This window comes from Xyrauchen texanus, chromosome 24 (genome assembly GCF_025860055.1).
Source record: "Xyrauchen texanus isolate HMW12.3.18 chromosome 24, RBS_HiC_50CHRs, whole genome shotgun sequence".
In the NCBI taxonomy this organism is placed as follows: Eukaryota; Metazoa; Chordata; class Actinopteri; order Cypriniformes; family Catostomidae; genus Xyrauchen; species Xyrauchen texanus.
This window is the reverse complement of record NC_068299.1, coordinates 10,465,857-10,529,270: the sequence shown is the minus strand read 5'-3', so window position 1 is coordinate 10,529,270 and position 63,414 is coordinate 10,465,857. Positions and strand designations below refer to the sequence as shown.

At 38.2% G+C, this 63,414-nt stretch overlaps 5 protein-coding genes across 5 annotated transcripts; 2 read left to right on the top strand and 3 right to left on the bottom strand.

Moving 5' to 3' along the window:
- Positions 1-8,513: 8,513 nt before the first annotated feature.
- On the bottom strand, positions 8,514-14,090 carry LOC127618131 (synaptojanin-2-binding protein-like). The gene is made up of 4 exons (XM_052090417.1): positions 13,930-14,090; positions 13,320-13,456; positions 10,164-10,259; positions 8,514-10,025 (listed from the first exon to the last, which is right to left on the bottom strand). Exons 1-4 carry the CDS (start codon positions 13,991-13,993, stop codon positions 9,864-9,866), a joined length of 459 nt encoding a protein of 152 aa, XP_051946377.1. The 5' UTR covers positions 13,994-14,090; the 3' UTR covers positions 8,514-9,863.
- A 971-nt stretch (positions 14,091-15,061) lies between these two features.
- lgals3a (lectin, galactoside binding soluble 3a) lies at positions 15,062-22,144 on the bottom strand. The gene is made up of 6 exons (XM_052090408.1): positions 21,998-22,144; positions 21,711-21,728; positions 20,874-21,545; positions 18,911-18,999; positions 18,676-18,832; positions 15,062-16,161 (listed from the first exon to the last, which is right to left on the bottom strand). The coding sequence occupies exons 2-6, from the start codon at positions 21,723-21,725 to the stop codon at positions 16,006-16,008; spliced, it is 1,089 nt and encodes a 362-aa protein (XP_051946368.1). The 5' UTR covers positions 21,726-21,728; positions 21,998-22,144; the 3' UTR covers positions 15,062-16,005.
- A 1,229-nt stretch (positions 22,145-23,373) lies between these two features.
- On the top strand, positions 23,374-33,163 carry LOC127618133 (glia maturation factor beta). Its single transcript, XM_052090419.1, has 7 exons — positions 23,374-23,489; positions 26,437-26,533; positions 26,634-26,683; positions 26,848-26,899; positions 27,053-27,133; positions 27,295-27,368; positions 31,527-33,163. Exons 1-7 carry the CDS (start codon positions 23,487-23,489, stop codon positions 31,596-31,598), a joined length of 429 nt encoding a protein of 142 aa, XP_051946379.1. The 5' UTR covers positions 23,374-23,486; the 3' UTR covers positions 31,599-33,163.
- Positions 33,164-33,995: 832 nt separating this feature from the next.
- Positions 33,996-43,550, top strand: LOC127618132 (protein cornichon homolog 1-like). Its single transcript, XM_052090418.1, has 5 exons — positions 33,996-34,172; positions 34,979-35,047; positions 37,851-37,963; positions 41,623-41,766; positions 41,851-43,550. The coding sequence occupies exons 1-5, from the start codon at positions 34,092-34,094 to the stop codon at positions 41,876-41,878; spliced, it is 435 nt and encodes a 144-aa protein (XP_051946378.1). The 5' UTR covers positions 33,996-34,091; the 3' UTR covers positions 41,879-43,550.
- Positions 43,551-47,942: 4,392 nt separating this feature from the next.
- Positions 47,943-54,515, bottom strand: LOC127618129 (cyclin-dependent kinase inhibitor 3-like). Its single transcript, XM_052090415.1, has 8 exons — positions 54,504-54,515; positions 53,900-53,985; positions 53,761-53,816; positions 53,638-53,682; positions 51,620-51,842; positions 48,667-48,698; positions 48,471-48,574; positions 47,943-48,383 (listed from the first exon to the last, which is right to left on the bottom strand). Exons 2-8 carry the CDS (start codon positions 53,974-53,976, stop codon positions 48,294-48,296), a joined length of 627 nt encoding a protein of 208 aa, XP_051946375.1. The 5' UTR covers positions 53,977-53,985; positions 54,504-54,515; the 3' UTR covers positions 47,943-48,293.
- Positions 54,516-63,414: the final 8,899 nt, after the last annotated feature.

Here is a 63,414-nt window from a genome sequence, read left to right as displayed (position 1 = left end):
TAAGGCTGCATTTTACAACTCATTTCAGACTGTAAGACACATAGGTTTATTGCCATTGGCCTGTTTAGCATGAATGCATATTCAAATAATACCACACAAACATTGCACAACAATATCATAACATACAGTCAATTTAGATTTAAAGAAAATTCAACAAAATCAATGTAAACAAAATCTGAATGTTTAAAATAAAATCTGAAAGAAAAAGAATATGTCATTGAAGTGTTCGACATCATATAATAAAAGGAAAGCAACTTTGTATTATTAAAGTCGTCGACAAAAAGTAGTTACAGTCAGGAATGTAAGTTCCTTTGCGATGACATCTTTCAAATGAGAACCAGGAGGAGAACCAGCCAGCAACAAGAAGCAGTAAAAAAATTCCCATTTCATCTCAAAATAGAAAAAAATTTAATACATAGCAAACTCTTCTAAATCTGGAGATTATCCAGACATTTGATTAAAAGCCTAAGGGACATGCGGAAATGGCTCTACTGATAAACATGATTTTGACCCCTGTAAGAGAGGTGTTTATTCAGTCTATAGCAGGAGGCGCTATAACAGCAGAATCAGAGGTTGGAGTGCAGTTGTCGTCATATTAGTGTAACAATGTATGTGTAATATGTTTGTAAAATCACACGTGTATGTGTGTCTGCAGCTAAGTGATGTTCCAGGCTGTCCCAGCTGCACCTGTGGCAGACGAGGGCTCATCATCGCTGGACCTGTGTGTGTGAGAGTGTGTTTTCTCCTTCTGAAGCTCATGTTGATGTGACTCTGCAGTGCAGCAGGAGTGAGCCACTCTTTAGGCAGACAACTCTGGAGGAATGGAACACAGGAACTGAAATATGCCAACCAATTCACCCTGCGTGGGACAGCAACTACAGGCAGAAGGAATAATAGACAAATGGAGTGGAATGGAATTTATGACTAGATTTGCATTTCCTGAAATAAATACCAGTCTTGCAAAGCAGCAAAAGAATAGTTTTAAAGTTAAAGATAAGCTTAGTTTTAGGTTTTAGTTCTGTGTCCAGGAAATGCTGCATAAGAGCCACTTTAGTCATTGTCATGAATCACATCAACACATAGTAACTATGTGCGAAGTGTAAAGGTGGCTTATGGTTAAGTATATGCAAGAAAGACAAGTATGGAATGAATATATGCAAGGAATCACAATTCAGCAGGCAAATAGATGTTGAGTAGAACAATCACAATTCATTATCCAAATATAATGATGATGTCATTATTGTCAGGTACAGTTTAACAATATTGGTCAAAGGGTTTTTTTTTTTTTACTTTAATCTTACATTTTTATAAATTATAAACTTTATCAAGGCAAATATAGATATAATACTTAAGTCTGAAATTCTAGTAAACAATGTTTGAATGGAGTCTGTACATTAAGCAGTTCGGGCTGAATTACCCACTAATATTACTGTTTCAATAAAAGTTCAGCTCAATCGACAGCATTTGAGGCATAATGTTGATTACCGCAAAAATAAATTTATACTTGTCCCTCATTTTAAAAACAAAAAGGAAATATGTATGTTACAGTGTGGCACTTACAGTGGAAGTGAATGGGCCAAATTTTGGGAAGGTGTAAAGGCAGAAATGTGGAGCTTGTAATTTTATAAACATTCATTCATTGTTTTTTAAAACATGTATTATTTGAGCTGTAAAGTTGTTTTAATCATTGCTTTTGCAAGATTAATGGGTTCCCTTTCGATTCAGTTCACTTCGACATTGCTTTGAGAAAGTACTTTCCTCAACGACCTAAGTGAAACCCTTGTAAAATAACACCAATCTTCTGATTGGCAATGATGTTCGAGCCCCGCCCCTTTAGGCACATAGCTGGTGTTCAAGCATCTTTACTTCAGATTTTCTTCCTTCACGACTACAAGCATTCGACTTGCTCAAGGAAACCCTCTACTGCTTCGCCACGAGGAGGTTACCCCATGTTACTGTAACCTCCCTAGCAACCAGGCCAATTTGGTTGCTTAGGAGACCTGGCTGGAGTCACTCAGCACACCCTGGATTCAAATTGTGACTATTGTGAGTGTTAGCATCAATGCTCGCTGAGCTACCCAGGCCCCTGACATTTCACATTCTTAAAATAAAGTAGTGATCCTAACTGACCTAAGACAGGGATGTTTTCTATGATTAAATGTCAGGAATTGTGAAAAACTAAGTTTAAATGTATTTGGCTAAGGTGTATGTAAACTGTATGACAAAACTGTACATCAAAAACCCTCATTCAAACACACTCATTAAGCAACTTTAAAAAATTGCACACACTCTCTCAAGAATGGATTTGGAGTTCCTGCTCCCTCTCTGTAACCCTGTTCTGAAGCAATGTATCATGGGACATTTTAACAGGTAGAGAAACAGCTGTTCTCTTGTCCTTCTGGGAGTGAAAACAGGAACGAAGTCCTTTTTAATTGTTCCAGAGTGAAAACATTATTTATCAGTTGGAAAGGAAGCGGCAGAATGCCAGAACCATAACAAAACAATAGTTTCTGCTCAGAAATGGGGGAAAAGCATGCTATTTTCTAAATATAGGGTGACCATATTCTGGTTAACACAGACATGGTTGTCTGGGTGATGCATGTGTGTCATCAGGGTAAGGGGTGAGGGAAACTGAGACAGAAACAGAGTTGTTTACAAAATGGGAATAATCAATATTATTAATAATTAACGTATTAATATGGACAACTATGGTCATGCAATTTAACAATGTTGTTAACAGAATGTTGGAACGATAATGACGCAATCTATATAACCTTGTGGAAATACTGTGATTAACAGCAATTAAAAAAAATACAAATAAAAAATAAACGTATAAGGCTGAGCGAGGACGTCTTTTGAGTGAAGACTCGGATCTGAATAGTTTTTGAAACGGTGTAATTAAACTAAGTCCAGCGATTTGCTCAAATAAATCGGCCTTCCCGTCAAGTAGTGACACTGACAGCGCCTCCTACAGCATGGGAGAAACAACACATTTGGGCCCTAGACTAACGCCCGTTTCACACATACTCCGTATGCAGTGCGTGTGCGGTACGTATACGGTACAGGAGCTGTTGCGTTTGCAGTGCACTACTGATCCGCAGTTTCTGTCTGCCACAAAATCAAAAATGTGTAAGGAATTTTGATTTTAAACCCAAACGTTAAATTTGAGATTGTTTAAGGCATTGAAACAATATGAAAATTCATTTTAATCATTGTGATTCTTTGTTTTACATGTAGTTCGAGTTGAAGAAAAGCTATCGCGCTATATCTGTTGCTAAGAAGGAGAAGAATGAATCGCATTTGCGTTCACTCTGTCTTTTTTTAGGGTAAAAAATCATATAGGGTGGCATTTTGCAACTTTTGGGACTATAATCATTCTTTTTTGTTTTTCTTGACCCTGTAATTTAGTAACTGTAGAACACATTAACTGAAATTATGCGTATATGATGAAATGATTACAGTTTCTTGTCAATCTATGTCTATTTTAATGTGAACAATGCGCTGCCACTTTAATTCAGTGCGGTGCAGCACAGCAAAAATAGACTCGGTGCGGAAACGATCACTGCACTGCTGTATACGCACCGCAACTGGAACGGATCGACGGACTGCATCCGCGTGCAGTGTAAAAGCTCTAACCTGTTAATATGGGTATGGGAAAAAATACGCACCGCATAGCCTACGCACTGCAAACGGAGTATGTGTGAAACGGGCGTAACGCTGCTTGCAAGGTTAGGTGTGCTTCAAATTTAGGTTTGTTTGTGTTAGCAGCCCAGACCATTCACTAAACTACGACCACCCAGATAAATAAGTGTATCCCAAAGTCTTTGTCTTAACATATGACTTTTGTTACATGCTAAATTAGACCAGCGAGTAAAGACGCTGACTACCACCCCTGGAGTCGCAAATTCAAATCCAGTGTGTGCTGAGTGACTCCAGCCAGGTCTCCTAAGTAACCAGATTGGAACGGTTGCTAGGCAGGGGAGAATCACATGGGGTAACCTCCTCATGGTCGCTATAATATGGTTGTCGCTCTCGATGGGGCACGTTGTGAGATGAATGCCGCGGAGAATAGCGTTCAATAACTAAAAGATTCTTTGGGCTTACCCAGGCCCGGATTAAGAATTCAGAGGCCCCTGGGCACAATGTCTTGTAGGGCCCCCCACCCCACCCACACAATCAAGCTTTTGAATTTTTGGATACTATTTGCTGGTAACACCTATAGCGAGCAACTAGCTGGCATATGCAAGCACATAGTGCCTCACCTTTACCAATCCAGTTATATGAATCAAATTCTTCCATAATTAACACACAAACACGTACACACACCCATTAATGTAGCTTTCCTGTCTGTCTCTCTCTTCCTCTCCTGTCCTCTACTCCTCGGCTCTACAGGGGCTGCCGCTCTTTGTCTCTCTCCCCTCTCCTCTTCCTGTGATGAAAAGGATGCAAACAGTATATGTCATCTTAACTCAACTTTTTACTCTTCTTTATACTCTCTTCTTTATACTAAAAAATTCTGCACTTATGTATTTAGCACTTTATTATTCATGGTCCCTAATGGCACTTTGTTTGATGATTGAATGATAGTGAAATGGTAGTAGACACATTACAAGATGCTGTAAGTATTATGGTATAATATTGGTTGCTTACATTACAAATTACAATTGCTGGTGTATGACCTGTCCAACTATTGACAAATGTACTACATGTAAGTCGCTTTGGATAAAAGCATCTGCCAAATGCCCTAAATGTAAATGTAAATCAAATGTAAAATAAAGCAGCTTGTTTTTGTTTTTTTTTGATAATATTTCATGTAAGTTGTTCTCTCTCTCTCTCTCTCTCTCTCTCTCTCTCTCTCTCACACACACACACAATACCTCCTCCTCTCCTCAGGGTCTGTCTGTCTGTCTCATGCTCTCCTCCTCTCCTCAGGGGCTGTCTGTCTATCTGTCTGTCTATCTTAATAATACTAATTTAATAGATCAGATGCACGCACAATTATCCGTGAACTTGATAAATGTTGCAGATATGTTCTTCTAGGATAGCCTGTGCCTACTATCCACAAACAAATTGCTTTCAACTTATGTGTGCAAAATTCAGAATTCAACGAATGTGCAGCAATTTCTACAAATAGAGACATTTTTGTGAATAAAATGTTGTATTTTGTGTTAGTGATCATAATTTGCGCATGCAACAAAGAGGATGTAGCAGGTGACGCGTGCATTTATTGACGTCTTTTCTGAGTCGATCTCATTTGAGTGTATTCGGCAATGCTTATAACGTGTAATTAAACACGTTGAGTTTATATTCTGGGCTCATCAGATTTTTTTTACATTGTATTATTAGTATGATTTTTACTGTCTGTTAATAACACTGTCCGTCTCTTTATATTAAGGTTTGTATTAATTTCGATATGCCAGAGGGCAGAATAAGACAGGGAATTAAAGAATGCATTGTAGTTATGTTGACCTACTGTTTTCATAACACTGGATATTCTGCTAATTCATACTTTTCTAAAACGTTGCATAATGACAATTAACTTATTTAGCAATTACACTAGTGCTAGTTTTGTTGCCAGTGTTGCTCAAATGCACGCGTACGTGTCACCACCAGCAGTAAGTACCTGCATGTGTTGGGAAAAGGGAGAAGAGCGAGTTCGGCAAAAGGCGGATTCGAACTCTGGCCGAACGCGTCAAAAGCTACTATCATGCACCTCACGCCTTAACGCTACAGTAGTTATTTTGTGTCGAGCGTCTTTTTGCTAAAAAGACAGGCACCGGGCCGGCACGTAGTGCAATACGCTCCGTTTTCGGAAATGAAAAAAAAAAAAAAAAAATCTTCCCCTCGCTTGGGCCCCAAGTGCGCATGGGCCCCTGGGCCCGTGCCCATAATGCCCATTGGGTAATCCGGGCCTGGGCTTACCATGTCATGAACATTAAGAATAACGGGTTAATTTGCATTTCTGAAATCCTGAGAAATAAGTCCGCGCGCAATCCTTTTATTGCTCTCGTGACAGTTGCCCCCTCGCGCACCCAAGAATCAGATGCGCTCAATGGGAATTTCGGGTCCAAAAAAACAACAACAACGAAAAATACTGTAAACTAGAGCTGAGCGCTAGATCAACAGCCGAAAGACCAAACACAATTAAAACATATCTTTGTTTCGCGCGCGCGCTTTCACTCACAGTTAGCGTCCGTTCACACCAAACGCGTTTTTGCCTGCGTCTGATCTGTTTTGCCATTGTTTTCCTGTGTAAACACGCTAGATGAACGTCTATACATACTGCACCGCGTCTCGCTGTTTCTTTAGTGTCTCACGGAGGACTGGCACTTTTTAGACACTGTGTCAAGTTAATAAGAGCTTCAGGTTTCAAAAATGCATGTCGAGAACCCTGTGTTCTGTATCAGTCGTTGAAATGTGTCTAGATTGTTGTTTTTTTAGCGCTGGTGTCACAAATATTTAACGTTCTGATCAAGTTCAGGTTGCAAAGAGGGGACTGTTACAATTATTCCAGATTGTTCTGGAACAAGCGAATTTCAGCGCTTGATAAACAGCAATGTGTTTTCTTCCCCTTCTGCCCTAGTGTGCTGAGGGGCCTTGTTGCCTAGGTTTATTGTCTGTTACGAATATTGCATACGATGCTTACGTAAAATACAACCTCAGCATCAGAATATAAACTCCAGGTGAAAGTAAAGTAAATAAGACAGGAATATATTACTATAGTATACAGCAAATCCTCAAAGATAAAATACTGTATCATATTATAATGACAAACTGGACCACAATAAATAATTGTTGGGTTATAATATTAATAAATAACCCCTGATTTCCAAAATGTTACTGGGGGAAGTAGTAGGCCTTGCACACCCTGTTCTAAAAAACTTTTTGTATACATTTATGTAGGTAAATATTGCTTTTTTTTATTACTGTATTGTGGAAAAACATGCATTAATTATCTTTAACAAGATTTTTATTTAATTAAACATGAATGTAACTTGACTACAACGGTTGATGGGATGAATTTAATATTATAATTTAAAATAAATTTTATGTAATTTATTAAGAAAACATTTTCAAAATGAGTCCCCAGCTTAGTCGGTTGCTTGGGGCCTCAGAAATCGTAAACCCACCCCTGGGTCATATAACACAATAGCAGGGCATGTTGTCACCCAATATGGGGTAAGTTGTCACAATGGGATCTGCCATTAACCCGTGTGCTTTGTTTATATTGGGCTACCACTTTTCTCACCCAAACCTGTTATATCACTTCTGAAAATATGAATTACTTTTATGATGCCTTTGTGTGCTTTTTGGAACACCTTAAGTGCATTCAACCACTGCTGTCTTTAAATTTATTGATTTTTTTTATGAAGAATAACACACACACACACACACACACACACACACACACACACACACACACACACACACAGAGTGAGAGAGAGCACGCAAGGCATTTCCATATCTCTTTCCATATCCCAAGGTAGGCTGCATAAAAAAATACAATAAAAAAAAGGCCATGTGTGGCGTGGTTGGATATTAGCATGAAATATTTTAACAAGCGTATTGAGCAAACATATTAATTGCACTCACATAGTGTCAGAATTACAGTAATATCGAGATGACAACATGTAAATGCATTGTTATTGAATGATAATATTTAATCACTATATATTAATTCAACTCTGTATACTCAAAAAATATTTAAGAACAAAAAACACACCAAGTAACAATGGCTATAGTAAAATGTAATAAAATATGATAATAGAATATCATTCTGATATTATGTACCACAATATAATAAAAAAGCTTTCTTAAAATTAAAAATTTCTATAATGCAACTGAGTTAGAAGACTTTTTTTTTTATATGTAAAACTTGTACATATGGTTCATAGTAGCATTGTATGGACTGAAAAAAAGATGAGTTTATGGGGCTGAAAAGGACTAATATCAGCCCTACATTGGCAGTCCCAATCACACATGCATATCTTGGAGTAATTAAAAATGAATAAGAGTCAATGGAAACATATAACAAGTAAATATTCAATTGTAGAGCTCTGTAATTGGGATTTTGACTAGTACAAATGCAACTGTAGTGCTCTCTATTTGAAATTCTTACTAGTAAAATGGTAAATGGTCTGCACTTATATAGCGCTTATATTTTAACCTTAGCGGTTACCAAAGCGCTTTGCACTGTGTCCCAATCGCCCATTCACACGCACACCAATGGTGGCAGAGCTGCCATGCAAGGCGCTAGCCTGCCATTGGGAGCAACTTGGGGTTCAGTGTCTTGCCCAAGGACACTTCGGCATGTGGAGTCATGTGGGCCGGGAATCGAACCCTGCGATTGGCAGCCAGCCCGCTCTACCACCTGAGCCACAAAATGAAATGAATAGAGCTATATACAGTAATTGGAATTCTAACTAGTAACATTTTTATTATGGAGCTCTGTAATTGGAATTTTTAATATTAAAAATGAAATTATGATGCTTAACAGTGGGAACATAAAAGACCCCGCTCTTCCTTCCTTCCCCAAAATGTTGGAATGACGACTTTTTATTTAGAACGTCAAAACCAAAGCCAATTTTGCAAAACAAAAGAATCACCTTATATCCATAAAGCTTTCAGCATATACATATATATACACACATTACTGTTAGTCACTCTTAACACTTTTGCAGAACATAGATCTTAAACACACTGGAAATTACAACTACATCAGTAATTTGATTTGATAAAGGAAAAGGCCCATGTACTCGATTTTGCTTCAAAGTCAAGATAAACTCAAATGTGTTTTTTTTCCCCTCAAATTATTTATTCAATGCATGATGTGAATCTAACATTATTTTAATTGTGAAGTGCGAATGACAAGCATTTCATGAATAAAGGCTTTACTATCGGATTCGTCCACAAAGACCTGCAGAATGCCCATCAGGACAACATAAACACACACTTGTCAGTTACAGAACACATAATTATAGTAAGAAAAAGTGCCGAGCTCAAGACCCGAACATTGCACAAGTACCTGCAAACAGGGGCAGCACTGAAACCAGCAGCTCAACCTGGCATGGCACTACATTTTTCATAGGTGCAGATTAAAGCTCCAAAACTTTAGTGTAAGTCATAAGCCATATACAACATCAACAATAAATCACATATCCATTTTGATTGTGAACAAGTGCCATCTTTAGTTTTTCCCTGAGGGAGGTACATTAAAGACAGAGCATATACAGGCCAAGCACTAATGCCAAATAAACAAATCGAAAATCTCCACCTCCCACAGCATGTGTGTCTGAACATGGATAAGAAATAAACTAGCAGGAGGAGAAAAAGAAAAAAAAGACAACCCATATCATGCACACCTTGAAACATACTCTTGCACAAGCAGGAACCTGAGAAGAGCTCAGATAATTTAATAGTTCACCTAAGGCTCATTCCAGTCCTCCAGAGAGGAACAAGATGAGAAAAATCACTCTGTGGGCCTGTTTCCTGCCCAGAGAAACAGCTCCACCACGGTCCTGCCTGTGGTCCTTCTGTTCAATTCAGATTATGGCGATTTCTTCTGCCACTGTTATCCCATCACCGTGCTCATCCCTGTTCCCTCAAAACAATGATCTCACTCCTCCATGCAATGTCATCAGGCTGATACAGCATGCTGGGAATTCTGGTTAATTGCCAAAATCACAGAATTAAATACAAATGTACAGCTATGTCATTCTAACAATTGTATTAACAATTAAAGAAAATCTGTTTTCTTTCTGCTTCCATTAACTGGGTTTCCATTTTCCCTCTCGGTTAATGTTTGGGCCCTTAGCAGAATCAGTTCAAACCAAGCTTTAGTCTGTAAAATGTGATTATGTGAGTTAACAAGGTCCCCGAGGACGCAACTGAATGCGTTTGTAAATGATGAAACCTGCTGCTGCTACTGCCAGAGTGAATACTGTAAACAAGGTCCATGTGCCAAGAGCAGGTGAAGATTCTCCATCACCGCGAGAGCTTGCGGGGCCATTTTGCGGGAGCGAAGACTGCAAACATAAACATGTCAGTGGATGTAATAAATTAATTGGGTTAATCTAAATAATTAGAATTACATTGGTTTAGCTGTCACAGTACAAGGCATTCTTTACATTGTGATGGTGATCAAATATGTCTACACCACTTACTCGCTGCTGCACACTGAGCTGCACGTCCTCTCCTGCAGACCGAAACAGTTCCACTGCTGCACTGTGAGACAGATTCTCCAACTTTTGACCATTTATCTAAAAAACAATAACCACATTTATATCAAATAGTTAATGAAAAATAACACTTTCCCTGACATTTTGAAATTAGAGTTTGAAGTACTATGAAAACACAATGTATCTTTTGGATTTTCAAAAATGGATCTGCCTCCACAATCCAAAAAGGCCATATATTGAAAATAAACTGCAAACACTCTCATTATGAATCCTTCTGTGATTTCACAACAGTTAATACATGAACAAAATGACTCCAATCACAGTGAAGAAATAAAGGCGTGGTCACATTTACCTTGGCACAGCGAAATTCCATGGACTCAATGGGAATTAGCGCAATCGTGAATTTCATGCAATGGATTCTGGTGGCGAATAATTTCCCCAGTTCAATTTGCTGCACTTTGACAGGAAACAAATTGGCGAGTTTCTTTTAAACCTCACTCTCATGGAGTATAAACTGCAGCATTAAAGAGAGGCTGGTTGACCATTCATTTTTGCTGGTTTCACACACGCTCAACATTCACCCACACCCTCATCGCCGGTGGAATTTCGCAGTGCAAAGGTAAACGGGACTGCGCCTTAAGTAATTCCAATACAGTGCATTCAGAAAATATTCAGACCCCTTCATTTTTTTCACATTTTATGTTGCAGCCTTATGCTAAAATGCTTTAAATTAGTTTTTTCACACAAATCTGCACTCCATACCCCATAATGACCAAGCAAAAAACAGATTTTTTTATAACTTTGCAAATGTATTAAAAAGAAAATACTGAAATACCACATTGACATAAGTATTCAGACCCTTTGCTATGACACTTGGAATTCAGCTCAGGTGCATCCCAAATCTCTGGATCATCTTTGAGATGTTTCTACACTTTGATTGGGGCGGCTGTGGCTCAGGTGGTAGACCAGGTCCACCAATCGCTGGGTTGGCGGTTCGATTCCCGGCCCACAGGACTCCACATGCCGAAGTGTCCTTGGGCAAGACACTGAAGCCTTGCATGGCAGCTCTGCCGTCATTGTTGTGTGAATGGGTGAATGAGATGCAGTGTAAAGCGTTTTGAATACCGCTATGGTTAAAAAGAATTTACATTTAATTGGAGTCCACCTGTAGCAAATTTAATTGATTGGACTCACCTGTCTATATAAGATCTCACAGCTGAATATGCATATCAGCAAAAACCAAGCCATGAGGTCAAAGGAATTGCCTTCAGAGCTCAAAGACATGATTGTGTCGAGGCACAGAAAATGGCTTCATTGAAGGTTCCTAAGAGCACAGTGGCCTCCATAATTCTTAAATGGAAGAAATTTGGAACAACCAGGACAGGTCTGATGAAACAAAGATTGAACTGTTTGGCCTCAATTCCAAGCGTCATGTCTGGAGGAAACCAGACACCGCTCATCACCAACGGTGAAGAATGGTGGTGAAAGCATCGTGTTTTTCAGCGGCAGGGACTTGGGACTGGTCAGGGTTAAAAGAAACCTGAATGCAGCAAAATACAGAGATTTCCTTAATGAAAATATGGTCCAGAGCGCTCAGGACCTCAGACTGGGTCGAAGGTTCACCTTCAAACAGGACAATGACACAAAGCACACAGCCTAAACAATGCAAGAGTGGCTTAGGGACAACTCTGTAAATGTCCTTGAGTGGCCCAGCCAAAGCCCAAACTTGAACCTAATCAAACATCTCTGGAGAGGCCTGAAAATGGCTGTCCATCGACGGTCCCCATCCAACCTGACTGAGCTTGAAGCGGAGGATCTGCAGAGAAGAATGGCAGAAAATCCCCAAATCCAGGTGTGGAAAGCATGTTACATCATAACCAAAAAAGACTTGAGGCTGTAATCGCTGCCAAAGGTGCTTCAACTAAGTTAAAGGTTTGAATACTTCTGTTTTTCTTTTTAATAAATTTGTCATTATGGGGTATGGAGTGTAGAGTGATGTGATTTTTTTTAAAGCATTTTAGCTTCAATATAACAAAATGTGAAAAAAATAAGGGGTCTGAAAACATGATGAATGCACTGTAGGTTCTATTCCTAAACACCAGAAGAAGACTATTATTCCAGTTGGCTTAACAATAAAAGAAAGATTTGGGGAAGGTTGCCAAATGTTGTGCTTATCCTAGCTGTGTGTCACACCTGCCACTCTGCATAGCCTTCTAAAAGATCCCAACATTAATATAGGGCTGCACGATTATGACAAAATTTTTTTGATTAGTTCCCTTGATGTTGTATTTGTGAAATAGAATTTACATTAAAATTAATATTTTTTTTCTGTGGAATCTGCATGTCATATTGTTTATGTAGACAACACATCCAAAACAAGATGTCTGAATTACTTTATGGCTATTTTATATATTATTTATTATTCGTAAATCAAGATAAAAACGGTTACTCACATTTTTACAAAAGTATTCACAGAAATCGAGCAATGGGCATGTCTGTGATTGGTTTGACACTTTTCACAATTAGTAAAGTGTGGCTGATCTTGATAATTTATTCACAAATTTCAATAATTAGGTATGTGTGGTTGAAATCCATTTTTTAAAAAGGTTCCTGGTCTTTTCAATGTGATCTTAACCGTTTGTGTGGCACATATCGGTACAGATTTTTGTGAACACTCATTTCAGATATGAAGGGGCATTTACAAAGAACCAAATGGGTGTTTTGGTTCTGTACCTTAAGATTTTAAGGAAAATGGTAATGTGTAACAAAACTATGTTTTAGCTCAGGAAACTTGCTTAATTATTTAAAAAAAAAGATGAAAAAGAAAAAAAAAAAATGTATGAAGTCTTCAAAACCCCTTCTGAATAAACCAACAAAAAGTTTCTCTTCTGTTCAGGTACCTCAACCACATACTGTAAAAATCAATTTACCAAAGAACTGAAAAGCTGAATGGGGTCATCTACCGGAGTAGTCAGCACTGATTTACAGTAAACTATGCTCATCATCATTCATTTACAGTTGTGGTGTTGTACAGTGAAGTGGAAGTATTGATTCACAATTAACCACAAAGATCAAACTAAAGTAAATAAGCATTAGTAAAGTGGAACTTTAACTATGTACAGTATAGTACTGTGGTTTTACCGCAAGAATTTTGTCTCCCTCCTGCAGACGTCCGTCCTGTGCAGCTGCTCCTTTTTCTTTGATTTTTGCCACATAGATTCCGCCGTCATTCATTATATACTGTTGGTCCACTCCACCCACTATATTAAACCCCAGACCTGGCATAGACAGAGAGGATATTACACACACTGCTAACACTAATTACATGATTAAACTGATCTCTGATTTCCCACATGGGAACGAAGCTGTTTCAGAGCATCCCAGGTCTCTCTCTCTCTCACTCACTCACACACTATATAACAGCTTGACTGTCATCTCTCAGAATCTGAACAAAATGGACCGGGTATGTAGAGTATTTAGAGTTATGTCTCAACTTTAAATGCGAGTATTGATTTGTTTACGTGTCGGTTCATAATGCTGGTTGTGATACGGGAGGAACTTTCACTTTTACAACACACACGTTTCAAAATGTACCTGATCTGTTCCTGCAAAACCCAATCAGGACCAAAGCTTCCATTATTTTAGCTTTGATTACGGAAATGGGCCGAACCAGCAGCAGCAAACCGCATGGATGAACTCTGTTTTAACAACTCCCTAGAGTGCAGAACTCAAGAAAAAGACACAAACTTACCAGCAGGGCCTCTTTTGAGCTTAATATCAAGATCCGTCGGCGCACTATGCGCGGATCCGTTCATGATGGTCGTATTTCAAAGTTTCACTTTTAATCCAAATGAGCGCAATCGTCCTGAAGAGTGTGGCTCTTCGACTGCTTCCTCTAATGTTTCCAGGACACGCGCGCAGCCGGCACCGCCCCCTAGCGCACAGCACCGGAACACGCACAGCAACTTGCGTATAGATTAATTGAAAAGTTTTAAAGGGATAGTTCACCCAAAGATAAAAATCTCACATCATTAACTCAACCTCATGACATCTTAGATGAGTATGACTTTTTTCTTCTGCAAAACACAAATGAAGATCTTTAGAAGAATATTTCAGCTCTGTAGGTCCATACAAAGCAAGTAAATGGTGACCAAAACTTTTAAGTTCCAAAAAGCACAAAGGAAATTGCACAAAGGACTCCAGTGGTTTAATCCACATCTTCAGAAGAGATCTTGCCATTGCAGTCTTAAGGTAAAATCTTGATTTCAAGCTTGATTACACTTCCTATTTCCTTACGGATGCACAGAGCATTAGATGGCTCTAGGGAGTGTTATCGAGCTTGAAATCATGATCGCCACCATTCGGTCACCATTCACTTGCATTGTAAGTATGCATCTTTGTATTTCTATGTGTCCAGCAGAAGATAGAAAGCATACACATCTGGGATGGCCTGAGGGCGAGACAATTATGAGATAATTGTCATCATTTGGGGAGCTATTCCTTTAAAAAAAAAAAAATTTGTATGTCTTCCTTTTGCTTGAATGACAACAGGAACTGGAGCTGCCAAGCTGTTGATACATGTTATTCCAGCGTGGTTTGAGAATGTTCCAAAGAGCATCTTGTGTGCTTGAATGGAAGCTGGCCTGAACATGGTCAATGTCACATTTTTGCTTATTTGATTAGTAACCTAAAATAGTGCAGAATTTGAAATATTTCAAATTTATTTTAATGTCATATCATTTTTATTTTTTTTCTTTCAAAATCCTAAACCTTTCTTTCCAAACATTTGCAAAGTATGCATATTGACATGCAGTCCAAGTATTTAAATTGGAATTGTACAAAACTGACCAGCACATTTCCACAAGGGTAATACAGCATTTATTCTGATACCATTATTGGCTTCTGTTTTCTCCATTATCACCATGATTGTATTTATAAACTGCATTCAAACATTTATTCCTAATAAATAAATATTTCTGCCATTTAGACCTGATCTGATTCAGCACAGTGTCATAGATCTGTTCTTTCCTGAACGTGTTTATGACACCATTTTATAATCTTGTTAGTGTACCAGTGTAAAGGTAAACTCAAATATGAAAATTGTGTTGACATTTACTCACCCTCATGTTGCTCCAAACCTGTATGATGTTCTTTCTTCTGTGGAACACAAAAAGAAGGGATGTTAGCCTCAGTCACCATTCACTTTCATTGCATCCCTTTTCCATACAATGAAAATAAATGGTGACTAAGGCTAACATTCTGCTAAACTATTCTGCTATTTTGTGTTCCACAGAAGAAATAAAGTCATACGGATTTAAAACAACATTATGGTGTGTAAATGATGACAGAAATTTCTACTATTTAGATCTTGTACGCAAAGCAGGAGTTGTTGGAACAAAATAAGTAAAATTAGTCATGTTAGTCATGCAAAACGGTAACTACTGCTTAATGCATTTTAATGGGAAAAAAAAAAGTCATGCCAAAGCTGAAATGTTTAAGACATAACAGCGATATTAGGTTCCGGATGACCTCTCAAAGGGGTCAAACTCTTTCAGACTTCCGCAGTTACACGGGATGCAATTTGTTTTGCTCAAGTGACAATCATATCTTTTACTGAAAGCAACTATCTTTTCATCTGCACTAAAGAGACAGGTGGGAAAGACATCTGCAGTGTGTGTGTGTAGGTTGTGTGTGAAAGGGAGTGGTAAAGCAGTCATATTAACTTTCAGAAAGGTCTATGTTTGTCCTTCCCCCTTTCTGGGAGATGCCTACATGCCTTAATGTGTCTCCCCCATATTGTCAAATCGCTCCTATGCCCCTGTGTGTGTTAGATCATGCTAGGGGCCGCGCTGAACAGACTGACATCTCCCTCTATGTGCAGACAAGTGACATCCTCCATTCCGCCTGTTCTGTGCTCATACTCCAGCAGATGTATGCCGTCCACGGCCACCTTAAACCCGTCAGTCTCCACCAGTATCTTCAGCTGAACACACAAATGCACACATTACAAATAGTAATTTCTAGTTGTATAGTGCTTTAACAATACACATCGTTTCAAAGCATCTTTACAGAAAATCCTACTGTAATGCATTTTGTGTATTACAGGATTTTTTTTTTCGAATAGTCCATCCTTTTCTTTAAAAAAAGCAAAAAACAAAGTTCCAGTGAGGCACTTACAATAAAAGTGAATGGGACCAATTGTTTGGAGGGTTTGAAGGCAGTAATGTGAAGCTTGTAATTTTATAAAAGCACTTACATTAATTCTTCTGTGAAAACTTGTGTATTATTTAAGTTGTTTAAATCATAATTTACAGTCAATGTAGAGTTTTAGGGTTTGTTGACATATCGTCATGGCAACAAAGTTGTAAAATTGGCTAAAACTTTACACAGAAAAGGTTAGAAAGCAATTTTATCAGACTAAAATCATGTTAATGTGCATATTGTTTATGTCTCTTGGCTATACTATTGAAAAATAAAAAAAAAGTAATTTCTTTAATTATTTTAAAAGTCAAAATATTTTCAAATAGACAAAAACGTTCCAGCTTAATTTGCAGAGACAAATATATGCCATTCGTAGGTAGTTTCCCCAACTGGTGTAAACCATAGGTGTCATTTACGTGTGGGACGGGTGGGTCATGTCCCAACATTTTTTGCCTTAGCCAATTTTGTCCCCATCACTTTTTGAAAAAAGCTTTCATCAGTTAAGTGTCTAATGCAGAAGAAACATCTTCAGTTCTTCAGCAGGAGTTTCTATTTCGTTCCTTTGTGTTATAAGTTGTGATCCAGCACTGGAGTTTGTCATTTGAATGTTATGGTGAGTGCTGGTTGCGACTGTTATCAGAGGGTTTGAGTGACAGCGGGCAGCACTGTTCTCTCATGCACAGCAGCTCACGCTCCTTTCCAGTTAAATTGTAAAGCAAAATGCAAACAAATGTGTTCTCCGCTTATAATATACATCCAATGACATGCAAATGCAATCTTCGCTACTAAATTAATTAATGGTGGGGGCATGGGTAGCTCAGCGAGTATTGACGCTGACTACCACCCCTGGAATCACAAGTTCGAATCCAGGGCGTGCTGAGTGATTCCAGCCAGGACTCCTAATCAACCAAATTGGACCAGTTGCTAGGGAGGGTAGAGTAACATGGGGTAACCTCCTCGTGGTCGCTATAATGTGGTTCTTGCTCTCAGTGGGGCGTGTGGTGTGTTGTGAGTGGATGCTGCTGAGAATAGAGTGGGGCCTCCACACACGCCATGTCTCCGTGGAAACGTGCTAAACAATCCACGTGATAAGATGCGTGGATTGACGGTCTCAGACCCAGAGGCAACTGAGATTCGTCCTCTGCCACCTGGATTGAGGTGAGTCACTACGCCGCCACAAGAACTTAGAGCGCATTGGGAATTGGGCATTCCAAATTGGGGAGAAAATTAATTAAAAAAAAGTTACAATGAATGGATGAGAACCCAGAACTCCTTGTAAAAGAGGCAAAAACTTTACCATGAGAACAATCAGTCATTCTAACTAAAGTTTTACTGATCCATGTATTTATCCACTGACCAACAATATCCCAGTACTGGATCAAGTTATCAAATAATTATGTGAAACATTTATTGGAGCGCTTGATTTGGTTATCAAGGATGACTATTTATCAAAACAGTAAAAGATTTGTTAAGAATATCTGCACATAACCTAGTTGATTGTCAAGAGTTTCGCCACTTTGAACCCATTTGCACATGGTATTAAGATGCATTTTTGTTGATCCGATCACATGTGGTCAGCAATAAATACAGGACTAAACAGGGTATAAAAGGTTTTGTGATCAGATCACATACGAATGTTGTCAAAAATGCATGTGACCACATCACATTTGAAGTGTAAATGCGAATCTGTCCTGAATGCATCCCGGCAACAGCGAAGCGTCTCCCCTCACCTGTCAATCAACCGCTGTGCTAAAACAAGAATTAAAAATGTGCAAGTTCGAGTGGCTTTAAAAGGAAATAACCGTCCGATCGGTACATTTTAAAAAGCAGATACATACACAAACATGAGAACTTCACAGATCTTCTTCAGTGTGTCTGATATCAACATGCAGGGACACTGCAGCTCATGTTAATACAAGTAAACCACTAAAATAACGGACAATTCTGCTTGAAATGTTGCTTTTGTGCAATTTATTTGAGAAGCATGTGGGAGAAATAGTGCACCCTTTTTTTCCACTCTTTCTTTGTCTTTTCTGAATTTGTGCTTTTATTATCATACATTAACACACTGACATAGTGATTGATGTATGTCTTCATGAAACAGAGACCCTCCCTCCAAATCCGATCACAAGTGGTCACAGGAGATGCATTTAAGTGACCAGATATAAACAATGATAAGTCTCACCTGACCACATGTGATCGGATCACCCGAGACACATCTTAATACCAGGTGTAAATGGTGTCATTGTGACGTCACCTTTAATCTGACATGATTGAAGCAAATAAAATGTCGTACCTCAAATTGTCTGCCCTGCACAAAGGGAAAGCCCCCCCCTCTCTCCTCAGGACCCCAGCAGCCCCCAAGATCTGAGTTCCGTACAATGGAGTGCTCATGAAAACGAGGGTTGAAATGAAAAACCACGTCAGGCCCCCTCAGAAAATCTACCTGGAACCTGGAAAAAGTGAGACAAAGAAAGTAAGGGTTTGCTTTGTAGAAGCAATACAGTGTTGTTTGTCTGTGTGTGTGTTACCCGTTTCCTCCTGGTACTGGTTCACCCACAATCGTAATCAGAAGGCAAGGCATTATCCCTGCATGAAGCGGAAGATCATACGGCACTGGCTAGAACACAAAGACACAAATTAAAATTGCACAAACTATTTATTTAAATTCTTTACAAGGCATTGAGTTCTCTCTCTAGTCAAAAAAAAATACGACGCAGGAATCTATCGTATTGTTATAGTAAAATGACAAATATAACTGTACAATGCAAAGAAGAGACAAAAACATCTTTTGCAAACCCTCGGTGGATGCTTAACCAGTTTTTCAGTTACAGCTTATATAAATGTGAGAATACTGGGTTTGCAGAACTTAACTTAGATAGTTAAAGACACAAGTTGATTATTAATATCTGTTTGAATGTTATCTTGATTTAGGATCAGCCCTGTTACACTGAGATGTGACAGGTTTCATGTGCTATTAATAGATTTTCCAATGATGTCTCTGGGTTTCTTAAATTTCCCATCATAAAATTCCAGCTATGGCTTTTCCGATAGTGTGAAAATATCATGGAACCCTTCCTGGCATAAAACAGTCCCAAATGAGACAGCAGCATCAGACTAACAGAGACTGAAAGGACATTGCATAATGAACAAAATCTAATAATTAAAATGAGTATTTTTCGACTTGAACTAAACAAAAAATGAAAAAGTACTTTTAGAAGAACTGTGTAGTTAACTGAATTCATCTTGAAAGCCTGTGGAATTAACCTATTTTGCCAACATGTGTCATCACATTTAGGGACTCTGCCTTACCCTCTTTTTTTCTCACTCCAGTTAATGCCACGTCAGAGATCATGTGACAAACTGACTGAAAGAAATATAACTCATGACTTCCCTCAGTTTATAAACAACCTCGCTATGGCAACAGTGACAAATCACAAAAACTTGCACACTCATTATTTCCTTCAGTGAATAAATAGTTTTAAACAACACACAAATGTTATACTGTTCATGCACAAAATTGGGATAAAACCCCTCAGAATATTCAAATTCAAGAGCATTGATGAGAAGCCTATAAATGATGAATATATTCATGTAATTATTAAATCACTTATTTTTATTCATCAACATGCAATGCAAAATAAAATAATTTATTTTATATAATATATATATATATATATATATTCTCAAAGTAGGGTTGAGTTCTGTACATATGAGAATTCCCCTTATTGGCCCCTGACCCTCAATTAATACCATAAGTCACTTTTCTTTATGAGATTACAAATTGCTGCTCAGCATTAGCATAGAGTTGATATTAAAGGCAGCTTCTGTTAGACAGAAGATGACATACAATAAATGAAGCCCATTTAAAAACCTTTTAATTACAATAATATGGTTTTGATCTGTTTGTTTGTACAAACACAAAGTGCATTATTTAATCTCTTATTCAAGCAATGACATAATTAAAACATTTTGTTGTCAATAATATAAAAAGATAATCATTTTGTGTACTGTGCAGCAAATAAGTAGCTTAGCTACATTAAATATGTGCATTAGTTTGCACAGGTGATTTGTAAATCAGCATAAGCTATGTGCTTGAACTGAGCTCTGACTGGATGTTAACTGGGTTCTTTGTGATGGCTGCAGTGCTGTCCTCCTCCTGTGATTGGTTGAGCTGTTCATTGTGCTCAAAAATATGGAGGTCTATGTGGTGGCTGAAAAACAAAAAGAGGAACTTTGAGATCTGCATATGATGTGCATGAGTTTAAGATCTACAGTGGTGTAATCTGATCCAGTGGAATGAGCCCACAGAAGGAAACCCAGACCTGAAGAGCAAATCTGAAAACCCCAAAAGCTACCCCCATCTCATGAATACTCTGATAACACAAACTCCAGCAGATTAGAGGAGAGCCATCACACCACAGCAAGCCTATCACACACATGTACACATGCAAATCCCTTTATACACCCATTCAAACAGTTATCACTGCTCACCAGCATTCCACCTGGAGCAGCAGGCCCACCGTATGGTCCCATGGGCCCAGGACCGAAGCCTCCTGGCGGGCCGGGCTGAGGAGGAAAGCCCCCTCCAGGGGGACCCCAGGACCCTGGAGGTATTGGGGGAAACACACCTCCTCCATATCCTGGACCTCCATCTGGGGGAAAGGCAACAGGGCCACCTGGACCGTACATGCCAGGCCCAGCTGGTCCAGGTGGGTAAGGCACATTTGGGTACGGTCCCTGTGGAGCTCCAGGTGGGGAGGGGAACTGTCCAGGAACTGGGTATGGCATGGGCGCCCCACCTGGTGGGAACTGACCTGGCATGGGGGGGAACTGTCCTGGAGCTCCAGGGTTGGAGGGGAACTGTCCTGGTACACCCGGGCCTGGAGGGTATCCACCCGGGGCAGCTGGGGCTCCAGGAAACTGTCCCGGGGCTCCTAGGCCAGAAGGAAAGGGTCCAGGAGCAGACGGCCCAGTCTGAGGAAAGCCAGAAGGGGCTGATGGTTGGGCAGGGCCTCCTGAGGGTGGGAAACTTGGGCCACCAGGGGCCACACCAGGCCAGCCAGGATTAGTGGGGGGTGGGGCCCCGTTTCCAGGAGCTGATGGATTGGTGTGACTAGTTTTCGATGCTGCACCAGAAACATCATCCTGGATAGCGTCAGCAAGCTACAGAAAGAGGATGCAGTTGTACTAATTACAGTAAAAATAAAACACACACACACACCGAGTGTTTTATTAAGAGATCTGATTGTCAGAAAGACTTTCGGTCACATTTTATCTTTAAAAACTTATCTAGGGCAGTGAATTACTCCTAAAATAGTCACAACTTACCGAAAAGTCTGCCATGGCCTGTAGAAGAAAACACAGTAGCACTTAATAACACAGGCAATGCACACAAGTCAAATTCTGTCATTTAGTACATAACCGTGTAACGTCCATAAATTAAACGTATTCTAGCAAAGGGTTGGGTTAACTACTATAGTTTAAAGATGTTAAAATTAATCTGATTTAAAAATAAAATATTTAAACCACACATTTATGAATCTGTGTCAGGGCTAGATCGATACAGAAACAGCTAGCATTTCGAGTGAAGCTGATGTGAGCAGCCCTATGGGTACCTAGACTGGATGAAGGCCTGAGCTCCGGAGATTATGGCTTCTGAACGGGACCAGATCCTGTCGCCCGAACTGATCCAAAAGTCCGATTTACTAAACTCTAAACAGGAAATGAGGTGAATTCTGAAACATGAAGCGTTTTCCACGGCTTGTTGAAAACATTGTGAGCACCAAATCATATGGATAAAACAAAAAACGTTGTAGTTAAGCGCAACGGACTATCCGCTGTGTTTATAGATCTGAGATATGTTATGAACGCGCACTCCCAGTGAGGGATGGGCCCGAGTCTGTACTCATGCGCAAGGATTACTGTGACGGGGTGGGCGTTTCCAGAGACCTTCTATCAAAAGACCCTATATGGTTCGCATAATACTATAAGTACTATAAGTATTAGTGTAAAAGTAATATATATACGACACCATACTACATGTAACGTTGCTCTTAACTCTCTTTGCCATCATATGGCTACAAAGTTGTAAATTTGGATGTAGGCCTAACTTCTCACAGAAACGTTAAGCGATTTTATAACACTAAAATCATGTGAACACGCATATTGTCTTGTGGATATAGTTATGAGATAGTGATTATTTTCAAATTTGGGTCCCGTTCACTTTCACACAGATCACTACATTTTGAACTGTGGCCTTCTGGCAGGCGCTACAGAGCACTGAGCACCAAAACAGTCAGGCACAAAAACTGTTTTTTTCACTCAGGCTATCCATCTCTTGAACACTTAAAACTGCCCCATTGAGCAATGATGTGCAATACACAGCTTAATCTATTTATATTTATCCAACATTCCACATCTCTTCTGCCATATAACACTGTATAACAGATTTGTATTTGTATATTGTACATTGTACATATATATATATTAGTCTTATTGTGTAGTTCTATAAATACTTATATTTTCTATTCACTTTTTATTTGTATTATATATTTTTTATTATTATCTCTGTCTTGTTGTTGTATTGTTTGTGCAATGTAAGCTTCTGTCACCAAGACAAATTCCTTGTATGTACAAGCATACTTGGCAATAAAGCTCATTCTGATTTTGATTGTAAGTGTTTCATTGTAATCCAGTTTTTTATTTTTTATTTATTGTGGTAATCAACATTATGCCACACATTCTGTTGAAAGTGCTCAATTTCTATTAAACCCAGAATATTCCTAAACGCATTGAGTAAAAAAAAAGTGTTGCGTGCAATTCAATACATATACTTGTTTATTTTATTTTTTTTGAACGACCATGAAGAGAGAAATGTTGCATCCTATAGTTCTTTCCATTGGCATCATCCTCATGCGCGAATGCTGTTCTAGGATCAGACAAAGCTCATCATTTCATAGGTGAAACCAACTGATCCTGGAACGGGCTGTCATGCAAATCCTGGCGAGTTCCCGCGCTCTGATTGGGTGAACGTGCGTCACGAGACGCGGCACCGTAGAACTCCTCCACTGCTTATCTCGTGCTGCTGTCTGTTCTCCGTGGAAAATGGTGAGTCCAAAAACTGGCTTGTATTAATTACAACATTGTAATAGCTGTGATGTCTGGAGGTAGTATGATTATACTGAGGCATTTAAATAACGCCGCGCGCTTCAATGCTGCGATATGTGTTTGTGTTGGAGGGGTTGTTATTTGCCTGAGCCCTGTTGCAGTTCCACCCAGTGCTTTGTGATCAGCTGCATGTCAGTGCGCGCAGTCAAACCTTTTCCTGCATTACACTGACTTAATAAAGTTCACCGAAATACAGACCTTTATACAGGCGTTGGATACACCCTGAAAGCCTGTTTGGCGTTTTCATGACAAAGAATTGGCTTACATAACTGATATGATGGAATTCCGGTGGCTCCGGGGGAATTCTCATTTCCTGTTCCAGACATGCACACACTTCAGTATTTCAAGGAAATGCTGGAAAATCTGAGACTGTGTGGCTAATTTGCTTTGAATGGCACGTCAAGCCACATACAATGTAATTAAATCAAAGCAGAAATCTATTAAATCATACGGAAAATAATGTAGATTATTTGCATTCCACAAACAGCACGTTTGTCACACCAACAGCAAAAAACGTGATGTTGTCCTGATTATGACATCAGTGTGTGATGTCGGTTTTTAATCAGATGACCCAAGCTGGTTGTAATGATACATGAGTTTTGACTTTAGTAAACTCATTATCCTTGTGAGAGGTGACCCCCATCCCTTGTTGTGATTTTCTGCTTTTATTTTTTTTTTAAGTGGTTTTTTGATCTGCCACTTTAGGTATTCCTCAATGAAGGTGTTTTCTATCATTTTAAATTATTTTTTAAAATATTTAGTTGAATATTTTTTTAAATATAAGATCATTTGCATCACTACCCCTATGTAACACATATGGGGCATGGATTACAGAATACATGCTGTAAAATGTCATTTGTAATGTATTCCATTAGATTACTCAAGGTCAGCAACATATTCAAAATAGTTAGGATTACTTTCACTTGTTTTGACTATAAAAACTCTGCCAGTACAGTAAGACAAAATACACATTAAAAATACATTCTCTGCAAAACCTAAATATCTGATGCAGTGTTGTTTCTAAAACAAGATCAACCTAATTGATATTGCTTGAAGGATTTGTAGATATTTTTACAGGAACACAATACAAAAATTATTATCACAATACGATTTGTGCCCTAATATCAAAGATCTTACAAGAAAAAAAAGAAATTATGATCCAACGTGAATTTTCTATGATAAAATAATATGATCGTGTCTGGGAACATTTGCATGTAAAATGGCTAGAAGCACCATTTAAGCTTAGCGTAAATCTGACAATTTACACAAGGTTTATTTCCATTTTTTCTGCTCCAAACTTACTTCAAACATACTTTGTCTGCTCGTATGAATGTAACACATCATAAGAAAGTGTTTCACCGCTGTTCAAATGCACTTTGGATCACATCATTTATATGTATAAAAGGACTAAATATTAAATTAAACAAATGACAATTAAATTCAAAGTAATCTCTTCAGTTATCAAAATACTTTTTGAATTTAACTGTATTCTAATTACCAGTCATTTAAATTGTAACTGCAGTGGAATTTTTAAATATGTAATCCCTTTACATGTATTCTGTTACACCCAAATCCTGGCTATGGGAGTCAATGCATTTAACACTGTTATAATTTTTTTGTAATACATTGATTGTCTTCAGTTTCTATTTGTTATGTAATAAAATATATGTTAAATACCATGTTCATGTTCATACACTCTTGACATTGTACCTATTGAAGGGATAGTCCTCATGGAGCAACCTGAGATTAGATGCTTGGTTCATGGCAAGGGCACAATGGTCATCATAGCTCCTGGACCACTTCTTTGTTTGCTGCAAACAACACATATAGCACATATATACATTGTGTAATATAGAAATATAGTGTCATTCAGGAATACAGAGTACATAAGGGTATTATTTGACAACTTTATAATAATTAAAAAAAAATTTAAAAAATATTTCTGGTCCATTGCACTTTTTGTATGTGTTTGTGTGGGTAGAGTTGTTGAGACATTTAATTTTTTAAAACAAAACATGGAAATTGCACATATTTCTGTTTGACAGGATTTTTTACACCGTCACCTAAAACTCCTACTCTATTTTCAATGTGTTTGATACTCAAAATTCAATATTATATATATATATATATATATATATATATATATATATATATATATACCAATTATTTAAAAAATACTAATACAACTATCATTAGAGATAATTGTCTTTATTATAGAGTTATAAAGAATAAGCATGTAGATTTCACCTGGGTCTTTTATGATATATATCTTTAAGGTGGGGTTGTCCTGTTGAAGCTAATGTGGGGCAACTGTCAAAAAAAAAAGCTAATAATGTTGACAAATTATACAGATTTATAATTTGTCAACAGTATTTACAATTTTGGACAGTGGACTATATAGTAAATATGAACTCATTTAAGCAAAGTCATGTCAAGCCCGTGGGTGGGGTAAATGAGCTTCAGCAGGTTCTAAGAATCAAAGTTTCTCTTACAATAACTAAATGTTTCACTGTCAGAAACTTGAATATATCCCCCATGAATATATTGTAGTTTCTGTCATTTACAGCTGTATTTCAGTCACTTGTTACTAAATAGAGAATTTAAAAGACACATTAGAGCCGAGTGTGAAAGTAACCCTTTACATATTTCAAATGGATGAGTTCAAGTGCCCTGCATACATGGTAACTCTTTCAATACTGCTTACATTTTTTTTATTTGTTTACATTTTTTAGTCACTGCATAATTCCCTTACTTTCAATTGTGTTTATGTCTGACTTTACTATTAATGTACTATTAATCTTTGGAAAATAGTAGGTCAAGAATGAGTAGATGTTTCCAAACGTTTGACTGAATTTGTGTGTGTGTGTGTGTGTGTGTGTGTGTGTAGAGTGAGTCTTTAGTTGTGTGTGAGGTAGATGAAGACCTGGTGAAAAAGTTGAGGGATTTCCGCTTCAGGAAGGAAACCAACAATGCTGCCATCATCAGTGAGTTCAAATGAAAATGAAATACTTACACTTCTATACGCCCACACACTCTCATACTGCGAGGGTGAGGTGCTGATCGCTCTGTTCTCCTCTGTTACAGTGAAGATTGATAAAGACAAACAGCTGGTGATTCTGGAGGAGGAGCATGAGGTAAATTTACACACTTCCTTTGATGGATTATACACAAGTCATTGAATGAATACATGTGTGTGGTGTTTAATCAGAAACTTGGGTTTGAGGACAGGCTGATACACAGCTTTCCAGTGGATTTTCCAGCTCAGTGGTGTAAAGTGGGGTTTGGTTTCTCCCTGTAGGATATTTCCCCTGAAGACCTGAAGAATGAGCTACCTGAAAGACAGCCCAGATATCCTTCACTAACAAAACTTACTCCGTGCTATACCACAATTTATACTCTAAATGTCCCAAAATGTCCTATTGTACATTTAACATTGAACAATTATGGGATATTCTGTGTTGGGGTGGAGTTATTTTACGAGGATTCCTTAACAAGTGACACATTTGTAGTCTACAGCTATAAGTACCAGCATGATGATGGGAGAGTGTCATACCCCCTGTGTTTTATCTTCTCCAGTCCTGTTGGTAAACGAAAAAACACATTCTGTAATGCTTAACATGGATAGAGCTTTTGTCCATTTAAAAATTAAAAACTCTGCATGTATACACACACAAACACAAACACACATTAAAATGAAACAGTGCTGTTTCTCCAAGTCTCTAAAATTAAACGTTTTATTTCCCAGGATGCAAACCTGAGCAGCAGATGATGTATGCTGGCAGCAAAAACAAACTGGTGCAGACAGTTGAGCTGACCAAGGTGAGTTCTAACTCACAAACAACAATATTGTATTTGTTATGGTCATTAATTAGAGGATGCCCTCTGTATCTAATGTGGCTGTGTTTTGTTTATCTCTACTAAGCATTAATGCCCAAAAAGTTAGGAATCTCGCAGTTTAGTGATCCATATGGTAATGTGATGTCATGAAATGACTACTAAACAATTATAAGTCATCATGGAATCAAAATGAACCCTTTTTACTTGCACGTCAGTGGTCATATTGTGCACAATGAATGGATACATGTTACTTAAAAACACAATGGATGCATCCCAATTCGCCTACTTATACTGTGCCCTTAAAGTTTGCATTCTTTTTGTGATGGAAAAGTGTCTACTTTTTATTGTGTGGTAAAAAAAGTGTGCAAGTATTGGGACCTAATATAATTTGTCATAAAATCACGTCTTGAAACCAAAGACTCCTCAATCACATTGTAACATGCATCCTGTTACCGTACACTGACCTGTCAATCATCCTGTTACCATTACTATCATTCATTATTCTTCATTGCATTTCATTTACAAAACCCTACAATGCTTCCGACGGTTTTGGAGAAGACACAGCGTGTCGTTGAAGATCTGTCTCAGGGTGTTTCATGTGGAGATGTTCCTAACATTATCTCTATTCAATGTGTGATCACAATGTGTTGCAGATGAAATATAACATATTGATTTTATGATTCATCATCAACTAAAGTAAAAATCTTGTGTAATCAACTTAACTTGAATGTTATACCTAGTCGGAAAGACCGAAAACTTGAATGACATTGTGCTTAATCACTATATTTAGTGTTTTTTCCCCCTTCTTCTTCTTTGGCAGTCACACTAAATACGTTTCCATCCAAAAGTTTTTACAAAAATTTCACAAGTGTCGACATAATATATTTCCGTTTATCTCAAGTGCATAAACTCTATGTAGCAAAAAATTAGTTTGGAAACACTTTTTATCGAGAAAATTGGCATTAACGCAAAAATTTAGTCACATGACTGACTTTACCCCAATCGTTAGCCTGTGTTAATCACGACGACAAGATATATATCCTTGAAAGCCAATTTATTGTACGTGAAGCATTATATGCACTGTTATGGTGTGGTCTCATTGGCATACCTGCACAGAATTAACCCACAATACAAAAACATATAATTTCTGTGTACAAAGATGTTTAAATTCAAAATAAATAAACAATATTAGGAGAAAAGTTTCAGTGTGCTTTTTTGGAAAACTTACATATAGCCCAATTCTATAATATTGTAGTTTAGCTTTTGAAAAAATGATGGCAAAATTCCCTGTATTAAATAAAATAAATGACCAAATGAATAAAGCATTCAATTAAAAAAAATTATTAATTACCAAATGAAAAAATTATTGTTAGGCCTATATACTTGCCTTTTCTTTACACAAACTTAAATTAGCCTTACCCTGTTCTGAAGATGAAAAGTTGGCTGATTGACATTCTCAGAATGTTCTAGACTTTTTTCAAGACTATAAACTATCAGAACTATTTGTCCAATTGTCCAATGAGTTCACTTTCAGAAAATGAGCTTTTGAACATTTTAAAACTTTTCAATATTTTAAATCATACCCTCATTACCTCAGATCGCATTTGCTGAGCTTCTTCAGAATTTAGCATTATGACGCTAAAATAAATTTTTGATGACAATCAAGTTCAGTTGTTGTTTTTAAAGTTGCTGGACAAATATGCATAATGTAGCTTTAGATCAGATGATTGTTCAAAATAGCCTATTGAATATCAGGAATGTGTCATATAACCCTGATATTACACCGCATCAATATTTCTTTAATAGCTGTGCACACTGCATATGCACATCAATGGATGGTCCTTATACTAAGACCAAAAGTTTCCCCCATTACTTGGTGCAGGTTGCCAGCTTGAACAGGGCCATGACGATTCGTTTTCGGGTAGGAACCAGTGGCAACCTGCAATAGGCGCAACATCAGGACCAATATTACAGTCCTATCAGAAAGGCAACAGCTGTATACATCATTACAACAGTCTCTTGAAAGAGAATTTGACCTTTGCTATATTTCAGTGATGCAACTAATGACAAAAAATTAGAACAGACAATTGTGTTTATTTGGTTCATTTTCTGTTTGTGATAATCCCATTTTTAATCGATATGGTACTGACAATTTTTCATTAAATATTATTTTCGAGAACAAAGCTCTTAAGAACACACAAGAGCACCCACAATAAGCAGTACAAATACAGTGGATGGACATAAAAGTATGCATGATGGGATGATGAGGATTGTTTATCACTCATACCCTTTTCTGATCACTGTAAATGGAGCCGCTTGGTCAATCACAATTTAAAGGAGTAGTTCACCCAAAACTAAAAATTCTCTCATCATTTACTCACCCTCATGTCATTCCAGAGGTGTATGACTTTCTTCTGGTGAACACAATCAAAGATTTTTAGAAGTATTTCTCAGCTCTTTAGGTCCATACAATGTAAGTGAATGGGTGCCAACATTTGTAAACTCCAAAATTCACATATCGGCAAAATAAAAGTTCTCCAGGTGATTCTGGTGGTAAAATCCATATATTCTGAAGCGATTTGATTGGTGTGGGTGAGAAACAAATCAATATTGAAGTCCTTTTCTTAATATAAATTCTCAGGGAGAAGAATTTCTGACAACAAAAAGACAAATATTGATCTATTTCTCACTCAGACCCAAGGCCATAACCTCAATATGTTATATCCAATAATCACATATGGCCAGACTGTCCATTCTCCCATAATCTTTTGAAAGAAGTTAAAGCTCCATCCCCAGATCCTGAATTAGCAGGGAGTAATACACTGATGCCTCATGACCTTTTCCAAAAGCAGTAATCACCTCTCCCAGAGTATCTGCCACGCTAGGGGGGGTGTATGCTACTCCCAAAAATAGTACAAAGCAAGTGGCGCAGCTGTAAATACCTGAAGAATTGAGACCTGGGGATCCCAAAATGCTTAACAATATTTTCAAAGGATCTTAACACTCCACTCTCATACAGGTCTCTGAGTGTATTAACCTCCCTCACAATCCACTCTGTCCAGCAGAAAGGGGACTTAATACATCCCAGAGAATGTCTTCATCATCTTTGTATCAAAATGGAATAACCTTTCTCATCTTTGAAATGACTTCACTTTTCGGTTTGCATCAATCCCACTCTCTTTTTCCAACCGCTCCCCTCAACAACCTTCTACTACTTCCACAATTTTATCAATTTACCCTTTGCTAAAAACAGCTTAAAAGTGTTTCTAACCAATCCTATCTTAGAAACTGTTGCCATTTGCATTCTTCTGACAAGCGTTTGCTTTTTTCAATGAGAGTCTGTGGGAGTAATGTGTGTCTGAGTAGATTTAAGCAGAAATGTATAGAAATTATCCGGGCTACTTGTAATAGTGACACGAGGTACCCTGTGAGGAAGGTACCCTGTAAGGATACACTGTGTTAACCCCTCATTCCCAAATTAACATTTATCAGCAAGGACTCCTGCATTTGCTCCAGTGTAAATTAAAGCCTTAAAATGAACGTTCATTTATGTATTGATTCAGGTGATTGTAAAGGTGATAGCACATAAACAGTTTATAACATCATAGTGAGTGTGTTTATGAGATGTTATGAGCAGTTCTGTTCATTTACACTAATGTTATCAGGTGTGTAATCGCTTTGAAATTATGCTTTTCTCTTTTCAAGTGACTGTTAAATGTTTGCCAGACTATTTATTTATGAAAAAGTCCTATAAATTTGCTTTGCAATGTCACTCTTTAATCCATCCCAAGTAAGAATTTGTATTTGTTGTGTTTGAATAATATTTTTACTTGCTTTCACATAAAAAATAAAAAAGCAGACTGAAGGAGAAGAAATAATAATAAAAGTAGGAGTCCTACATTAGAATATTATTGTTTATGAAAATATTTAGCCAAAAAACGCGACATGAACTGCAATTCCCCTTTCATTCCTATAGGAAATTCTGCAAAGCTTGTCAGAGAGAACAAGGGTATCAAATGGAGGTGGGGTTAGTGAGGGTTCAATTCATGGTAGATTAAATCATGTCCCGCCCTACTGACATTCACATAATGATATAGTTGTTTTTTTTAATGAATCTGTATCTGCTTTGCTATCTGCCAGGTGTTTGAGATCAGAAACACTGAAGATCTGACTGAGGAATGGCTAAGAGAGAAACTGGGATTTTTCCGCTAAGAAGAGGCCCTACAAGCTAAAGCAAATGTTTAAAGAGTGACGAGATGGGACCATCACCTTCAAAAGTAGAGAATACCATAGTCCATCTGATTCTGTCTGTTTGTGTATGTTTGACTGCTGCTGCCCAAACTCTAAACCTGCCTGTACCAGAAATATGAGTTGTGATTGAAAAGGAAATATGAAAGCAAATTTCAAAAGTACTATGAAATATTCCTTGGATTTTTAAAACTATTCCAATCTCATCCCTGAGCAGTACTGCTCTGCACAGGTGGACAATTCAAGTCTTTGTAGTTGGGTGTCATGCTGTGATTTCTGGCAATCTCATGTCACCTATCCTTTACGATAGTTTACATGGTAATGGATTTAAATATTTAAAAATGCTATAATCTTTAATTGTTTATGACAGTTTTGATGTAAAATCACACAAGTCTTCATTTCAACACCTGCTACTACAAGGGCCAAATCTTTTCTTCCTTTTTAATGTGTTATGCTTCCTGTAATTTGAAATGTTTAGACCAAACATTAACTACGGTAATATTTTTTGATACAAGTTGTGCCTGGGAGGTGAAAGGATTGGGAGTTTCACAGATTTTTTTTGTGAGAGAGTGTTTGGTGAGTGTTTCTAGTCTTTTGTCATTGACTGTCATTAAGTCACTCTGTTTTGCCTTTTCAAATCTGTGCTTGCAGCTAGACGAACAAATCCACTAAAGTTCTATAATCTTTCTCCATCGGTTAATTGAGCAAGAGCTCTGGGTTCACCTTTTTCTTGACTCACTGTCTTTGGGAGTGAAGAGCATCTTAACCCCAGACAAGAGAACTCAACTGTCCCACCTCTTTGGAAATGGTGTACAGTTTATTTTTATCCAATTAAAAGCTGGAATTAAGCCAGTTTATCTATATACTTCAATTCACGCAAAGTATCGCTATTTCCATATTTATAAAAAACTTTCTATTGGCTAAATTTGAACACTGGAAATTGCTTACATGTTTACAGCTTCACAGAGAAATATGAACAGTTTGGGAAGTGTTGTGTTTTCGATAAGTAATACCTCTGCAGATCTCATTTTTCTGAATCTGTGAGTTCTATGTGGGGTCTGGCTCACATGTGCATCATCTCTGTACATCTGTAATACTTGTGATTGGTGCCGTTTCCTATTAAACTCTGATTGCTCACTTTGGTGGTTTATATGATGTGGAGATCACATTCAGTAGTGAGCTTTGTATGTGTTTAAATTCAGTTTTTATCCACTATGAGCTATTTTTAATGACTGAATTAGATGCTTTGGTTTGTCCTGAATGTTTTTAACTCAAGTTCTCTCTTTAAACCAGTAAAGTGGTTTCCTTTCGTTATATCTCAATTACATTTGTCTGCTGTTCATTTTGAATAATTAAATGGAAGGTTTTTTTTCTTCTTTTAAATCTTGTCCATGTGTTTTACTGTGTTCTTGGTTTATAGTAATGCCTTATTTTCATAATTGAGGAGCATAATGTATGTTCAGTTGCTTTTACATGTAATTTAATTATTATTATTATTATATTTACAGTAAACAAGGGGCAAAACAATAAAATCTGCATGATGCAAAAAGCTATCCTCAAAATGAAAATAATTCCCAAAAAGTTTCTTCAGAGTTGTTGAGGTCATAAATGTTATGTCTGGCCATCTCATTGGTTAAGTCAGTTTTGAGAATGGTAGGAAAGACACTTTTAGCTTGCTAATAGACTACAGCGTAATAAAAAATATGCAATTAAGCCTCAGGAAGTGCAAAATCCCTTGGGTGATGCATATATAAATAATCATATATTTTGAACTTTGGAGTGATCAAAAAGGCAAAATAGTGCTAAATAAATTTCAGGAAAGTGAGCAGGACACCGCGAATGAGAACGTTCATAGGAATTCGGCGTATGCAAGAGGTGTATCCTTCGTGGGCGCTCACAACCCACAAGTATTTGCTTCAACGGAAATGTAAAAAACAAAACAAATACAAATAAAAAAACAAATGACGCCATTTTGCCCGTAAATATGATGTTCAAACGCAAGCAATGTTAATTCCCAAGTTGAAGTACCTCATTAGATAGGTGCAGAGTATATCAAATGTATAATTATATTAATAATTAAAAAAAAGTATTTGAATAAAAGTACACATTTAAATGTATTTTCTTTTCTCTTTACATCATTATAACTCTAAAATTTGCCTCATACACTCCCTTCCAAAGACACTTTGTTCCCTTCTCACTCAAACCGCTCGCGCTTGTTAAAGAGCGACGTGTTGTCATAGCAACCATGTTACGTTCCGTTTCCGTTTGTCCTACGAAGGTTGTCTCGTTTAAACGAGGCTTGTTTAAAGGAGGACACTCCGTATACTGCAGCCTTCAAAGGACGCGTCCTACCTAACATGCAGCCTTCGAAAGGAGACACGGCTTTTGTCAGTCACGTGACGTGCAGCTGTCACTACGTCACAGCCTTCGGTCTGGATAAGTCCACATGAACGAAAAATGGCGTTCACATTTGCGGCCTTTTGTTATATGCTGGCGTTACTGTTGACGGCGGCCCTTATTTTCTTCGCTATTTGGCACGTAAGTGTTTTGAATACAAATGTGAACTAAGGCGGTGGGGTTATGAACGTGCAGATGCTTGGCGGGTAGTGACATAAGTTAAAAATGAAGCGGAGCGCGAAACAAATGGGAATGAATGGCAGGAGCGCGTGCTGGTAACACCCATGATGCCTATTACCGATGTTCTTCCTTTGAGCTATTCAGGCATTTATATGCCTTAAAAGTCGTTAACTCCAGTGTTACTGTGTACGCTGTATGTGTATAATTGGTCACATGTGTTAAAATATTTATTCGCTGTGGCTGTAAATTATCACAGGCGGAATTCGGCGCGCGCTCACATTCGGCTCTCGTGAATGTGTTTACAGATCTGTGGGTATAAGTTAAAGCAGTAGCAGAAATATAATAACAAAAGACTGATTAAAAAGATAAATGCAATGAAGTTTATGTACAATATATAATATGGGGTTGGTTTGGGGGTTTTCAAGTCAGAAATATAACATTTTTTTCTTTTTGCTCAGATTGGTGTCACATTTTGAGTTATTTGTGGACAGAACCATACCAGTGTTCAGGCTGCTTTATTGCTGCCTGGTGCAATTAAACTGTTATATAAGAGAACAAATTGCACTGATATTTTTAGTGCAGACTGGAGCCAGTATCACATTTCTGCTTTGACACAATCAATCAATCAATTAAAATTTGAATCAAATATTTCAAATATATTCAGAGACTGTTTTTCTTATAGATTTGTGTGGAATCTAAATTCTGGTAATGTAGGAAGTGATGTTTGTATTCTATGTCTTGATCATCTCTTCCCCTCTGTTTTTCAGATAATTGCATTTGATGAGCTGAAGACTGACTATAAGAATCCCATAGACCAATGTAACACATTAAACCCGGTGAGTAAAGTGTATGTGAGCGATGGTGGGTGACTGCATGCACTCCTGTTTCCTCTATTCTATCGCAACACTGTTCTTCTTATCTATTTAATCATCTGCAGTGAATGTTGCTTTCCAGCGCTATCAGTTCTTTTGTTTGATTTTCTTATTTTAATTCTTGCCTTTTTATATATTTATTTTTATTAAATTTTTTCTCTGACTCAAAGACAGTTGACAGGGTGAAAAAAATTAAAAGGGTCAGGCTTGCTCTGAAGGTTGGTACCAGAATTCAGCTTAAGATCAGTAACCATCTGTATGCATGAGCAGAGTGTTTACAAATGTCTTTTCAGTTAATTAATGCATCAATATACAAATTGTCAGTTAAACTAAATGGGAAGAGGTGTGGTGAAGATGAAGTGAGTCACCAATCATAATTGTAAAAATACTGCTGTCTTCATGTAAACTGATTAAAACAGATTTTAAGAGCACAGTGTTGCCATTGCAACCAGATCATGCAGCCCAGTCCAGCATTAAAAAAAAGCACAGATTACCCCAGCAATGTTTTTCGTATCTCTCTCAAATTTGGCTGGTTAGTCTGTTACTGTGGGATTAGGGGGGAGACACAGGTGTAATCTGCATAGATGTTTGTGTATAAGAAAGACAGTTGTTTATAGGTAAATGTGTTAACTGAAAATACTTGCAAATACTCAGAATATGCATGTGTCGTTCTGCCCCCCTCTGTTTGCTCTTTACTCAGAGCAACTAACTCCATTGTTCCTGCCTCTTTTAACATGCTCTAAACGTGACACCATTAGGATCATACAAGGGAAAGCTGTCATTATTTCACAAGTGCGATTGTGTGATGGATGAGGTTAATGAAGGGTGAGACTGTTTATCTGGGAAAGAGGATCGGGTGTAGTGGTGCACATTAATCTAAACTTGTGTAATTATCCTTCCAGAATTCTTGATCTCACTCAGATAATTTAGACCATTTAAACTGTTTTTATCAATTAATTTTTTATATAATTGCCCTCAATTTGAATTTTTTTACTTTGTGTTGGGCAAAATCCTCACACCTCAAAACATGCACAAGTTCTTTCTCTCTCTGCATGGCCTAATGTGGTGTCTTTCTTTATTTGCTGATAATGATCAGGCATAGCAGGGGCAGCCCGGGGTCCTTGTAGCTGCTCCTTCCCTCAGCATGGCTGCTGTTTTCACTCTGCCTGGCACTGGCATTGTATCCCTATAAATCACAAACACTATACCTACCACTCTTCCTATTCCTATGTCTGCTGGCCCAGTGGGTGAGCGCTACTGTTTTTTTTTTTGGCAGTAATTTGCTAATGACCAGATGTTCTTTATGCCTATTAAGAGAATCCAATCACACTTATATATATTTCCTATAATATGCTATTAACTCAATTTAAAATAAACAGGATTAATTGTGTTTTTTACAACACCTCGACTACTATAGGACATGACAGTTGCATGATTTAAAGGAATGGTTCACCCAAAAATTATAATTCTCTCATGCCATCCCAGATATGTATGACTTTCATTCTTTGTTTGTGTTCAGCAGAAGAATATCTCTGCTCTGTAGGTCCAATATAATGCTAGTGAACTGTGGCTCAGCCCTCTACATAGTGATTAAATTACTCACTTATGCAACCAAATTTCACGCTATGCGACATGTGAATTTTATTAGCCACTGGCGAGTAAAAATTCAGATTTTACTCGCCAGAGCTTGTGTTGTGGTGAAGAAAAACGTCCTTCTACTGAACAAGAAGGTGGTGATTAGGAAGCTGGATTCAGCTTTGTCTTTTACAGCGTGTTTTCTCGTGAGTGTGGGCCCTGAAGGCAATTGACCTTATTTTGCTACAACTGGTCCAAATCTGTTGTGATCGCGTGGTCTCATCCCTTTAGTTGAGCCTTGGAATGTCACTGACATTGCATTTAACAACGTCAACTCTGATTTTGGTTAAACTGTCCCATGGAATGTTCAATCTACACAGCCTCAGTTTTACACCCTACAGACCAGTTGGACTTCTGTTAGAAAGTAAAAGTGTTGCAAAACTCGAGAGTTTGTAGATTTGAATTTGAGAACGTGTACAATATATATATTTCAACAAACTAGTCAATACACTATAGTTTTCTTTTGCTTCATTCCGTGTATTTTGTGTTCAAAGACGAGACCCAGGAATCCTATTTTCATTTCATGTCTTAATATATTTTCTGTTATACAGTCAGATGGTGATCAAAAAGAAACATTGGGGGAACTATTCCTTTGAGAGGCTAGAGTGTAAGCAGAGATGATTTGCAAGAGAGATCATCTTGATTGGTTTGATTATTAATTGTAAACGTGATGTCGAAGTTCTCGGATGGAAAAAGAACATCTCTGAGGTTAAAGCTCAATTTTATATGAGTATCAGACAACTGAAATGAAACGCAAAAGGTGCTGTTGCGTGAGCTTTTATTTTACGATCTATGCTCCGTAGTTTGAGGTCACTTGTTTGAGACTTCAGTTTAATTTATCTGGACACTAAAGCAATTTATTAAAAAAAAAATTTTTAAATGATGATTTAAGTCTGTTTTCAGACATTCAGCTTTATACCAATGAGCTATTTCAGAGTTTCTTCTGAGGTGTTCAGGTTAATCTGTTTTGTAGATAGTAAGTAGTGGTGCTGGTGGAATGGGAATCCTAATTCTTTCTCCTAAATGGCTAGACTTGGCCTTCATTCGTAGTTTTGTTTATGGGATTAAGGTGCAATAAAACTGTGTATGTGTGTTGTCTGTTTTTTGACCGTGTTTTGTGTGGACTCCACAGCTCGTGTTGCCGGAGTACCTCATCCATGTGTTCTTCTGTGTGATGTTCCTGTGCGCCACAGAGTGGCTGACGCTTGGACTCAACATGCCTCTGCTGGCCTATCATGTCTGGAGGTGGGTGTGGCCTTCAGCCCAAAATTAGTCACCGCTAAACACTATGGCTGGGTATTTTATATTGGCAATATAAATGGAAGCATCATTTTAATTTTGAGATTATTTAAATGCTCTTTTTATTTGGCCAAGAAGTTATGAACATAAAAGCGTTAAAGGCAAATGTGGATTGTCTTTGAAACATTTGCATCACTTAAATGATGCCAAAAAAATAAAATAAAATGAATGGGGGACTGGTTAGCTCATCGAGTATTGAAGCTGACTACCACCCCAGGAGTCACGAGTTCATGTGCTGAGTGACTCCAGCCTGATTGCTAGGGTGGGTTGTGTCACATGGGGTAACCTCCTCGTGGTCACGATTAAGTGGTTCTTGCTCAATGGTGTGCGTGGTAAGCTGTGTGTGGATTGCAGAGTGTAGCATGAGCCTCCACATGCTGTGAGTCTCCGTGGTGTCATGCACAACAAGCCACGTGATGTGCAGATTGACGGTCTCAGAAGCGGAGGCAATTGAGACTTGTCCTCCGCCAACCGGATTGAGGTTAGTAACCGCGCCACCACGAGGACCTAGTAAGTAGTGGGAATTGGGCATTTCAAATTGGGAGAAAAGGGGATACAAATTTTTTGCATTTATCATATATCAAAGTGTTTAAGTAAATATATGGAGACATTATTGCTGTTAATAACTATTTTTTGTTATATTGTTGTGTATAGACCATTTCAAGATGTAAACGATAACAAAGGAATTGGAACTGTACTGCATGTGTCCTGCCCTGGAGCATTTACAGTAGCATCATTTTTATAACCCAGAACTGTCAAAATAAAATGACTAGCACATACTTTTAGAGTCTAGCTAAAACGGAACAAACAAGATATGTACAGAAAATAAACAATGAAGTGTCATTACTGGATACTTAAAATAATTTTCATCTAGACGTGTTGTTGATTCAGAGCACATCTACGTGAGAGAAGCGACGAGATTTAGATGCTCACAATTATTTCCTCAACAGCAAGGTCTGTAATATTGGTTCGTTACTATTATCAATGAAGCTGTTAATGCTGTAAGTGTTTGACTGACTTTGGCCAGTAATCTTTGGCAAAAAAAAATTCAAATTTAAGAGAACTGTCAAATAGTACCCCCTAAGTTCTTCACTATAGGGAGCTAGAGGGCCTAGATTAAATTTTAAAGCACAAACGCCATCAGAGGCCCCAAACACCACAATCTCCATTTTGTTTTCATTGAGTTGTTAAGGGGTTAGTATGGAATGATATTCCGGACATTATTCAAAAGGAATTGCAAATTGTATTTGCAATTGCGTTTTCAATTTGTGGACTCATAAAATGTGACATAATCCAAACGCAATTGCAAATCGCTCATTACCGTTTGCATTTTCGTTTAAGCGAACGCACAGTGATTGCCAAATTTAAAATGGAAAAGCAAAGTCCGTTTGCAACTGTGTTTCCCATATCTTACGAGTTTTGGCCCTGTCATATTTAAATAGCAATTTCAATTACCACGTCTGCTTTTTCACTTTCTCAGCGTCGCGTATGTAGCCAGCCAAAACTCAAATGGAATACTAATTCCCTTAGTATTTCCATTTCCGATGCCTTACACGGAAACCTGTCAATCAGGGTCAAGGGTGGGATTATGCTATGGGGCGTGTTTGTCTTGGGAAGTGACGTCACTCTCAGTCGACGGTCAAGAGGTGATGCCCTGAACAGACGCCGGTTTATCAAATCACTTTATTGTCACACTACCATGTACACAAGAGCAACAGTAGGTGAAATTCTTGTGTGCAGTTCCGAGCAACATAGCAGTCATGACAGTGACTAGACATATACCAATTACAGTAAACAACATACTTACACAACACAATTTACAAATCAAATGTACACATACTTGCACAACACAATAATTATATACAATGTACAGTAAACAATACACACAATATACAGTACAATAATTAGGAGTATATGAAATATATATATATATATATATGAAGTAGTATATTGAGGAGAATATGTTGACAGTCCAGTGTGAGATTATAGATGAATAAAGTGCAGTGCTAATTATTGATCCTGATAGACTGTGAGTGACGTCACTTCCCAAGACAAACACGCCCCATAGCATAATCCCACCCTTGACCCTGATTGACAGGTTTCCGTGTAAGGCATCGGAAATGGAAATACTAAGGGAATTAGTATTCCATTTGAGTTTTGGCTGGCTACATACGCGACGCTGAGAAAGTGAAAAAGCAGACGTGGTAATTGAAATTGCTATTTAAATATGACAGGGCCAAAACTCGTAAGATATGGGAAACACAGTTGCAAACGGACTTTGCTTTTCCATTTTAAATTTGGCCATCGCTGTGCGTTCGCTTAAACGAAAATGCAAACGGTAATGCGCGATTTGCAATTGCGTTTGGATTATGTCACATTTTATGCGTCCACAAATTGAAAACGCAATTGCAAATACAATTTGCAATTCCTTTTGAATAATGTCCGGAATATCATTCCATAGGTTAGAGTCATCTAAGATTTTAAATCCTCCAAACAAGACAGTTGGGGCTCTATAGTATTGTTTTTCTTTTTCAGAGTCAGATAGATTTGAGTGTCGTCTCCAGAGCAGTGAAAAGAATCGCCATGCTTTGTTAAAAATGTACCCAGTGGGATGCAGATACAATGAAAACAGGAAGCGGTTAAGGGTAGAGCCTTGGGGGATCCCACAGATAAGAGGAGCAATGCTAGACAAAAAAATCACCAATATTAAATGAAAAACTTGTATTGTGCAAATACAACTTTAACCACTTGAGAACAGTTCCTCGGAGACTCCCAGACTGTTCAAGCCGGGCTTTAAAGATATCGTGATTAATGGTATTGAATGCTGCAGCAGTATTGCGTAGTCTCCAGTGTCTACAGCTAGCAAAACATCAATCAGAACTTTTAAAAGTGCAGACTCTGTGCTATGGTGTGGTCCAAAACCAGATTGAAAGACCTCAAACAGCATTCTTGTCCAAAAAAGTCTGCAGTTGAAGGAGAACGGCTTTCTGCAAGGCTGCACTACAGCATGTTTTAAATAGGCTGGCACAGACCCTGTTGCAAGGCAGCTATTGATTATAGACTGGATACTAGGCCCAACAATCTCAAAAACCTGTTTTAGTAGATTAAACCATTTAATAGTCTGTAGATATTAGGTGTACAATATTTATCAGAATGGGAAGAGAGACTGGCCAAACGCAGCCGGACAGCCAGGAGGGGCAGATGGGTCATTAGCAGCAGATTGATTGTGACTTAATATCGTCAATCTTATTAAAACATTTTTTAGAAAATCTCTGCAGGTTGCAGATGACATATCAAAGCAGACATTATCAGATGTATAGTGCTAAACAGAACTCTAGGTCTATGATTGTTTTTTTTTACAATAATGTCAGAGAAAATGCATAAATATTAAAATATAATCAAAAGGCTGAACAATATCTAGGGATTTTTTTTTTTTCCCCCCCAATTTTGCCCAGCCTCAAATGTATAGAACATTTGCATATTTTGTGGTGAGTGTATCAAGCACCTCAGCAGATCCATTGAGCTAGTGTAAATCTGTAAAGTTAATGAATGATAAGGGGAATGTCTAGCACTGTTCAATAGCAAGAGTGTTTGTGTGTATGCAGGTATACCAGTCGCCCTGTGATGAGTGGACCTGGCTTGTATGACCCCACTACTATAATGAATGCGGACATTCTGGCATACTGTCAGAAGGAGGGCTGGTGCAAACTCGCTTTCTACCTCCTGTCGTTCTTCTACTATCTTTATGGGTATGTACAGAGTTACTTAATCATGTATTTTTCTCATTTTCTTTTGCTTTAAAGTGTTTAATTTTTCTGGTGTTTGCTTTGTAGGATGATCTATGTTTTGGTGAGCTCTTAAAACTGGATGCTGCTGCTTTGGAAGATTGTATGAAGTTTGAGATGCTCTGATTTTAAAACCCGAAAGGAGCTGAATTTGAACTCTGCCGTCTCTCAGTTCTGCTCCGCTGTTTCAAATGGATGTTTGACTTTATTTAATCTGCATCAGCCAACAGTGATTCTGGATGCTGGCAGCCTGCACACCTCCAGAACTGCGCACACACAAAAATAAGACATACACTATACGCACATGTCAAGACTCTTCACACACTAAAAGCATCAGTAGATGAGATTAATCTGTTTACACTGACTGGATCATGTCTAAAGCAGAGACACAAGGGCTAAAAAACTAGAGTTGATGGATATGGTCAAAGATTTTACTCTCATCAACTTCTTCAAACTGTGGGACAAAATAAAGATCTTGATGGTAGCGTTTTTACCGACGCCATAGACTTATTTTATCTACAAAATATTACTGCCTTGTAGCTCAGTCGGTTTTATAATTTGTCCTGAGTTGTCTGCTGCTTTAGTGGTTTTTGATCTTGCCAGTCCACATTTCTGAGCTAATACAGGTGGTCTACTTCATATTGATGGTTCTTATCAGATTACTTTTAATTTTCCATTTCAGTGTTACAACCATTAATTACAGTCTTGCTTGTAGCAAATGAGAACTGATGCTTTCAGTGTGTGGAAGGCTTTACTGCACATAGCCTGGAAATACTCAAATCTTTTTTCTTTGAATCTTTATTTTCTTGTGTGTTTTGCATTTCTAAGAATTGTTTTTGTTTACTGCAGTTGTAATTGTGTTTTTTTGTGATATAGAAGAGCTGGGAGTGAACTATATTTTATTGAATATTTAGGTTTAATGTTGGCATGATCTCAGTGTGCCAAGAAACCATTTTCTTTTAATCCGTCAGTAATCGTGGACCGATTGTGATTCTGGTAGTATTTGAATCTGGTGTTTTACCAGCATTCAAATCAAAGCTGTGTGGGTGAATCCTGAAAGACAGTGCACTTGGTCCTAATCACGAATCTGGATCACTTATGTGATATTTAGAGAAATAGAATATCTCATATTTTTTTCCTGCTTCATAACCGTGTGATTCCAGCCTGATGTGTGCATTTGAATGGTATAAAGTATTTGCCTGAACTGTAGTAAATTGTGGTAATTATTTTTCTTTGCTTTGTAATATTGCTTTAAAATTCCCAACAAAATTTTCATAGACACTCTCATGACTATCGTTCATGGCCCATATTACCATATGTTATATATTAGTAAATACGCTGATCTCTTCCTTTTTAGTGATGGGTGACACCTGCTGTCTGTACCCATAACTCAAGGTTATTCGATTGTTAAAATATTGATAGCTGCAAAAAAATTAATAACCAAACCATGTTTTGGTTTATTCTGATAAAATATGGGGTTGTTTTTTTTATATATATAATATATGAACTCCTGTAATCTGATCATTTTATGAGTGATAATCACTGTTGCCAAAAGTTGGCACATATTTCTGATGAATAATGCGAAATTCATGTTAAAAATAAAACTGAAATTTCATTTTCCTGCTTTGTTGAATACTGAAAAAAAAAATGAATGAACACATTATACAGTACATGTATGTTTCAATATACAGAAAATGAACTATTTTTTTTATATGTGTTGCAAAAGTACATTTAATAAAATGTTTTAGACGCCAATGGCTTTGATAAAAACAGATTCTGTACTAGTCTGGTCTAGAATTAGAAAGTATAATTTGGTGGTAGTTTACCAGAAAAGTAATGGCTGTCATCTACTCGTCCTCATATCACTCCAATCCAGATGTATAACCCTATATTTTAAAGATAATTTTGTAAAAATCAAAATAACTTTACAGATCGTTATTGTAAAAGGTTTAAACAATGTTTTCATGCTTGTTCAGTAAACCATAAACAATTAATGTATATGCACCTGTGGAATGGTCATTAAGACACAGCTTACAGGTGGTAGGCAATTAAGGTCACATTTATAAAAACATAGGACACTAAAGAGACCTTTCTACTGACTCTGAAATCACCAAAATAAAGATGCCCTGGGTCCCTTCTCATCTGCATGAACGTGCCTTAGGCATGCTGCATAGAGGCATGAGGACTGCTGATGTGGCCAGGACAATAAATTGCAATGTCAGTACTGTGAGACACCAGTCAGCACTACAGGGAGACAGGAAGGACAGCTGATCGTCCTCACAGTGGCAGACCACGTGTAACAACACCTGCACAGGATTTGTACATCTGAACAGAGCCGGCATAAGCGAACTAAGTGGCTGCTTAGGGCCCCCGTGGCCACCAGGGGGCCCCCAAGAGCACATGAAATGACAGCTTGATTTAGTTTTTTTGATATACTGTCAATGGACAATGATAATTATGCAAAAACGCAATATTAAGTTAACAGGCTGCAGGATCCAAGCACATTCAGACAGCAAAGTCACAAAAAAGGACATATCCCTCTGGTGCAGTGAAAAGGAAAAAGAAGACAAGAGGAAGAGAAAAACCGCAAGATAAAGGTATGTTAAGAAGCTAGGCTATGTTACGAGCTAACATTAGCTGGCTAGTTAGTTAACATAGCCTATGTAGCATATCTTCTTTTTTAGGAAGGTTTGATTAAACATCCTTAAATAGTCTTGACATCTTAATATACACTCACCTAAAGGATTATTAGGAACACCATACTAATACTGTGTTTGACCCCCTTTCGCCTTCAGAACTGCCTTAATTCTACGTGGCATTGATTCAACAAGGTGCTGAAAGCATTCTTTAGAAATGTTGGCCCATATTGATAGGATAGCATCTTGCAGTTGATGGAGATTTGTGGGATGCATATCCAGGGCACGAAGCTCCCGTTCCACCACATCCCAAAGATGCTCTATTGGGTTGAGATCTGGTGACTGTGGGGGCCATTTTAGTACAGTGAACTCATTGTCATGTTCAAGAAACCAATTTGAAATGACATGGTGCATTATCCTGCTGGAAGTAGCCATCAGAGGATGGGTACATGGTGGCCATAAAGGGATGGACATGGTCAGAAACAATGCTCAGGTAGGCTGTGGCATTTAAACGATGCCCAATTGGCACTAAGGGGCCTAAAGTGTGCCAAGAAAACATACCCCACACCATTACACCACCAGCCTGCACAGTGGTAACAAGGCATGATGGATCCATGTTCTCATTCTGTTTATGCCAAATTCTGACTCTACCATCTGAATGTCTCAACAGAAATTGAGACTCATCAGACCAGGCAACATTTTTCCAGTCTTCAACTGTCCAATTTTGATGAGCTCTTGCAAATTGTAGCCTCTTTTTCCTATTTGTAGTGGAGATGAGTGGTACCCGGTGGGGTCTTCTGCTGTTGTAGCCCATCCACCTCAAGGTTGTGCGTGTTGTGGCTTCACAAATGCTTTGCTGCATACCTCGGTTGTTACGAGTGGTTATTTCAGGCAAAGTTGCTCTTCTATCAGCTTGAATCAGTCGGCCCATTGTCCTCTGACCTCTAGCATCAACAAGGCATTTTTGCCCACAGGACTGCCACATACTGGATGTTTTTCCCTTTTCACACCATTCTTTGTAAACCCTAGAAATGGTTGTGCGTGAAAATCCCAGTAACTGAGCAGATTGTGAAATACTCAGACCGGCCCGTCTGGCACCAACAACCATGCCACGCTCAAAATTGCTTAAATCACCTTTCTTTCCCATTCTGACACATTCAGTTTGGAGTTCAGGAGATTGTCTTGACCAGGACCACACCCCTAAATGCATTGAAGCAACTGCCATGTGATTGGTTGATTAGATAATTGCATGAATGAGAAATTGAACAGGTGTTCCTAATAATCCTTTAGGGGAGTGTATTATATTACAACATATTACTTAGCTAGTTTTATATTAAAGTTTTTGTCTTCTGTGTGAAAATAACTTTCCTGGGTATATATTTTTTGTAACAAAAATAAGCTTCTGTTCCATAAACTTGGTACTGATAACAACTTAACATTTTGGGGTCTTTGCTATTATATACCAAAATCATTATGCCTCAGTTAGATAGTTATATATTAAGAGTTGTTGTTTAGGTGTACAGATGACTTGCTGCTGTGTATAATAATTTGTGTTGAGAAAATAACATTCTGTTCTGTCAAATATGTACTCTTATGAAACATCTCTAGGAGCACTACTGAAATATTTTGGAGGTGGGGCACAACCAACGCCACCTGCCCCAAGTGCCAGTGCTACAGCTGATGATGATGACGATTTTTCAACAATCCCAGATCATTATATTTATATGGATAAACCATGCCTTTTGTGAGACCTTTTTTGTTTTGTTTTTGACAGTTGCATTACCTTCTAATATGACATCTAACATGGCTAGCTTTTATTATTATTATTATTATTATTATTATTATTATTATCATCTTTCATCAGGTCCATCCTCTGCAGGCAAGGAGCACTTCCCAGCACGTACATCCACTAATCCTACCGTTCCTTCCATGTCCGTTTCAACCTCGGCGGATGTGGCATTTTAATAGCACAGGAGCCTTTGTATTTGCTCAGTTACTGTAGAATATCCTGAGATTAATATTTCTAATTATAATTATTAATGTAATTTCCTTATAGGTCCTTCTACTTCTGTGGTCATTGGGATTGATGTCACATCTACCCCCTTAACAACTTCCAGCCTACACCATGGATCAGCAGCTCCTCCAGTTGACCCAGCTGAGTGGTCATCTATCCTGTCCGACTCCGAAAGGACTGATCTGGTAAGCAGAGGGCCACTGCCTATAAAGGAAAACTTCACATTCCCTGAAAAACCTGATGGCCGACGCTTCCACTACACTACAGAAAATAAATTAATGGGGAAATAATGTAAGTGGAGCTGCTCACTTATTCAAAAAGAAATGCAGTCTACAGCTTCTGCTGCAAATTGTTCTCTAGGAAGTCCACAAAACTGGTAACAGAGGATCAACAGGATTGGGTAAATATAGGTGTGCTACTGTTACATTTAAACCATAGAAGGGTAAAATCATGCCAGGCAGACATTGGTATGTTGTAAGCAACACCGCTATAACTAATAAAATTGATAAGGGGTGTGTTAGATTTACAGTGTGCGAATAATCAAGCATTGACAATATTCAATCATATTGGCGGCACAGAGGTGCCCCCAAATCAAATTCTGCTTGGGGCCCCATAAAAGCTTGGGCCGGCCCTGCATCTGAATATCACACCTGTGGGACAGGTACTGGACAGCAACTACAACTGCCCATGTTACACCAGGAACGCACAATCCCTCTAAAAGTGCTCCGACAGTTCGCAATCACCGGCAACAATGTCGCCTTTGGGCACAAACCCACCTTCGCTGGACCAGACAGGACTGTCAAAAAGTGCTCTTTACTGACGAATCAGAGTTTTGTCTCACGAGGGGTGATGGTCGGACTCACGTTTATCGTTGAAGGAATGAGCGTTAACTGAGGCCTGTACTCTGGAGCAGGATCAATTTGGAGGGTCCATTGTAGTCTGGGGCGGTGTGTCACAGCATCATTGGACTGAGCTTGTTGTCATTGCAGGAAATCTCAACGCAGTGCATTGCAGGGAAGACATCCTCCTCCCTCATCTGGTACCCTTCCTGCAGGCTCATGTCAGGAATGTCAGTGTTCTGCCATGGCCAGTAAAGAGCCCGGATCTCAATCCCATTGAGCATGTCTGGGACCTGTTGGATCGGAGGGTGAGGGCTAGGGTCATTCTCCCCAGAAATGCTGAAACTTGCAAGTGCCTAAGTAGAAGAGTTGGGTATCATCTCACAGCAAGAACTGGCAGATCTGGTGCAGTTCATGAGGAGGAGATGCAATGCAGAACTTAATGCAGCTGGTGGCCATATAAGATACTGACTGTTAATTTTTATTTTGACCCCCCCCCCCCATTTGTTCAGGGACACATTATTCCATTTCTGTTAGTCACATGTCTATGAAACATGCTCAGATAATGTCTTAATTGTTGACTCTTTATGTTCATACAAATATGTATACGTTAAGTTTGCTGAAAATAAAAGCAGTTGAAAATGAGGAGTTTCTATACAGTATATATAACCTTTATCACCATTCACTTTCATTGTATTTATGGCTTCCCATACATAAAATAAGCATCAGTCTGGATTTGAACTAGTACTGGTAGCTGGCCAGGATCAGTCAAGACATGTTATGTTTAGGCAATTTGTATATTTAATTGAACAATGTAACTGCAAAGCTAACGCTATACTGTATATTAAGCTCAATATCATAAAATCAATTTATTAAAATACATACTTTTTAAAATGCCATTAGAAAATAACACATGTATTCATGATTAAAATAGAAAATCGCAAGAGCAAAACCACCAATCAACAATTTATTTTGCTTTCACATCATCTGGATGTTTGTGGATCATCTGGACACTGATCTCTCTGAAAGACGCTCTTTGGATCCATGATAGGCTTCAAGCTTTTCCCGAAACTCGTGAAGGAAGTTGTATTGCTATGAAAGACAATGATGAAACCTCATTAACACAGAGACAGAGTTTGGGGAAGTGATGCATTTAGGGTTTTGAATTTTGCCTGTCACCTTGACTGTCTGAATGGCTCCACCCCCTCTCAGCTCCCTAAGGATTTCCAGAGCTTTACTGGGCATCATAGAGACCGAGAGCTGCAACAGCAAACATGCAGCAACTGTGACAAGACAAAATAAACTCATAAACAAACACAAGTGGCTACTAACATTAACCATAACACTGCGCTCTCTTTGAGTGTTTGACACTTACTTAATCCTGACCGCCCCAGTCCTCCGTAACAACTGTGGATGAATTTTTTTTTTTACAGAATTAGAATATGAGAGAAGCTGCAAAATGAGCCATTATAAATGGGCACATGGCCCATATGAGCAACTCAATGTCTTTTTAATATACAATATTATATACTGAATAAAATAACAACAACAACAACAACAACAATATACAATATTCCAAAGTCAAAAGGGTTTGGAACAATATGTGATTTGATTAATTCCCTAAATTACATTTTCTTCCTTTTATTCTGGGTTCAAAGTTAAGCTCAAACAACAGCATTTGTGGCATATTTGGATTACTTTTATGCTGCCTTTAACCTTGTGACTCTGATTCCTTCTGAGAGCAATGTGTTTTTTGTCTTCGCTATACACAATGCATAATTGAATTTCATTTAAACGGACTGATCTCAGTTCAGTACGCTCTGGGCTGTCATATATGTCAAAATAGGAAACATTCTAAACTGTTCTGAGACCAGTGCAGACAAAGAGCACACTGGAGGTTAAGTCATTCACTAAATAGAGAGCAAGGGAACATCCTATAGCTTTCCTACACTGCTAATATCCGTTAGTTCAGTTTCAGGCTGCAGATGATGTTTGGACCACTCAACATTGCCAGACATGGGACAATGGTAATCAGTACATAGATTCAGTAATTATAAATTTTATTTTAACATGGTTGCAGTGATTGCACGATGCAGGCCATTACTTTGAATCAGAATTCATTATGCTAATTTCTGATTGGTGAAATGTCAAAAACATGAATAACCAACACTCCTAGAAACATAATACATTTTATTAAAAAAATAAAAAGACTTTCTATAGCTTGCTATTTAAAATTTCACAACTTAGGCCTACTGTTCCCATGTGAGGACATAGATTTTTAGGAAAACGATTCTCTTCAAAAAAATGTTTTTGCAAGTTAATTAGGTGCTACTAGTTACAAATAACAATGGAAAACGCACACAGCAGTCATCCCCAAATCTCAGGAGGTTAAATGCTTCTTGGAGTTTCAAAGTTTTGGTCACTATTCACTTGAATTGTATGAACATACAGAGCTGAAATATTCTACTAAAATTCTTAGTTTGTGTTCTGCAGAAGAAAGAAAGTCAATCACATCTGGGATGGCATGAAGATGAGTAAATTATGAGAGTTTTCTTTTTTGGGTGAACTATTCCTTAAAAAAAAAAAAGGTTACAGTGTGGCACTTACAATGGAAGTGAATAGGGCCAATTTTGGCGGGTTTAAATACAGAAATGTGAAGCTTATCATTTATTATTTTATCAAAGCACTAACATTAATTCTTCAGTTAAATTGTTTGTATTGTAGGAGCTGTAAAGTTGTTTTAACCATTGATTTTATGGTCGTTTTAGGGTTTACAGAGTTGCATTGTCTTGACAACAAAGTTGTAAAATTGATTCTAACCTTTTCTGAATAAAGTTACAAAACAATTTTATCACTAAAATCATGTTACAATGCATATTGTTTACATCTTGTGGCTATATTTTTGAAACGGTGATTATTTTAACATTTTGGCTCCACTCACTTCCATAGTAAGTGCCTCTCTGTAGCCCAGATATTTTCTTTTTGTTTATTATTATTTTTATGAAAAGTAGGGACAGGGCCTGGGTAGTTCAGCAAGTATTGATGCTGACTACCACCGCTTCAAATTCAAGGTGTGCTAAGTGACTCCCAGCCAGGTCTCCTGAGATAAAACTCTGTCATAATCTATTATTACCAATCATTATAATTTTCATATTTTAATGATAATAAGACAATTAATAGCTTTTATTTTCATTTTTAATCATGAACTTACAGGATGAGCATATAACAGATTATACATTTATTTATTCATGAAGAGAAGAGATGAACAACAGACACCACACGAAGCAGATACATTTTTTTTCTCAGCAGTGAAAGCAGAGGCCACTAAAACACAACATATGAACAACGCAATATAACAAAAAACAAATACAATTAAAATATGAACAAAACACGAAAGAAAATGAACTGAATAGAACTCAATCGACAACTCAAACCTTCCTCCTGGTCCGCATTGACTTAAACTCGCCTGTACGTAATAAAACGCTTCAAGGAAGACTGATGCTGAGCCAATTGTCATTAGATTTTGTTTCTTTGCCTCGGACAGATGACTTCTCGTGGCAGTTTTAATTTGGTTAACCCTTAACACGTATAAATATCACTCACTTTTGCACATTAATCATTGCTCTGCACAATCACAAAAGTGACCGATTGTGGTATCAAAATGGTTAATTTCTCCGAAAAGTGAGGAGTTTGGATCCACTAAATAATTTTTTTCTTCATGCATTTATTTATTTTGTGGAATTTTAGAATTTTCCACGGCACACATGACAACCTTTCACGGCACACTAGTGTGCAGTGATTGGGAAACACTGGGGAAGAGTCACATGGGGTAACCTCCTTGTGGTCGCGATTAGGGGTTCCCGATCTCAATGGAGCAAGTGGTAAGTTGTGCATGGATCGCAGAGAGTAGCATGAGCCTCCACGTGCTGCGAGTCTCCGCAGTGTCATGGACATCGAGCCACATGATAATATGCGCGGACTGACTGTCTCTGAAACAGAGGCAACAGAGACTTGTCCTCCACCACCCGGATTGAGGCGAGTAACCGCACCACCACGAGGATCTACCAAGTAGTGGGAATTGGGCATTCCAAATTGGGGAGAAAAAGGAGGGACAAGTCGAATTGTTTTTCGTGGTAATCAACATTATGCCACAAATGCTGTTGATTTAGCTGAACTTGTATTGAACCAGAGATATTCCTTTAAAATGTTTCTTTGTTGTCAAGTCATTAAAGGGAAAATTATCACACTTTTACTCAGGCTAGACTCCATGTTCTCAGTAATATGCTTTCTTTGCCAATTTCAAGATGAAGTAACAGAGTGTTACTCACTGTATGACAGTCCTACGTTGATTCTGCAGGCATTCCTGTAGTTCTTCCAGTATGCAGCAGCATTGAGAAAGCTCTGGAGCACCTCCGTCTGGGAAAGGAAGGTGATGCACTCTGAGCCCACGCTGAGAATAAACCTCTAACAGACATGGCACTCTGTAGAGCACCAACTCTCCTCTGGTACAGAACACAAACACATCCTCCACACCCTGATCGCACAGCTCAGCTAAACACACACACACACACACACACACACACACACACACACACACACACACACACACACACACACACACACACACACACACACACACCGATATTAATCACAGTTATCCTGGAGTTATTTTTGAGGAGCATATACACAATGAGTTTAACATATATTTTAGACCAGTAGTTTTTGTCAGTGGTTTTGCTTCCGGACACTAATTTCACATTGGATATCAAGTGGCAACCCAACACAGAACAATTATAGGACAGCACAAACCATGCTTATCCTTGTTGGAAGTAAACCTATTTTTAACGTAGTCTGGATTGTATTTTTTCATCTTGGATAGTTTTGTTCATGGTTTTCATGGTAGAGGGGATGTCCGTGTTGGCATAGTCTAATTTGACTAGCTTCTACCAATTTTGTGCCAAATTCCTGTAAAATTTGATTGAATGCAGAGCCTTTAGTGTCAATAACAATAGATATGGGAAGCATTTTCCCTTACCTATTAAAAACTGATTAGCCTGTTTTCTTTACTGTCCTAACAATGCACTATTAAAAGGAATATTCTGGTTTCAACCCATTTAAGCTAAATTGACAGCATTTATGGCATAATGTTGATTACCAGAAAAAAATATTTTGACTTGTCCGTCCGTTTCTTTAAGAAACAAAGAAGCAAAAATAATTTTTACAGTGAGACACTTACAATAGAAGTGAATGGGGCCAATTCGGAGAGTTTAAAGGCAGAAATGTGAAGCTTATTATAAATTAATTGTATCAAAGAACTTGCATTAATTCTTCAGTTAAAAGTTCTGTGATATTTGGGCCGATATGTCAACTTTAGCAGAAAATGCTAGTAAGCGATTCTATCACACAAAATTTAGGTTCACATGCAAATTGTTTAAATCTTGTTGCTAAACTTTTGAAACAGTGAGTATTTTAATGTTTATGGATTGTCCCCATTCACTTCCACTGTATGTGCCTAACTGTAACCCAGATTTTTGCTGTTTTTCTTTGTTTTTTTTTTAAAGAAGGGCTAGATAGACTAAATAAATGTTTGTGGTAATCAATATTATGCCACAAATTCTGTCAATTGAGCTTAAAAAGGAATTTTACAGGTTCAGTACAAGTTAAGATCAGCTGACAGCATTTGTGGCATAATGTTGATTACCACAAAAATTTATTTCAACTCATCCAACCCTTTTCTTTAAAAAAAAGCAAAAATCTGGGTTACAGTAAGGCACTTACAATTTATGTCAATGGGGCCAATTTTTGGAAAGTTTAAAAAGGCAGAAATGAGAAGCTAATAATTTTATAAAATCACTTGCATTAATTCTTCTGTTAATACTTGTGTATTATTTGGGCTTTAAATTTGTTTAAATCGACATATTTACAGTCATTTTAGGGTTTGTTGACATCAGTGTAAAATTGGCTATAACTTTACACAGAAAAGGTTAGTAAGCGAATTTATCACACTAAAATCATGTTAACATGCATATTGTTTATGTCTCGTGGCTACACTTTTGAAACAGTGAGTATTTAAATGGTACAAACACAACACAAACGCTGTTGACATTTCTTAACTTGTAGTGAACCCGGAATTTTCCTTTAACTTGTATTTAACCTGGAATTTTCTTTCAAATGTGTTGTATTTTAATATTTGCATTTAGCATTGTTTTTTGCTTGGTTTTTCTTTGCTGCTCTCCACGACCCTATAAGAACAGACCTGCGGCCCATTTTGGGTCGTGGCACACCAGTTGAGACCCACTGCTTTAGTATTTTATCAATACTGTACATGTGTGGGAGTTAGACTCACCAACGTCTTTTTGCAGGTTTCTTTTGTTGTCTTTATATCTGCATCCTGAAATGAGCATTGAGATTATCTCATACATGGGATGAACACATACAGAGGTATTATTCATTCAGTCACTCACATTACCTGGTAAAGAACAGATTCCAAGAGACTGGGAACACTCTACTACTGATAGAGACAACCTGCAAAAATGCACAAGCTCTAGTCACTCTCAAAAGTGTTTATTTCTCCAGCTGTCGAGTATGGGTGTATATGTGCTCCTTACCATGAGATCTGGAGAGGTGTGGCTTCCTCCTCTCCAAAATCCTCTTCCTCAGATGAGTCAAATCCACTCGTCCTCATTTTCTCTCTCTGCAACAGTACACACGAGGATGTTATGACACCAAGGCCATCAGTCAGCCCCAATCACTATCATAAGGCTGAAATCCTGATATCCAAAAAGCAGATCTGATTCTTATGAAGCTTAACTTATCAGGAGGAATAAGAAGTCAATACAATTTCATACCAAAAAACTGTATACTTGCTGTGAAATTCAAGCAGTCAGTATTTGTAACACACAACATACTCTGTTCGCAAGAGGATATATTTATATACATAGTATAAATATCGTAGCGCACATCTATCGCATATATTTAAAATATGTTACGACTTCGTTTTCATTATCCAAAACCAGGGGCATTGGTTCATTAGTGAATGAGCCAGTGTATGGATAGGTGTGACATTAGCATACAACAGACTCATTGATTTATAAAAAATTCCTGTTTGAAAAACGAATTAAATAAACATTCGACAACAAACAGTTATAAAACCTAAGAATTAACGTCAGCATAAAAACAGTAAATAGTAAGACACTCGTCAAACGAACTCACCAAAACACACTGCTCCTCACTGCGCACGCGCACAATTTTTAAAACGTTCTTGAACTTTTCATCCAATCAAATTGGATACGTGTAAAGACACGTCACGCCTCTGTTTGTGGACACGCCCACTCTACAGTTTCTCTAAAGGTTTCAATGCGAGATTTACATATTAATTACATATTACCGAGTCTAGATGCATTAATTAAAAAAATTAAAGGCTCGTCTATTTGCATGCACAGAATATTACAGATCATTTAAAGAGTAATATAGAGACACAGTGCGTCCCAGAGGCATTCTAGACCTCTGAAATATGAGTGCAGGTTAAATAGAGCTGAGGACAGCAGAACTGCTGATCAGTGAGCTGCTAATGAGCGTGAACCGTGGACTTTAATGAGGGGGCGAAACGTTTCAGTCAAGAGATGTAAATGCATTTGACTATTGAGTATTGTGCATGCAGATTATATCTAAAAATTTTATGAGCTGGATCATGGTTTCTGTAAAATAGGGTGAGTTTATTAAGAGTAGTTTAATCACTTCATATGCTTAGACACGTTTGTATATCAGTGTCAGTATTGGGTGCCTATGTTTACATTTACATTTATGCATTTGGCAGACGCTTTTATCCAAAGCGACTTACAGTGCAATTATTACAGGGACAACCTGGAGTTGAGTGCCTTACTCAAGGACACAGTGGTGGTGGCCGTGGGGTTCAAACCAGCAACCATCTGATTAACAGCCCTGTGCTTTAGCCACCACGCCACCACCACTCCAAAATGTTGCAAAACTTTAATTTAGGATGTATTGTAATATCACTTAATGAATCACTGATGATAATAAACACCCTTATTATTATAACTTAAATAAAATGTAATAATCAGCAATTATTTGCTTTCGCACACTAATTACGACTTTATTTAATGTATTTGTGCGTGTATTCTACGACTTCGGGGTATTAGCATTATGTACAGCGACGTCATTACGTGATGACGTAAAATAACTGGTGAATCGTTTTTTATAACCATTGTTCTGAAATTTCTATGATTTTCGGTTGCACTGGGTGGGAGCATACATCAATACTCACGAGTTTTCTGTTTCGCGTTAAAGTGACTCTGAAAATATCAGTGCCTGCATGGATTAAATCTCATCTAATGCCTCCTACACACTACACGACTTTCAAAGACGTCGGATCGTGGTACCGTTCATATTACACAACTGTCTGTCTTGTCATGGACGTTTTGAAATTACACTAGGAATCGGTGACAGAGTACATGCAAGAAGTGATACGAGATATCAAAACAAATGCATGATCATATGTTCAGAATATTATGTGTATGTTTTTAATCCATTCATCCATCCATCTTCAACCGCTTAGCCGAAGTCGGATTGCTGGGGCAGCAGCTCCAGCAGGGGGCCCCAAACTTCCCTATCCCGAGCCACATTAACCAGCTCTGACTGGGGGACCCCGAGGCATTCCCAGGCCAGTGTGGAGATGTAATCTCTCCACGTAATCCTGGGTCTTCCCCAAGGCCTCCTCCCAGCTGGACGTGCCTGAAACACCTCCCTAGGGAGGCGGCCAGTGGGCATCCTTACCAGATGCCCAAACCATCTCAACTGACTCCTTTCGACGCAAATTAAGGTTTTTAATCAAATATTTTATTGGTTACAATATGAAAAAGTACCTCCAACTGAAAAATCAACCCATTTGCTTACCTGACTGTCCAAGAGAATTGGCAATTTATCTCCAACTCTTCTCTTTCTCCACCCGGTTGTGGTATAGTTCAGATAAAAAATAAATAGACGCTGGTGCTCCTGCCATTGTTCCACTAATTTTTCCTTCATTTCTTCAGTCCAATGAGACTTTCTTGATACCGCAGCCATGCTAGTTGATGTTCTATTGCAGGTACATCAGGACTCCTCCTACTGAAACGTCCCGTGCCTCTTTCTTGCTCTCTCTCTTTCTTGGTGTTCACCTGGCGGAGAACCTTACCTGGTCCCTCAACACCAGCTCTATTACCAAGAAAGCCCAGCAGCGTCTCTACTTTCTTCGAAGGCTGAGGAAAGCACATCTCCCACCCCCCATCCTCACTACATTCTATAGAGGGACTATTGAGAGCATCCTGAGCAGCTGCATCACTGCCTGGTTTGGGAATTGCACCGTTTCGGACCACAAAGCCCTGCAGAGGATAGTGAGAACAGCAGAGAAGATAATAGGGGTCTCTCTTCCCTGCAAGTGCACATTATGTAGAAATGTTATTTAGTCTGTGTAGTCTCATGTGGTTCTGTGTTTGTCCTATGTTGTTTTATGTAGCGTCATGGTCCTGGAGGAACGTTGTCTCGTTTCGCTGTGTACTGTACTTACTGAATATGGTTGAATGACAATAAAAACCACTTGACTTCACTCATTGGCTGTAGGTCATTGGCTGCTCAATTCAAATTTCAAATGGTCTTTTGCGTCACTCTTAACGTGACACACAACGATGATGTCAAAAATCGGTGACTGCAGCACGGAACATCACAATATTTACTAGTCTCCTCCGTCGCTGAGTTTTTCTTGTGCGACAGAGGAGTTCTGCACTACGACTTTGGAGAGCGAGATGATGAAACTCATAGAAATTTTTTTCCCACATCTGTTTTGAAAGCATCGTCACGTGGGTATGCCTATGTCGTTACCAAAGCAATTCTATTCAGATAGGTTGGTTATGTTTCAAACCTGATTTGATCACTTGCAATTATAAGTGCGTACAGTCTGCCTGAAAAGATCCGATTTGAGAAAAATTCTGATTTGCCTGCAGTCGGAACATAGCCTAAATGTATGTATGTATATATGTGTGTGTGTGTGTGTGTATTTGTATATACAGTGGGTACGGAAAGTATTCAGACCCCCTTAAATGTTTCACTCTTTGTTATATTGCAGCCATTTGCTAAAATCATTTAAGTTCTTTTTTTTTCCTCATTATTGTACACACAGCACCCCATATTGACAGAAAAACACAGAATTGTTGACATTTTTGCACATTTATTAAAAAAGAAAAACTGAAATATCACATGGTCCTAAGTATTCAGACCCTTTGCTGTGACACTCATATATTTAACTCAGGTGCTGTCCATTTCTTCTGATCATCCTTGAGATGGTTCTACACCTTCAATTGAGTCCAGCTGTGTTTGATTATACTGATTGGACTTGATTAGGAAAGCCACACACCTGTCTATATAAGACCTTACAGCTCACAGTGCATGTCAGAGCAAATGAGAATCATGAGGTCAAAGGAACTGCCTGAAGAGCTCAGAGACAGAATTGTGGCAAGGCACAGATCTGGCCAAGGTTACAAAAAAATGTCTGCTGCCCTTAAGGTTCATAAGAGCACAGTGGCCTCCATAATCCTTAAATGGAAGACGTCTGGGACGACCAGAACCCTTCCTAGAGCTGGCCGTCTGGCCAAACTGAGCTATCGGGGAGAAGAGCCTTGGTGAGAGAGGTAAAGAAGAACCCAAAGATCACTGTGGCTGAGCTCCAGAGATGCAGTCGGGAGATGGGAGAAAGTTGTAGTAAGTCAACCATCACTGCAGCCATCCACCAGTCAGGGCTTTATGGCAGAGTGGCCCGACGGAAGCCTCTCCTCAGTGCAAGACACATGAAAGCCTGCATGGGTTTGCTAAAAACACCTGAAGGACTCCAAGATGGTGATAAATAAGATTCTCTGGTCTGATGAGACTAAGATAGAACTTTTTGGCCTTAATTCTAAGCGGTATGTGTGGAGAAAACCAGGCACTGCTCATCACCTGTCCAATACAGTCTCAACAGTGAAGCATGGTGGTGGCAGCATCATGCTGTGGGGGTGTTTTTCAGCTGCAGGGACAGGACGACTGGTTGCAATCGAGGGAAAGATGAATGCGGCCAAGTACAGGGATATCCTGGACGAAAACCTTCTCCAGAGTGCTCTGGACCTCAGACTGGGCCGAAGGTTCACCTTCCAACAAGACAATAATCCCTAAGCACACCGCTAAAATAACGAAGAAGTGGCTTCACAACAACTCCGTGACTGTTCTTGAATGGCCCAGCCAGAGCCCTGACTTAAACCCAATTGAGCATCTCTGGAGAGACCTGAAAATGGCTGTCCACCAACGTTTACCATCCAACCTCACAGAACTGGAGAGGATCTGCAAGGAGGAATGGCAGAGGATACCCAAATCCAGATGTGAAAAACTTGTTGCATCTTTCCCAAAAAGACTCATGGCTGTATTAGATCAAAAGGGTGCTTCTACTAAATACTGAACAAAGGGTCTGAATACTTAGGACCATGTGATATTTCAGTTTTCTTTTTAATAACTGTGCAAAAATGTCAACAATTTTGTGTTTTTCTGTCAATATGAGGTGCTGTGTGTACAATAATGAGGAAAAAAATGAACTTAAATGATTTTAGCAAATGGCTGCAATATAACAGAGTGAAAAATTTAAGGGGGTCATATATGTGTATGTATATATATATATAAATTCATTCTGTGGAAGGGACAGGACTAAAAAATTATCGACCAATCATTGCATTCGGTCCAAATGTAATGATAGGATGTCCATCCTGTCTGTCAATCTATATTTGCATACCACCGCGCAACTTGTTCGCGCAGACAATCACATGTCATCAGCACAGGTTCCTTGACTGTGTGCAGAGCGAGCGCGAGACTTATGTTCATTATTATTGTAATGTCTAACCTGTGAATGAGACATGAGGTAATCTGGAACCATCGCTATCGATTCCACCAACACGTCTCTCCTCCTGTCACTTAGACTCTGTGTGTTCATGTGTAATAGAGGAGGCGTGGCTTTGGAGACACCTCTGAAGCGAGGGCAGGTTCTATGCTTTCAAAGCTAGTTTGCTAACTGCTAACCTCTCTAGCACCCTAGTTTTAAACAAGATTTTCTTTCTTTTTTTTTTTTTTTTTATACCTTTTCCACTTTCTTTTGTAGGGTGGAGCAGTTTGGCTGGTATATTTTTCTCCACCTGGGATTCACTTGCAGGGAGACCAGGTCTTAGTAAAACAAACAAATACACAAATATTTTTGTTTATATAATCCAACACATGGATTGAATAAAATGGCTGCAAAGCGAGCATCAGTTTTAAGAATTAAGCTTCTGGTGTCCTGGTGTTTTCTTTCTGTGTCATAAGACACCAAACATAGATCTCATTAGTCAGAGTGTCTCCACAGAGTGTCTCCAATCCTTTGGGACTGTGTGTGTATGTGTTAAATTATGATTTTGTATCTTCACACAGAGAATGAAATCCCACGAGGGAGACATGAGGAAAGATATCTCTAAGGTAACAAACACAATCTCAGTGAGATTTTAAAAACAACATAATAGGCTAAAGAAAGTCTGGATCTTGGAAATAAACTGAAAGTTTAATGATATAGAATAATTTAAAATGCAGAAACTTTATGATGTGAAATGAAGAAGATTCTGCACTGCCTAGGTAATACAGTAAATAAGCAAATTTGTGACACTGACCCTTGCTTTGCTTGATGCACATGTGATTCTCTTAAATATTGATGTGTCTCACCCACACTTATATCGCTTCAGAAGACATGGATTTAACCAGTGGAGTCGTATGGATTACATTTATGCTGACTTTATGTCCGTTTTGGAGCTTCAAAGTTCTGGCCACCCTTCACTTGCATTGAATGGACCAGTAGAGTGGAGATATTTCAATAAATCTTAGTTTGTGTTCAGCAGAAGAAAGTCATGCACATCTGGGATGGCATGGGGGTAAATTACTAAGCAAATGATGAGAATTTTTGGGTTAACTATCCTTTTAAAATTGAACTGGACATTTTTTAGCAGGCCTGTATACATTTTTTTATTGGTAATTTTCAAATGCCTTTCCTGTACAGATTTTACCGTTTTAACCTTGTCCCAGATCCAGACTTTCAATGTTAATCTATGGAAATCTTTTACAAAATTATAAATTATTACATGTTTTAAACTATAATAATCTAAACAAAGAGTGAAATAAACCAGAAACATTTTAATATATATTGTGTGAAAACTTTGTTCCAGTCAGTGCCATTTCCATAACACCAAACAGTTTTTCCACTAATATTTGTTTTCTTTCAAATCTTTTGAAACAAAAGTGTCATTGAAGAGCATGCTTGAGATGAAATGAGGACATGTGATGTTTGAAGAAAACTGAAAATTCAAGGTAAATATCACTTGTGTGCATAGAATATTTTGGACATAAATTCCAATTAATCTGTAATTAGACCAAATTAAACAAAAAGTGTGAAAATATTATGTCATTGGGTTTATTTAGGATACACAAAGCAGTCAGCCATTTTATATAAAATCCATCACTGTCATTTCAACCACGGAGTTGTATTAAACCGAAGTTATTATTTAATTGAAGTCATCTCTATGTGAATAGACTCTGGCCATCTGAATGTGCCGTAGAATGAGATGAGACAAAATATAAATTTAAAATGCCAGACCCCCAGCTAGGGTAGACCCTGGTCAGAAATCTCAGCCACTTCTACCAATGTGTAGTGTAATATTGAAATTGTGTTATGGTGTTAAGGTGCATCAAGAGCACCAAATTCCTTGGTGTTCACCTGGCGGAGAACCTCACCTGGTCTCTCAACACCAGCTCCATAACCAAGAAAGCCCAGCAGCGTCTCTCAGCGAAGGCTGAGAAAAGCCCATCTCCCACCCCCCATCCTCACTACATTCTACAGAGGGACTATCGAGAGCATCTGCAGCTGCATCACTGCCTGGTTTGGAAATTGCACCAATGTGGATCACAAAGGAGGATAGTGTGGACAGCTGAGAAGATCATCGGGGTCTCTCTTCCCTCCATCATAGACATTTACACCACATGGTGCATCCGCAAATCCACCAGCATTGTGGATGACCCCACGCAAACTCTTCACCCTCACAGCAGTGTTAACCACATCAATGAATGTGGTAGAAACTGTTATTCGATAACAGTTACAGCTAAAGCAACCAATAATTCTATACTATAACTGCATAATAAATCATAATTGTCTTGAATTTACTTTTTTGTTAGTCTACCCAGAAATGTTTTATTAGTGCAAGTAGAAATTGAGGACACCGTTTATGACAAGCTGAAGTACCTTAAGATGCCACTGGGCTGAGGTATCATCTATGAGATTCCAACACGGCAGCACTGTCGATGCCTGTGCCTGCTGTGATGTTGGCTGTCTCCGCATTGATGTTGGCAAAGAACTTAGTAAAAGCAGAAGGGCCACAATCGAGGCTCTCGGCACAGCGCCTGCTTCTCAAACTGCAGACACACAAAAATGTGCATGACCCACCTGCCACAAAAAACAGTTTCATCCAGTTAGACAGGATTATCACTGCATTATATTAAAATATAGAGAAGTATTATGTGACAGCAGCAATAGAGGCAGAATTATATGAGGAACACTGAACCTTGCTCAGGCTCCACCCCCTCTTCCCATAGCCCCACCTTCTCCAAGGTTATGTGACAGCTTGCGCAGAGATTCCATAGCACAAGATCACTCTCTATAGTGAACACCATTCTGCATGCCCAGCACCAGAACTGCACAACTGAGCTTGGTATAGGAATGGACATATAGCAAAGGAGATTGACAGCATTTTTCATTATCCGAAAATGTGAAGCACCATTTGAGACAATAAACCTATATATATATTATTATGTTATTAAGTATGTATATTATTAGGGATGTCAATCAATTAATAATGGTAATCAAAATAATTACATGACATGCCGTTTAATTCTTCAAATTATATCGCATATAGTTCATATTTTTAGTCTTCACCCGGTGTGCAATATTTGAGCGCTACTCACGAGTATCTTCTCAGATGAAAAAAAAGTGAATTAAACTACTGTGATCTTGCCTACAAATAGACACATACAGGACTTCTTGGAGAGTTCAGAATATCAAAATAAAAGCATGAGGGTTTCAAAGTTAAAGTTGCACTTTTTTTTTCTACTGATGACTTATACTGGAGTTTCTGTTAATTTTGCTGCTCAATTATCCAGTTGATTAAAGTTTTACAGTTATTAAGCTATACATTTATATTGCAATAATGTGTAGTTAGAAGTGTGTTTCTTTAGAGTACGCCCAATTAGTTCCACACAATAATGTAAAGATATTCTAAACTGACAATGCAAAAAAAAAACACCACTGGTATCGGATCGGTATCGGCCAACACTGAGATTTCCGATATCGGAATCAGAAGAGAAAAAGTGGTATCGGTGCATCCCTAATTGTGATAATTAGGTCTGAAAAAGTATTGAAAATTTAAATACCTAAAATTTGTAACACTGAATTACAATGATGCATACTGAACATGCCATGGAAAACCATTCAATATCAGGGAATATTTTAAATTGTGATAATTAGGCCTGAAAAATTATTGAAAATTTCTTTTGTTATTTTTTATAGTTATGCTTGCCTCTAATATTGAAATTTGTCATCTAAACAAATGCTTTTTGCAAGGACAATCTCAAATAAATCTTTATTGGTATCACAAATTACATTCCTTTTGTAGAGCAGCAATCTTCAGCTAATTGTACAATGCCACCTGTCTCCCCTCAGAAATGCCAGTAAGCATATGAATGAGATTCTCCCTGGTGGCTGGACTGCAGAATACATGTGGGATGACGCCACAAGGCAGGGCTATACATGGCCCATCTGCATACCCATCGCAGGACATCCCAGTGAGAGCAGACCATTTTTGAATCATGAGCCACCTGTTGGTTGGCAACATTGGTTGAGGGGGGCAAACTCCTAGGAGTAGAAAATCTTCGGCTGGTCTGGCCATAAGCATGTGTGAGTCTCCAGGACTTTATGGACATGTATCATCTGGAAGATTATGCATACCATGGCAGATTCCCAGACAGGTTCCATTTCCTTCTGAGGTTT

What these genes read in the sequence shown, in the direction of transcription:
- LOC127618131 (XM_052090417.1), bottom strand. Translation starts at nt 13,993, where the DNA reads ATGAACGGATCCGCGCATAGTGCGCCGACGGATCTTGATATTAAGCTC. An exon ending in GCTCAAAAGAGGCCCTGCTG is followed by an intron (nt 13,457 to 13,929) that starts GTAAGTTTGTGT and finishes TGTCTATGCCAG; the next exon opens with GTCTGGGGTTTAATATAGTG. An exon ending in AGGGAGACAAAATTCTTGCG is followed by an intron (nt 10,260 to 13,319) that starts GTAAAACCACAG and finishes ATTGTTTTTTAG; the next exon opens with ATAAATGGTCAAAAGTTGGA.
- lgals3a (XM_052090408.1), bottom strand. An exon ending in CTGCTCCAGGTGGAATGCTG is followed by an intron (nt 19,000 to 20,873) that starts GTGAGCAGTGAT and finishes TTTGTGTTCTAG; the next exon opens with CCAGTGCCGTATGATCTTCC. An exon ending in CCAGTACCAGGAGGAAACGG is followed by an intron (nt 18,833 to 18,910) that starts GTAACACACACA and finishes CACTTTTTCCAG; the next exon opens with GTTCCAGGTAGATTTTCTGA.
- LOC127618133 (XM_052090419.1), top strand. An exon ending in CAACAATGCTGCCATCATCA is followed by an intron (nt 26,534 to 26,633) that starts GTGAGTTCAAAT and finishes CCTCTGTTACAG; the next exon opens with TGAAGATTGATAAAGACAAA. An exon ending in TTCTGGAGGAGGAGCATGAG is followed by an intron (nt 26,684 to 26,847) that starts GTAAATTTACAC and finishes TTCTCCCTGTAG; the next exon opens with GATATTTCCCCTGAAGACCT.
- LOC127618132 (XM_052090418.1), top strand. Translation starts at nt 34,092, where the DNA reads ATGGCGTTCACATTTGCGGCCTTTTGTTATATGCTGGCGTTACTGTTG. An exon ending in TTTTCTTCGCTATTTGGCAC is followed by an intron (nt 34,173 to 34,978) that starts GTAAGTGTTTTG and finishes TCTGTTTTTCAG; the next exon opens with ATAATTGCATTTGATGAGCT. An exon ending in CTGGCCTATCATGTCTGGAG is followed by an intron (nt 37,964 to 41,622) that starts GTGGGTGTGGCC and finishes GTGTGTATGCAG; the next exon opens with GTATACCAGTCGCCCTGTGA.
- LOC127618129 (XM_052090415.1), bottom strand. Translation starts at nt 53,976, where the DNA reads ATGAGGACGAGTGGATTTGACTCATCTGAGGAAGAGGATTTTGGAGAG. An exon ending in TGGAATCTGTTCTTTACCAG is followed by an intron (nt 53,683 to 53,760) that starts GTAATGTGAGTG and finishes TGCTCATTTCAG; the next exon opens with GATGCAGATATAAAGACAAC. An exon ending in AAACCTGCAAAAAGACGTTG is followed by an intron (nt 51,843 to 53,637) that starts GTGAGTCTAACT and finishes GTGTGTGTTTAG; the next exon opens with CTGAGCTGTGCGATCAGGGT.